This window comes from Trachemys scripta, chromosome 8, assembly GCF_013100865.1.
Source record: "Trachemys scripta elegans isolate TJP31775 chromosome 8, CAS_Tse_1.0, whole genome shotgun sequence".
NCBI classification, from domain to species: domain Eukaryota; kingdom Metazoa; phylum Chordata; order Testudines; family Emydidae; genus Trachemys; species Trachemys scripta.
Window position 1 is genome coordinate 80,325,744 of NC_048305.1, and position 71,906 is coordinate 80,397,649.

Genomic DNA, 71,906 nt, shown 5'->3' on the forward strand with positions numbered 1-71,906 from the left:
CTTCCCCCATCAAATTAGAAACGATCCTACAGTTGCAGAGAGAGATTGATAATGCAACAAATGGAAGCTATCTGTAGAAGATATCTGAATGGAGCACCTAGCAAAGGAAGAAGCATTTCATTTGAAGAGATGAATTAGAATTAGCTTCTGGGCAAAATGGGCTTCCAAGCTGTGAACCACCTGTACCTGCAGTTAACTATTAATCTCCATTCTGTTCCTGTTGCAGAGAACCGCAGGCTATCCTGATTATGGATTTAAGTAGAGCTGCGAGCCTGTTTGCAGTAACCATGTAACAGAGAAAGGAACTGTACAGCAGATAATTCAGTGAAGCAATTTTTAACATTTGTGTTTTCATGTTATTTTGGTTTCTAAGCCTTTTACCATGTACTGCTTTTTTTAATTAAAAATTAATAGTAAGTTTGAAAAATAGGGCCAGTTCATGCCATCTCAATGGACTCATTCCATTATGGAGCATAGACTGGCACTCTCCTTTCTATCAACTAGGCAGGGTGTGTGGCTTTTTGAACCCACAGATGGCCCCAAATCTATAGGAAACTACATTGGAGGTCAGGACAAAGCGCAGCATTCACAGAGCTGACCAGTGCCTGTATGCTAATTGCAGGACCCTTGTACTCCACCAATGCCATGGTATGGTAGTACTGCTCTCTCAGGAGCAATGACCAGCAACAGCTGCCCCAGCTGCACCCTCATGAAGAACTTGGAGATGCAGAGAAGTGGGTGTTAGTATATTATCTTTCACTGGAAATAGTTCCACAAGTTTCAAGGAGAATGCTACAGAGCATGGTCTGGGCTCGTCCCTGCCCCCTCCTCACCTCCATGGAGCCCCAAACATACTATTGGAGTGGGAAGAAAAAGACTCTTAGGCTCATCCTCCAATTCCTTTGATACAAATGGGCTTTTATTTCCTTTTTTCCAGAAATTCTAAAGTTTCTTCATGAGATTTTTCAGATGGCATGATCTAGCCTGATACTGGGTCTTCCAGCTCATTAGTGAAGAGAGGTAAGCAGACGAGGCTTATAGTAGTAATGTTACAGAATATTTCTATCTGTTTATGTAAAGGGTCATGAACTCCCATAACTACCATGGACTTCAATAGGTATTTGGGTGCTGTCTACTCCCCAAGATCAGGTTCAGTGATTGCATTTTTTTATTATGATCAAAGAACAGGATTTTCCACTTACATTTATGAGAGTTACAAATTATTTTATTTTTATTGGTTTTGTTTAATTACAAATTTAGGCCCCAATTCTGCAAGCAGTTCCATGCAGCAGGACCATTGCACCATGAAGATCAGATTGTAGGATCAGGGCCTCAATATCCAGACTGGTATAATTTTTAACTAAACATTCATCGTTTTCTCTCTAAAAATTATATAAAGGTCAGTCAGATCATTTGTGAGAGGTAAACAATATTTTTTCCATTTAGACTTAGTATGGCACAAAGCCAGTATCTTAAACCATTTAAGTATTTCTTAGGTATGGAGAAATACAGAGGTATGGAGAAATCCCTAATTATGTCTTGTGTTATAAAAATAGATAAGGGATGATAATAATTAACAGCTACTCCTTCCTCCAGCAATGGGTAAGTGACTGATGCTATGTTTACACTGCCGAGCCTATGCTGGTATAGCTATACCGACAGAGCCCCCTAGTATAGTTACTGCGTACACAGACAGGAGGATCTTTTTTGACAGTGTAAGAATGCCCCCTCCCCGAATGATATTCACTTATGCTGACAGAAGCTCTCTTCTGTCAGCATAGCTGCAACTCACTGGGGTTTAGTTGGCATAGCTATATCACTAGTGGTGTTTTTTTCACACCCCTGACTGATGTAGCTAGCCCGGAATAAGTATTAAGAGTACACCAAGCCGCAAAAAGTGAGGCCTTACGCTCGACCCCCAATGGCATTTTTGTTTGCCTGACTGCAATGCAATAACTTTTGAAAACCACATCCAATCAACTCCAAAATGTCAGGAAACATGGTGATAAAGTTGCCCTTTTTAAAAAAAAAAAAAAAAGTCTTGCTAGGGTATTTGTTTCCATGCACTCTTGTGGCAGTGAATTCCATAAATTAGCTATAGACTACATATTGTTTTTAAATCAATTTATCACAAATTCTCATTTTTATTTTTTATTATTTGTATTACCATAGTGCCCCAGTCATGGACTAAGTGCTAGCACTGTGCTAGGTGCTGTACATACTGTGTGAGTATGCAGAGACAAAGGAATAATTTCTGTCTGGGACTAAAGGCAAGCAAGCCTTTCCTTCATTGAAAACAGGTCTATTGTAAACACTTATTCCAAACTAAAATTCCTAATAGCACATAGATAGCTTGCAAGTGTAGCTGGGAGAAGCATATGATCCAGATGTTACCATAATCACAAACTATAGTCTTGATTCTGCAAGCATGTGTCTGCATAACTATAAGCTTTGAGCAACCTGTTTGCATAACTGGGGCTCTGATAAGTATTCTCCATAAAAATTGTTTTGCTAAGACATGTTTTTAAAGATCTACATGTTTGTCTCCCAACAATCTTGTTTTTTGTTCTTGTTTTTTTGGCAACAGTTTAGCTCGTTATCAAATACTGTGAAACCTTTCTTAAACTAGTACTCAAGGGACCTGCAAAAATCGATTGCTTATTCACACTTGTCTTTCTAACTAAAGATTGAACACTATTGTACTAGAAATATTGGTGATATTTTAAATGAAATGTGTGAGGAAATTAGGTGATTCTTCATGCAGGTTTCAATATCAGTTCCAAATATTGGAGGTATTCTGACCAGCAAAGGAAAATTAGTTATAGTAAATTACTAAAACTGTCTGAATCTTAAAGCATTTTAAAGAGATCTTTGTAGTTTCTGCAATGCATGTGAAGAAGAATAAAGAAGGCATATAGGTTCTCTTTTGGAGAAGGAATTTATCCTGCTGGTCCTGGCAAAAACCCACTTATTTATATATTGTCTTGTCTCATTTTTAAAATATATTTTAATATGGTAAATGACTCATGAGACTATTAAAATAGTCATTTGAATCTGGCATTTTCTCCAAAAGTCTCTTTTTGGGCTGCAGTGTGTTTCTAGTGCCTTTCTTAACTAACAGGAAAATGTACATTTGAACTCCATTCAACTTGTGTATATTAGTATTTGTAGGACTGAGGCCTAAGATGGAATCATAGATATAATTTTATCTCTCAGATGCTTTAGTTGAGGTCAACCTTGGGTGTAGAAGGGATTCTTACTTGATTAGGCATTCTTAGCTATATACTCACTCCATTTCAGGCTATTCTCACGTGGTCTGACATGAGGCACCTCTCTTGAGGGAGGCAACATTTTTTCTTGCAGCTGAGAACACTTTAAAAACAGAAGCACCAGCTGTGTTCACAGTGGATAGTTGCCGTTTATTTGCTCAGTGAGCTAGTCACAGGATGGCTTGGGTTAAGCTGACCCTGGGCTGACACAAAGTTGTCATATTGTTTTATTTTCCTTAGTATTATTCTGTGGGTGTCGCATAAAAAGGACTGTACTTTGGTGAACTCCCGTTCTAAAAACTTCCTGGGACTATCTGGTGTTTTTCCCAGTTGTTTTCTTAGTATGGTTGGTAACTTGGTAGTAACTATTGAGTAAAGGTTTAAAGGCTGGCTTCCATCCTGATGCTTGCATAGTTCTTTTTACATTCAGGAAGTGATGCTGCAGTATCTTCATACAGATGGAACCTATCTGCAAATAGTTACCCCGCCCATTCTACTGCGGGTTATGTGGAGAATGGAGAGAACCCATGCTGTGGAGTTAGAGGCACATTTCTCCTGGAACTGGACACTTCAGAAGTATGTAAGGCCTAATGATCAGGAATGGGAGTCAAGAGATCTGAGTTCAATTCCTGGCTTGGGCAGGACTGCCTGTGGAACCTTTGAAAAATTCTTAAAACATTTGGTCCCTCAGTTTCCCCATTTGTAAAATTGTGTTAATATTTTACAGGGGGGCTGTGAGATTGTTTGTTTGTAAAACTCTTTCTGATCCTGGGATGAAAAATGTTACAGACGTGCAACAAATTAATGTTTTCTGTCCACATTTTATATTCTAAATGGGAGGTGAGAAGTACTAATTTCATCTTTCATGTCCCAACTTGTTATGCCCACAAGGATTTGGTGTTTTCCTGCGTATACTGTAGATCTTGGAAACCCTTTTAATAGTTACTAGCCTCAGTATGTCTGTGTTGCTCCTAATGAGCCTAATCCTCCAGTTCTATCACCTATGAGTAGTGCTATTGATTTTTGATTAAGCTGGGATTTTAGTGGGATTTGTTTTAAAACTGCAGAAGTGGGCCCTTCATGGCTGATGGCATTGCAGTCAGGTAACATTTTTATATTCCTTCAAGATATTTAAGCCCCAATCCTGCAATAAGCTCAGCACAGGCACCCTGTCTGTGGGGAGCTCATTTTACAGCTGGGGGCTTTAGTGTGCTGACTGAACCAGGAAACAGTAATTAAACATTGGTCACTTACCAGTGGAGAGCACAACCACTAGGTGGTATTTTTAATTGCCTAATTCAATCCATAAATCACATGGGTGTGGTTTTGTTGAACATGCTTATGTTCAGAGGTTCTAAGAAGGTTGTTGGACTTAAAAAAAATAATCCAGTAGCCTAGTGCAGAGGTTCTCAAACTGGACAGTGGGCAGAATGTATTGGGGGGGGGGGGGGGGGAGGAGAAGAAGCTTTAGGGAAAAAAAAACTTACTGCACACATTCAGAGCTGGGTGGCCAGAGAACAGATGCCTCTCCCCAGCTGTCCAGCTCTGAAGGCAGCAGCACTGCCAGCAGCAGAGAAGTAAGGGTGGCAATACCATATCATGCCACTCTTACTTCTCCACTGTTGCTGGTGGTGGCGCTGCCTTCAGAGCTGGGTGCTTGGCCAGCAGTCACCACTCTCTGCTCTGCCTTCAGAGTTGGGTGGCCGGAGAGCGGTGGCTGCTGGCCATGTGCTGGGGGAGGGGGAAGGGGGCTAAATTACTACAGACACAAAGAAGGGGGGCATGATCAAGTAAGTTTGAGAACCACTGTGGCCTATTGCATGACATGATCAGACATTTTAATGAGCTTGTTCTGCTAGTCAACATGTCGTTCATCAGCCCTACTGATTTATAAGGATAAAACTAAAGAAAATTTATTCATCTTGAAAGTGACCATTTCTTGAATGTAAACATATAAGAACAAGAGAAGTTTAATACTATTTTAACTTAAGTTTTTTTCAAGATGTACTTCCTCCTCCTCCTCATTTCCCAAAAGATCAACAGTTTTCCTCACTTTTTAATATTTATTGTTAAATTTCTTAACCCCCCTTTCTTACTCCAGGATGTCAATGAAAATAGACGGGAAAAAAACCCAAAACAACAACAAAACTTTGAATGACTTTAATCATCATTTGTATCAACCTTTCTAATAAATCAGAATTAAAATAAATCAAAGTTAACTTTACCAAGGAAGTCACAAGGTAATGGAGAAATCACAATAAATTAACCCAAGAACTTTTTGATGTACTACTGAATTATAAATAAAAGCTAAGTCTCCAAATAGTTTTTACAATTAGATACAAGCAAGTACAGAGAATTAAACTTTTGATGATTTTGTTCATCATACGTAGATTAAATTCAGAGATAGTATGCATTTTGGGAAATGTATATGTTTACTTGCTAAAGGACAAGAAGTATCTGATGTGTTCCTCCAATGTATCCAATGACAACAGAAGTTTCCAGTGAGACAATCCCTCCCCACACAACTTCCTAAATATATCATCCCATTTCTTAATGACAAGAGGCTCAGAAGTATATTTTAATTGTTCTCAATAGGGTTTCATGAAGACTGTCAAACTCATTTGATCCTTTATAAACGAATACAGTGTATGTATACATAATTTTCCATGAGATAAAATATTATCTCTATATATTTCCTGACCAAGAGCTTTCCCAAAAGACTTCTGCTCCCTTCCTCACAGTCTATTTAAAAGAAAAAAAACACATGATCCACAGCAAAGCACTTGGGGAGCTCTCTTCTGAATAACATCCTTTAGGAACAGCTGCTAAGATCAAATAGACTAGCAGAATTCAACCACAGCATGTGTGGTATCTCTTAAAGATACAGGAACATAATCCTCTCCAGTGCACAAAGTCAGTCATCCAACTTGCCACTGTCATTAATATATGTACTCTGTACAATCCTGCTTTGGAGGAAGCTAGAATCAACCACATCTGCAGCAAATAAAGACTCTGCAGTATAAAGTTTTTACAGTGCATCTGATTCATTAAGGCATGTCTTGCTGTATTATGAGGAATGATGGACAGGTTCCAAACACCTTTTAAAAAGTGTATGTATGTTTTTTTAAAGAACATCTATCACTAGGGTGCAAAAATATTCATAACCAAAATATCAATATTTCTGCAAGATCTACACAAAATCAAGGTTATGCTTTCTCCCTGGCAAGAATTAACTCCAGTTACTAACCCTGCAAAATTCTACTTGTCCACTTGTGTGGAGCAAATAACTGTTTTTTGACAAACAAGAAAAATATCTTGAGCTTTTCATCTTGGGGACTCAAGCTTTCATGACAATTTTGAAAAGCTGATCTTGACCGTATCCTCCAACAGATATTTGGGTATGTTTTATTGAGCTAAAAAGGGAATCCAAACACTGTACATATAGTGGATCACAGATGTGATAAAGTGTAGTACAACCAAATCTGTGGCAGGAAAATAAAGAAAACTTACTTTCTTCAGGGACTCCTTCCTTCCTGACTGTGGAGAATGTTGTGCAGATTGTTGCTGAAAATGCTGGTGTATAAACAGCTACTATATAAAAGAAGCATGTTGCCACCTTCTGCATTAGAAAAACAGAAAAAGAACCACTGGGAGAATAACCCCTAATTTACAGACTTGAAAAAGGACACTGTGAACAAAGAAGTATAAGCTACTCAGTGTAAATCTTTTCAATTTTATTTTATGCTTTCACATCTTTGATACCAAAGTTTTCCTAGTGGTATGATCAATCCTGTACACTGTATATTAAGTCTATTTTTTCCTCTCAAAATTGACTCCTCCTGTACCCACCTCTTGTACACTAGCTTTTGACTAATTGGTTAAACACCTGCCCATCAATCTACCCTTTTATTTATTTATTTGATTTTGATTTTTTTCAGTCAGTGACTATTTGTGTTGGATCCTTTGACAGAAATACTTTCCTCAAAAGCTATAAATGGAGTACTGAACACAGAAGGTATAGTTTAAGGATAGAAGATTTAAATTGCCAAAGACAAAGTTTAAGAGTAACTAGAAATGAAGATGTCTGCCAAAAAAAAAAAAAAAAGTTGGGTGTATTAAAAAGAGAAAGAAAATGGTATGCTTCTCAGCTGAACTAGTGTCTAGTTTTGGTCACCTCATCTTCAGAAAACCAGAGCAGAATCATGACAAAGGCATCAAAGATAATTAGAGGCTATAACAGGATTTATGTAAAATGAAGTATAAAAATGAAGATTATTCAACCTGAAAAGAGCTAAAGAGAAGGTAAATTAAGTATTTAAAATTATAAAGGGCATAGTAAAAACTGATTAGTTCCTCTTGTTTACTTTGCTCAAAAATATGAGGACAAGGAGACTTCAGATAAAGGTCAGCAAATTTAGTATAAATAAACTAAGATATTACCTAATACACATGACCTGCAGAATTCAATGTTCTTAGATATCAAAATAATTATCTTACAAATACCTTTGATAGATTCATTAGGAGGTCCTTGAGTCAAATACTGTGGGCTGAGTTTTATAATTATCAGTAGCACTTTTAGATTTGCAAGCAATGACAACAAAGGTAACCAAAACGTGCATCAGGATACAAGATAATAAATGAAACCTGGAAGGAATCCCTTTCTCTGCTATGTACAGCACTGCACAACTAGCAAGATAAATTTTAGGTTAAGTTACAACTTCTTCTGACATATTAGGTATGGGTCCAGGTTAGAAGCAGCATATTAGACTAGCTGGACCAATGATCTAATTTGGGAACAGCTCTGTAAGAGACATGAGGATAGCTCTCACTATAGAGTTAAAGAAGATAAAAATTTGGGTCAGTCACTACTTGAGGGTTCCTTTTAGGTCAGGAGTGGACAAAGAATAGTTTGTGAGCCATATGTGGCCCTCCAATGTAATGGTAGCATAGGATTTCATGATATTACATGGGAGTAGAAAAAGTTTCTTGGATTTGAGCTCTCTCCTATTGTATTGATTGTATAATCCAGAGGTGGCCAACCTGTGGCTCCAGAGCCACATGTGGCTCTTCAGAAGTTAATATGCGGCTCCTTGTATAGGCACCGACTGCGGGGCTGGAGCTACAGGCACCAACTTTCCAATGTGCCAGGGGAAACTGCTCAACCCTGGCTCTGCCCCAGGCTCTGCCCCCACTCCACCCCCTCCCCTGAGCCTGCTGTGCCCTCGCTCCTCCCCACCACAGCCTCCTGCATGCCACGAAACAGCTAATGGGGAGGTGCGGGGAGGCACTGATTGGCGGGGCTGCTGGTAGATGGAATATGCTGGGAGCGGGTGGTGCGAGCTGCTGGGGGGTTGCTGACATATTACTGTGGCTCTTTGGCAATGTACATTGGTAAATTCTCCTTCTCAGGCTCAGGTTGGCCACATCTGGCATAGTCATTCTGGATTTGTCAAGAAAAAATCATGCCAAACAACCTAATTTCCTTCTTTGACAGGTTTACAGGCCTAACGGATGGGGGAGGGGCAAGGGGAAGATGTAAATGTGATATATTTTGATTGTAGTAAGGCTTTTGACATAGTCTCACATGACAGTCTCATAAGCAAACTAGGAATAGGTAGCCTAGGTGAAATTACTATAAAGTGGGCAAAAAACTGGTTGAAAGACCATACTCAAAAGAGTTATCAATGGTTTGCTGATGTACTGAGAGGAGACAGCTAGTGCGATCCCGCAGGCATCAGTCCTGGGTCCAGTATTATTCAAAATTTTCATTAATGACATAGATAATGGAGTAGACAGTATGTTTATAACATTTGCAGATGACATCAAGAATGGGGAGGAGGGTGCTAGGACTTTTGAGGACAGGATTAGAATGAAAAATGATCTTGACAAATTGAAGAATTGGTCTGAAATCACATGATGAAATTCAATGAAGACAAGTGAAAAATACTTTACTTAGGAAAAATAAAATGCACAACTACACACTGAGGAACAACTGGGTAGGCGGTAGTACTGCTGAAAAGAATTGGCAGGTTATAGTGGATCACAAACTGAATATGAGTCAACATATTGCAGTTGTGAAAAAGGCTAATATCCTTTTGTGGTATATTAACAGGCGCAGGGCCATCCTTAGGCATACGCAGCTGCGTAGGGCACCATGAAATTTGGGGCACCAAATTGCCCCAAATTTCATGGTGCCCTAGGTAGTTGCGTGCTGCATATGTGGCAGCACCAGCCCCGGCGACCAGCCCTATCCCTCGGCCGGCCCCCCTGCAAGGGGCAGGGCCGTCCCTATGGCGGTGTGGGGCCCCAGACAACTCCCTCCACCCTGCCTCTTACCCTTCCCCCCAGCCCGCCCCCATTCCACCTCTTCCCCCAGCGACCACGCACTGACCGGCAGCGGCAGGAAGCAGAGCAACCCGGCCCCAGCCCGCTCTACTCTGCCAGCTCCCAGCCGCAGCACTCTGCTTCCCGCTGCCGGTGAGTGCGGGGAAAGGATTGCCCTCCGCACTCACCAGTGGTGGGAAGCGGAGAGACGCGGCCCCAGCCTGCTCCGCTTCCCTTGCCCCGGCCCCAGCCATGTCACTCAGGTTGGGGAAAGGACTGCCCCCAGCTCTCACTGGCGGCAGGAAGCGGAGCGCCGTGGCTGGGAGCTGGCGGAGTAGAGTGGGCTGGGGCTGGGCTGCTCCACTTCCCACCGCTGCCGGTCAGTGGTGGCGTGGGGTGGATCCCTTCCCCCAAGTCCTCTCCCCCGAGCGACACGGCTGGGCCAGGGAAGCGGAGTGGGCTGCTCTGGGCCCCTTGCTAATCCTCTGGGCCTGTGGGGCCTCCACAACTGCTGCCACCCAGATCCTGGGGAGGGGAGGGTGTAGTGGCCTGCATAGGGCAACCAAATGGCTAGGGACAGCCCTGAACAGGTGTTTCATATGTAAGACATGGGATATAAGTGTCCCACTGTACTTGGCACTGGTGAGACCTCAGCAGGAATACCGTGTCCAGTTCTGGGTGTCACACTTTAAGAAAGAGGTGGACAAACTGCAGAGTCCAGAGGAGAGCAACAAAAATGATAAAAAGTTTAGAAAACCTGACCTAAGAGAGGATTTTTTTAAAAAAAAAAGGGAATGTTTAATCTTGTGAAAATAAGACTGAAGAGAGAAACTAATAAGTCTCCAAATACATTAAGGGGCATTATAAAGAGGACAGTGATCAACTGTTCTCTATGTCCACTAAAGGTAGGACAAGATATAATCAGATAAATCTGCAGCAAGGGAGATTTAGGTTAGATATTAGGAAAAACTATAAGGATAGTTAAGCAGCAGGGGCACTATTTAGGGCTCCCTCCCCCAAGGTACTTTGTAAAACCCACTAGATACCCTCGCTGCATCTTTGGTGCCTAAAAACCTTTGAAACTCTGTCCCTAAGGCACTGGCCTGACGTCATACAGGAGGTCCAGGGGGAAGTAGAACCCAGGTCTCTGAAAGCTTGTTCCCTAGCCAGTGCAACAGCCTCTCTCCGCCGTATGCTGCAAAAAAACCAAAACCAAACAAACAAAAAACCACAAGAGGACTCTGATAGATGGGAGCAAAACCAAGAAGGCCAGTTCTCTAAGACTTCAGCAAACAGTCCCAAGTGATTGGGAAGGATGTTATGGTTGACAACATGTAAAGCAGCACACTGGTCAGGAAAGATGAAGAGAGAGAGAGAGAATGAGAGTCCGATGATAAGAGATCACTTAACCCCCAATGGGTGGCAGGTGCTGCCTCAGGCTGGGCTGTATAGCACTGGCTGCTGTGAAATTTTATATTTTTAACTGAAAACCATTTTGTTTTGTCATGTTTTGTTCTGAGTTTGAGAAAAGGAAGGAATGGGTATCAACTGTGTTTATGCCTCAAATTCTTAGGGTTTCAGCTGTATCCAGGCCACTTCCAGAACAAAGAACAGAAACTGCATCCACAGAGTCCATAAAGTCGACAATTATTGTCATGATTTGTATTAATCATTATATAGTATTATTGTGTCGCTAGCCTCTGTTTGCAGAAGCTGGGAATGGGCGACAAAGGATGGATTAGTTAATGATTACCTGTACTGTTCATTCCCTCTGAAGCACTTGGCATTAGCCACTGTTGGAAGACAGGTCACTGGGCTAAATTTTCAACCACTGGGCTAAATTTTCATCACACAAGATGTAAGAACACGTTAAGATTAGAGCTATTTTATATATATAAGCTAATTTCTAAGTTATTGTCTGCAAAATAAGTAGAGCTTTTAGTTGCCTAAGTAGCCTTTGGAATCACAGTTAAAGTTGCCCTCCCCTATCAAAACCTGCAATGGCACTCCTATTAACCAGGGGAATAGGCTTGCAAAGGCTGCAAAATCCCCATCATTGGGGTTTTTAAATAAAAATTTAGAAAAATACCTGTCAGAGCTGGTCTGGGTTTACTTGGTCCTGCCTCAGCACAGGTGACGGGACTAACTGATCTTGCCAACGTCCCCCCCGGCCCTGTGTTTCCATGATTCTTCTTTATAGCTCTACTATACTTTGTCACCCACGTCTTTGTGCTCACTGATTCTATACGTTATTAGGATTTGTCTGTATTTTTCATCCTTGTCTGAACCGTGACTATACACACCTCGTGAGAGTGCTGTACAGTATTTCTTGTCCTTTGCCTAAATGAGATCTGACATATATAGGTAAGAAGGACTTTAGTTTTCATGCAAGTCTGCACATATTAACCCTAGCACGCCTCTTTCCTTCCCCTCCCCCAAGCAGGGCTATTCTTTCACGCCTATAACACAAACCTCCCTTGGGATCGGAACAGCAGCGCTTCTCTCCCCACCCTTCAGCTACCAACAGGGAGAGCGGCACCTTTCCTTAGCCCCATTGCGCCTTCCTGGAACAGGTCAGCACCTCCCGGTTCCAGCGCGGGGAAGGGGCCGTTCCCAGCCGCCTTCGCGCCTACACTCCCCCGCCCCCCGGCCCTACACGCTTTTAGGCTACGCGGGCACTACAAGGCAGCGGGCGGGGTGGTACCCGGCTGCTGCACGCACCGCACGGGCTGGATGAGCGCTGACCCGAGGGGCGGCCCGGCCCGGCTTAGGCGGGCGGAGTACACACGCCGGGCGGCTCCGCTACTATTTCCCCTGGGGCCGCTGGAGCGTGTGCAGGCGAACCCTGTCCTGGGGGCGGGCGGGCCCCACGAGCCAGTCAGGCGGAAGGGCCCCTGCCCGGCGCGCAGCCCCTTCGCCCGCTTGTCCTCGTCCCCTCCCTCGGCGCGGGTCACTGGGCCCCGCGGGCGGAGGAGGAGGTGGGTGTCGCGGCTCAGGACTCGGCCTGCGCAGGCCCTTGTTGAAGGTCTCCTAGCAACAGCCCGGCCAATGGGAGCAGCGCCGTGTCGGGGAGGGGGTGGGGCGATTAACCCTGCGGGGCCCGGGCGGCAGCGCGGAGCGGCGGCGGCGGCTGGGCTCGCTCGGGAGTCGGCCCCCGGCAGCAGCAGGTGGTGCCATGCGGGTGAGTGAGCCCGCACCCGGCCATGGTTGCCCCGGTTGAGACGCTGGGGCCGTTCGGCTCGCTGCGTTTCCAAGCGGCTCTGGGACCGGCCAGGGGCTGCCGGCGGGGGGTGTGTTTGCAGACGTGGGGGACACTCGCGCGCGCGCGCACACGGGGGGGGAGAGTTTGCAGACGGGAGGGACGCGCGCGGGCGCGCACACGGGGGGGGGGGGTGCAGACAGGGGGGCCATTCACGGCGAGACTGGGGGGACGCTCAGGCAACACACAAGGGGAATTGGCAGACGGGGGGGGCATTCATGGGGGCGGGGTTGCTCCTGCACATACAGGCGGGGTGTTGGAACAATTTGTATAGCGGGGGGGTGCTGAGAGCTAATGAGCCAAACTGTATGAAGCCAGGGGGTGCCTGCGGCAGCACCCCTACTTTCCCCACTTATGCCGGGGTGGGGAGGGAGTTTGCAGATGTGGGTGCTCTTATACACACCAAAGGGTTGCCTGTTTTGGTTGGATGTATTCCTGGAGATTTCATCACGTGACATAATCTTTAATTAAAAATTAATTCCTGGAGACTCCAGGACACTCCTGGGGGGGCAGGGACTTTTGTGTGCAAATGGCTGAGGGGATGCTTGTGCACACACGAGGGGGGGAGTTTCCAGATGGTGGGGGGATGCTCATGCACACATGGGTGGAGTTGGCAGGCAGTGGGGGGATGAGGAGTTTGTGGGGGGGAGGCACCTGCGCATGCACATACTGGGGGGGATGGGAGTTTGGAGATAGGGGGAGGTGCCCATACCCACAACCAGGGGGGAGGGTGGGGGGGGGGGGGGGGGGGGGGGGGGGGGGAAGAACGCGGGTGTACACACGGGGGGGGGGGAGTTAGCAGGTGGTGGGAAGCTGGGGTGACATGCTTGTGTACACGGGGGAGATTGCAGGTGATGGTGGCGGCTGGCGGATGCCTGTACGTACATGGGAGAAGATTGCAGGTGGTGGTGGGGAAGTGCGTTCACACACAGTTTGCAAGGGATGCGTGGGATGCACTTGCACTCACGGGAATTTACAGGTGGTAGGGGGAGTTAGTATGTGGTGGCATCTTGGAGGGGATGTGTGTGCGCAGGGGGAAGGGAGTTTGCATATGGTGGGGATGTGTGCACATGGTGGGTGGGAGAGTTTGCAGGTGGGGGGGACGCGCATACTCCTGGCAGTGGGGAATGCTCCTGTAGTGGTCACACACATGGGGAGAGTTTGCAGGCATTTGGGTGCACATAGTTTGTGTTGGGGGAGGGTACTGCAAACTGTCTCCAAACACAGTATTGTAATTGCTTTAGGGAATTAGGCTAGTGTGGGCAACTGAACTGCATAACCTCTGAGCAGTAGCGCTGAAAGTGCCAGTGTAGCATCTGTTCTTGTCTCTTTTTTTTTTTTTTTTAAAGCTGGGGGTGGATAGGAAGGAGGCTGGTAAGTGGTGTGTGAGTGTATGTGAATTTTATTTGTATTGTGGGTTTTCCGTGCTGTTTCAAGCTTTATAATTAAGTACTGTGTTCCCAACCTCTGTATTCCTTGCTGTCAGTCATGTTTGGAAGCAGGGTGGAGTAGTAAAGATATATTCCATGGTGTCAAATTTCTCAGGGGCAACATTTTGTTGATGCTTAGGCTCTAACTACACCAACTGTCAGATTCAGGGTAATCTGTAGGGATGATGCTGTACTGGATTATCCAGTCTGTGTAAGTTTTCAGATTGCTAGCTGGACCCCTGCTATCAGACCAAACATGTTGATCTGTGTGAAGCTGAAAGTAGCAGATGCTTCTAGGCTGGTGAAGGTCTTACATATGTTTTAAGAGTCCTGTGAATTTGCAAAATTATTCTGGGTTTTGCTGTTAAATTGGTTTAACATTGGAAATCAGGAGTTGTAGGAGGTAAGAGGCCATGGTGTTTATATTGCATTATCTTGACCCTTGTTTTGCTTTTTAAAAATAATAATTGTTGATCAGGATTTTCTTTTTATTTATAGCAAGATACAGAGTAAATTGTTTAAGATCAAATTACAATGCAAGACCATTTTAATATTATCTATTTTTGTATATCTTTAGTCATACAGAGCACTTCTCAGTTACCAGGCTAGCATGCAAATAAATATAAGTAACTTTGTAGCATCCAGTATGTCCTTCCTGTAGGTATGATGGACACCTTGCTCAAGTTTCAGGGGAATGGTTTGGATATGAGTAGAATGGGAGGTCCATGAAGTAGGATTTGATTTTATTAGATGACAGATTCTTAGTAGTAAACCAGGAGGAAAAGTGGTTTTGAGAGGGGACTTGATATCATTTAAAGCCGTCATCAAATGTGAAGGAGTAGCATGGAAGTAAGATTTTTTTTTTTTTCCCCCACACTGGAGAGATAGAGAAATGGGAGAGCAAGAGACAGAACCCTGGTATTTGAAGTGAGTAGAGCTTGGGCTGGAGAATAGAAAGACTTAGGTAGGTAGGAAAATATCTTATCTGTATCTTGCAAACAAAATTAAAAGGAAAAGCCAAACAAAATTTTTTTTTTTAAAAAGTTGAATTCAGAAAGAAGGTTCTGAGTGTTCAGGGACTAAATGGAAAAGTACCAATGCTAAAATCTTGGTGATCATTAAAGTGAGGTATAGTGGAAGAAGAATGTTTTGTGCTAGTCACATGTAGTAGGTGTTTTGAATACAGAGAAACAAGAATTAGGTACCCAAGATCTCCACAAAGAATACTTGGTTGGATTTTGTCATGGTCAAATGCAGCATTGAGGATGAGGTAAAAGTCAGAAGAGAAGATTGACTGAATATATCAGATCAGATTCAATACCATAAAGCCCATTGTAAGCTATTAAAAATGCTAAAATGGCCACCAAGTGCTGCCTCATAGGGCTAGAAAGAGATACCTAATAGGGAGATGGTAATGCTCTCATAGTAGAGGGATGCTAATGTGGAGATGAACGGGGTACGTTCAAGGCAGGATGAGGATTTGGGAGCTGGATGGAATATTTCTCCAGTGGCAGAGTGAAAAGAAAAGATCAGTCATCTGTAAAGGCAGAAGGCATGGTTGAATCTTGCAATAGTAGATGTTGCTGTTTGTAAAGAGTACTGAATGTACTTAGTGAAGGGGTGTGTGTGTGGTGGGGGTAACTTTGCAGCTCAGCATTTAATGTTATTCTAACTTCATGGTGTAAGGAGCTAGGAACATGATGGAGCAATTGTCTAACATTCAGGCATGTGAGTTAACTTTTACCAGATGTAAGTGTATGTGTGATTGTAGGTGTATAATTGGTCAACTTCAAATGAACATTTTACTTGTTAAATTGCAAGTCTTCTTAAAATGTAAATTAAATTGAGAAATACAAAATAAGAACATAAGAATGAACCTACTGGATCAGACCAATGGTCCATCTAGTCCAGTATCCTGTCTTCTGGCTGTGGCAAGTGTTTCAGAGGAAAGAAACAGAACATTGCAATTTATCAAATGATCCATCCCCTGTCATCTAGTTCCAGTTTCTGGCAGTCAGAGGTTTAGTGATACCCAGAGTATGGGTTCCTGATCTTCTTGGCTAATAGCCATTGATGGACTTGTACCATGAATTTATCAATTTCTTTTTTTGAACCAACTTATAGTTTTGGCCTTCACAACTTCTCCTGGCAATGAGTTCCATAGGTTGACTGTGTGTTGTGTGAAGTACTTCATTATGCTTATTTTAAAGCTGCTGCCTGTTAATTTCATTGGGTGACCCCTGGTTCTTGTATTATGTGAAGGGGTAAATAACACTTCTCTATTCACTTTCTCTACATTATTCATGGTTTTATAGACCTCTATCATATCCCCCCATAGTCTCTTTTTCTGAGCTGAGCAGTCCCAGCCTTGTTAATCTCTCCTCATATGGGAGCTGTTCTATACCCATAATCATTTTTGGTGCCCTTCTCTGTACTTTCTCCAATTCTAATAGATCTTTTTTTTTGAGATGGGGCAACCAGAACTGCATGCAGTATTCAAGGTGTGGGCATACCATGGATTTATATAGTGGCATTATGGTATGGGTACCCAAACTCCAAAATGGGGCTGTCTCACAAGACCATAATATACAGATGCATTGAGTGAATACTACAGTACTGCAGGCTGAAAAATTTGTGATTTGCTTTTTTCAAATTAACTTTGAGTTTGAATAGCTTAGACGGACACACAAAACTCCTTAATTAAAAACTCTGAATGTAGAAAAATGTTGGCAAAATATGACCCATGCATATTTCTGTGATTAATATAACTGACCTCACTAAACTAGGTTAAATAGTTAACAACTAGTAAACTAGGGTTTATGAATTTCTGGGATCCATTTTTGACTGTCCAGTAGTAATTTTTTATTATAACTATAATGAAAATAGACTTTTAAAATAGACTTAACACTAATTGCAAACTAGATTATTAAAATCTGCGCTAAAATAATGAGCAGCTGTCAAGTTTTAAAGGGGGGGAATCTAGATTTTCAAAAAATAAAGCAAGTTTCTTACGGCATTTTGATAAGCATAAAGTTGTAATTTAATGATTTCTGTGTGCCCTAAATTTCCATAGGCTGATATGTTTTTGTTTCATCTGGATAACAGCCATCTGTGGAGGGGATTACTAGGCAAATGTAAAAGCTTTAAGCAGCTTTACATCTCCTTCTGGAATTTAATCATAGCAGAAGTAATAGTGTTGTATTTTAAGTAAATGTTACCATATTTTTTTTTTGGTTCTGTTTTATGAACAGCTTTCTGTGTATTTTCTGTGAGGCAACTTACAAGTTGCAACATACCTGCATTCCGCAAAATGTAGTGACTAAAATATTTGGGGAGTGGCTGTTTATATTTGTGATATTCGTTGGCTGGTTGAAGTTGAGTATTTTCTTTTTGTAGAGTAGTTCTGACATCAGGAAAAATTAAAACTTTCTGAGAGAGAAGAGAACTAGATTTGGAGTGGAATTTTCTGAACAACTTTATATTTTATTTTACTTTCGTGAAACTGCCCATCTGGTGTTGAGCGACCAGATGGTGTAATGTGACTACATTGCAGTACAATGAAAAGCTATTATGTTCTGACACTTGTTTGCCTGAACTAGTTCTGAAAACTCAGTTGAGTAGGAGTAGCAGTCTACATAAGTTCAAACTTGACATTCAAAATCTGTGTGCTTCAAACAACTAGCATTATATGTTGTATATGGTGAGCCCTGTAATCTAACTACTACACCTCTACCCCGATATAACGCGAATTTGGATATAACGTGGTAAAGCAGTGCTCCGGGGGGGGGGCGGGGCTGCGCACTCCGGCGGATCAAAGCAAGTTCAATATAACGCGGTTTCACCTATTACGCGGTAAGATTTTTTGGCTCCCGAGGACAGGGTTATATCGGGGGAGAGGTGTATATATAATTTTAAATTGTGCCACAAATTGAACTCATAAAACTAATTTATGACTGTAGATCTGATTTCCATTTTAAATCATTATTGTATATAAGAACATAAGAATGGCCATATTGGGTCAGGCTAATAGTCCAGCTAGCCCAGTATCCAGTCTTCTGACGGTGGCCAGTGCCAGATGCTTCAGAGGGAATGAACAGAACAGGGCAATTTATCGAGCGATCCATCCGTTGTCCACTCCCAGCTTCTGGCATTCAGAGGCTAGAGACACACAGAGTGTGGGATTGTGTCCCTGACCATCTTGGCTAATGGCCATTGATGCTCCATGAACTAATCAGATTCTTTTTTTGAATCCACTTACACTTTTGGCCTTCACAACATGCCCTGGCAACGAGTTCCACAGGTTGACTGAGTTTTGTGTGATGAAGTACTTCTTTTTGTTTCTTTTAAACCTTCTGCCTATTAATTTCATTGGGTGACCCCGGTTCTTGTGTTATATAAAGGAGTAAATAACACTTCGTTATTCACTTTGTCTACATCATTCATGATTTTATAGATCTTTCATATCACCCCTTATTTGTCTCTTTTCCAAGCTGAAAAGTCCCAGTCTTTGTAATCTCTCCTCATAAAGCTGTTCCATACCCTTAATCATTTTTGTTACCCTTCTCTACCTATTCCAATTCTAATAGATCTTTTTTGAGATTGGGCGACCAGAACTGCATGCAGTGTTCCAGGTGTGGGCATACCAGGGATTTATATAGTGGCATTATGATATTTACTATCTTATTATCTATCCCTTTTCCAATGGTTCCTAATATTTTGTTAGGAATGCATTAGCAAACAAACAAGAAATAGTTTTATGAATTGTTTGTCAAAGAAAAAGAAAAAACAGGCATATCTCCAATGTGTCTTTGACATTTTGGGGTTCAGCCCAGACCAGTGAGAGATTGTGTAACTGCCTGCCCTGTAACCCTGGGTGGCTTAAATGCTCTCCTGCTGTGGCTCACAGCCCAGACACCAAGAGCGAGCAAACAGGTATGCAATTCCTTAAGTGTCTGTGTGCTGTGCAGCCCTGGTTTAGCACTCTGACCTCAGCAGCCTGCCTACAGCACAACAGCCCCACCAGCTTTGGCGACTAGTTGCAGGATGACCACAACACGCTTCCACATTTCCCCCAAACTCTCTGTCCTAAAGTGGCCAGCCTGCTCCTGGAATATTCAGAGACATTATAAGGTTCATTGCTCCCATAAAGAGAGAAAAGCACAGCTTATTACTTTAACTGGTGCTATCAATCACGTCAGTTCAAATATAGCACTAGGTTGGTTTAGATTAAAAGTAAAACAAGTTTGTTTAATCAAAAAGAGGCTTTAAATGCATTCAAGTACAGGGGTAAAGACAAAAATGGTTATAAGCAGATAAAATTAAAAATACATCTTCTAATGGCTCAGACCTAACTTAACAAGTACAGTCTTTGTTCAGGATTTCTTACCCATGGCTAACTTTCTCTCAGTCAGGACCTTCCACGGAAGTATGAGGTGCTGGTTTCCCTTGTTTTCGTAGGTGAAAGATAAATTCGGAGCTCTCTGCTCCTCTCTTTATAATCCAGCAAACCTTTGACAAGTCTCTCTCATGAAGTTCATTGATCTCTTGCTGTTCTTCCCTTCCTGTGGACTTCCCATCCCTCTGTTGATTTGTATATAAATGGTGCTTCTGTTGTTTTGATTCTATAATGCTTACCTTACATTGGAGCCAGGTAGATATCCCTTCTTTCTTGTCTGGGGAAATACTGTTTCTCCCTGTGTTTAGACTTTAAAGCATAATATTCGTGAGTATTGGTAGTGCCTCATATGGAGATAGTCATCACCAGTGTGTCACAGGGTTTCATAAAATACATCACTCAATACACTTTTATAACACTAATATTGTATAGAATCAGTTGATTCAATTGCTTATCATCTGAGGTTCAGACCCCCACCAGAGCTCTTTCCCCATTCACTAAGTTGATGGCTTTGTTTGATTTTTATGTAAATGTGCCTTGATTGTCTCTGCCTGTTGGCCAGGCTGGTCAGACACACACATACACATTCCATTATCTAGGGCAGGCTGGGTTTATGCTTTGCTTGCCAAACACATTTTAAGAACATAAATCTAGCACACATCCATAATGCTTTGTACACACCTCACGCAAAAATATTAATGATTAGGATCAGTCAGTTTTTAGTTTTCCAGTGATATTACATGCCACTTCTTGGGTATATATCATGGCAACGGTGTATTAGGTGTAGTGAGCATGTCAGGTCTGACAAGAGTTGCTGACACAGAGTAGTTAACCACCAATGGGCGTCTGCATCACTGTGTCGCTATTAAAGGGGTATTTTTATTTTGGAGAAACGTAATCTGAGTGCAGCAGAATATTCAGAAGGTGCTGAAACTATTTTTTTTTTTTTTTGGAAGGGAAAATAAACTACACAAGCAAATGCTCAGTAGGTAGGGAGGGTGGTTGGGGTGGAAGAATAGGAGGGAATGGGGGGAAGTGTTTGGGGGATCAGAGAGAAGATGGGGAGTAGTGGGAGGGGAGGGGAGCAGTGGGATACTAGAAAGGAGGACATGGGTGTGCGTGACAGGGGCACTGGAGGAAAATAGAGGCGGGACACCTTTCAGCCACACATCCCCCACCGTGTGTGTGCCATAATCTAGGGACTCCCAGCCCATCTACAGGGGTGTGACAATCCGTTCCTCCTGGAAGCCAGGTTCTGAGAAGGCTTGCCTTTTGGGGGGTCTGAACCCCTACCCCCCTTGTGAGATGAGATCTGAGGGGGTCCCTTGCCCATTTATGGGGATGTGACTTCCTTCCTTGCCTCCCCGTATAAGCCAGGTTCTGGGGGCGTGCCTTACTTTTCTGAGGTTGTCTGAGATCTCTGTCCCCCCTCCCATGTGAACGAGGATCTGAGGAAGAGACCCTCGGGGGATGGGGGAGTTTAGCACAGGCATGCTCAGAGCATGCACAAAGAACACATTGCTGGCATTGCGGTTCTATAACTACCTTAGGAACAAGAGAAAGACAAAGGGAAGTATAAGTCCATTATTTAGTGGGGAAGGAGAGCTAATGATACAACATCAAGAAGGCTGAGGTGTTTGATGTCTATTTTGCTTCAGTCTTCACTAAAAATATTAATGGTGACCATATTCTCAACACAATATTAACAACATGGGGGAAGGAGCATATGGTTGCTGGGTCTCAATCTGTTGATGGCTTTGAAGATCAAGAGCAAGGTCTTAAACTGGCATTGGGAGTCAATGAAAGGATGTGAGCACATGAATAGTGTGCTCGTGGCATCTCCTGTGCATAGGTGGACTGACACACTCTACTCTTTTGCATTCAGCCCCAAATCCAGTAAAAAGATGAAACTGTACAATGAAGATAATTCTAGTAGCAAAACACTGGTAATTTTCAGAGATGGTTACTTTTTGGAGACTTAGTGAGGTCTCCTGATGCTGCACAACAATTTAGGATGCCTTTTGCTGGTGGTTTAGCAATTTTAGACCTTGAAGTTAGATTGCCCTTTAGTGAGTCTTCAAGTTGCTGTTTTTTAGTCTGGTTTATTATACACTTCTGATGAGTTTTCCAAGACACAAGGATCTGACTTCTGTTTCAGGCATGGGGAGAAAACAACTGGATTCTCAAGACTTCAGTGTACCATTCCTTTTCCATTCCCATGTCTTCCTCCTGGCACCCCCCTCCATTCTGAAATCCAGGAACTCTTGAAAGTGGCTTGCTTCTGATCCCACTGGGTTAGATTTCCTAGGTCTTCCTATCAACGTCACTGTAAGCAATAGTAAGAGAATGACTTGAATGCACTGTGTGGCAGAAGCTAAGTGCATTTGGCCACCCCCGAAAAGCACTAATAGCCTATTAATACACACTGTGACATCATGTAATAGTGTTAATTATGACTCCTTAACTTCATATTTTATTTTTAAGAAAACATAAAATTGTGTGTGATGGTATGGGATAAATCCTTCCACTGCAATGTAATTTTTCTCATAGAAAGTCAGTTATAGTTACAAACTGCTGCTGAAAGGGAATATTGGCACTTTACAGGGAGGAGGCATGTTAAAGCTTTCTTCCCTCTCCCAAGCTGCCTTTGCAGCTGAAGTCTCTGTATTCTTACATATCACTTAAAAATAGGGAGAAAGGTTAAAAAAAAAAAAAAAGGGTGGGGCAGGATTTTTGTTGTTGTGTATTGATGAAATCCTATCTGTGAACCACTGGGGATTGATGCCTCAATATGACATCAATAAAGCGCAATTGGCCAATCATCGATCATTGCTATGCTGGCTGACTTTTGGACTGTTCAGGATTTCTGTGTGTATGTGTATTCCCTTCTTATGAATGAGAGGATCTGGTATAACTACTTGATTTTTACCGAGGTAAGGATTGCATAGAATTAAAGGAATTTGATCTTTGTCCGTTGCAGATATGCAAATGACAGCAACTTTTAGAGCTACTGTAGTAAAATAGATTTATGCTGGTGTTAAAAGACTGCCTTTAAAGTGAAAGGAGTAGGGATTTTTTAGGCCCTGTTTTTGTCAGGGCTCATGATAGACCTGTCTGCCTTTTGAGCAAAGAGGGAAAACTGATTTGGTAAATGAAATTGGTTGTGCTGTGACTTGGATAATAGTCTATTGCAAGTATTAGAGAGAGAAGGTAAGGTGGGTGAGATAATATCTTTTATTGTACCAACTTCTGTTGGTGAAAGAGACAAGCTTTTGAACGACACAGAGCTTTTCTTTAGGTCATATTGCAAATATTGTAAGGTTGCCCTTTGATTATAAGTAAGGCTACGTTTTAGTCATGGGTATTTTTAGTAAAAGTCATGGACAGGTCACGGGCAGTAAACAAAAATTCATGGCCCATAACTTTTACCAAAATTACCAGTGAATAAAACTTGGAGGAGGCTACCCGGGGCCCCCACAGTTGCTGGGGGGGGGGTAGGGGAGCGCAGGCAGTGGTGCGTGGGAGGGTGCTGGGGGGGTCTGGCAGGCTCCCTACCTGGCTCCGTGGCTCTGCCCCAGCAGCAGCAGAGTTTGGATGTGGGAGGGGGCAGGGGGTTGGGGCACGGGATGGGGTGAGGCGGGCTCTGGGTGTGCTTACCTGGGGGGCTCCCCGGAAGCGGCGACATCCCCCTCGCTCAGATGCTAAGCGGAGGCATGGCCAGGCAGTTCTGTGCGCTGCCTCTGCCTGTAGACACCGCTCCCACAGCTCCCATTGGCCGCGGTTCCAGGAAATCACCCTAACTTACTAAGACAGAGGACTAAAGTGGTTGGAATGGCAGTAATGTGAAAATGTCTGTAGTTTGATTTGTGTTTTCTGTTTTATTAACAGGACTGCGATGGGTAATACTCTTGATCTGAATTGATGGATCCAACAGAAGCTACATGAACATGTAAGAATTTTTTTGTATGGTCTTTGTATTGTGCATAATTTTGGGTTTATTTGATAAAGATATAGTTGATTTTGGTGGGAGAGAGGGAAGGGAAGACCCTCTTCTTAAAGACTCTGCTCCTGAAATCATGGGAGTTACATGAGAATCTCAGCTTTCATTGAAAGTGTCTAGTCCTTGTGGTTTCAGAGAGATGCGGGAAACATGAACCTTAATAACTTAATAAACAGAAGATTAAAAAAGAACCAGTTCTTTTAAATCTCTTGACTTTTTGGGGCCTGGCTCTTGACTTTTGTACAGCTGGGGTTGGCACTACTGCACTCATTTTCTCTCTTTCTTTATAACATTGTCTCTACCATTACTCTTTTAGACCTACCTTTTCTGATGGATACATTTGCATCAGTTGGAATGTGTTAATTTGCTGCAGCTATTGAGTAGTAATTCTATACCTTTTTACCCTGGTGAACTTATACCTGTGAAGCATTCTCCCAGTAATATGTCCTTTTTCCCCAACGTTGGGCCTGTCATTATATGGTTGCACCACAATGATCTAGAGCTAGGGCAAAGTTAAAAAGGTGTAGGGAGCTGTGAATGAGGCACTCGTACCCTATTGTTTGAATTTCCTGAATAATTTTGGGTTTGAATCTCAGCCATGACACTATGCTATGCTTCCTTTCTTTCTTTTTTAAAATAAAACTTCAGTCTGTAATACTTCGATTTTTTTTAACGCTTGCCATGCAAGGATCTCAAAGCACTTTATAAATACTAATGATTTAATTGAGTCTCACAAAACCCCTGTGCAGTGGTGGTATTTATCATTTTATTTATTATCCCCATTTTATAAATCAGGAAATGGAGAGAGTCCGAATAACTTGTCCAGGGTAACACAGGAAGTCTGTGACATATCAGAAAGAGAAGCCAGAGTTCCTGAGGTCCAGTCCTGAACCTTAACCAAGTCTTAAGTTTTGGGGGAAGGAGGGCTACAGCATACTCCTCTGTCTTCCAAGCTGCCATTTTGAGCTCCTGAATAAAACACAAATCAAAGAAAAAAACCTCTGTACTTCAGTTCCCCATCTTGAAAATAATTCACAGGGATGTCTCCAGGATAAACTCACTGCCATAGTATCTAGTGGCGACACATTTGAGTGCCATAGAAAGACTTATAAATAAATTCTGTCTTTAACCATATTCTAAAGATGGGCTTAAGAGTCACAGACCAGCTAGAGTAAACCTCTATGTTAAGTATGCATCAAGCAACCATTTTGGAAGGGTAGGTTTTAATTGCTGTAGACAACTGAAGTCTAAAGTCTTAACTGCTCTGCTGCAAGTGGTTTATTGAAACAATATCTGACCAAAATATACCTGTGCTGTAAAAATCCTCAGAAGAAAACATGAAACTTATGTGAGGGTATCATCCAAATTGTTCGTTAGAGAGGTAGGTGTGCCTCCCTGTGGGGTGGAAAGTGGGTCTGTTCCCGTTAGGATGACCAGATGTCCCTGATATTTGGGGATTTTTTTTTTATATGGGCTCTTATTATTCCCCCCCCCCCCCATCCTCTGTCCCGATTTTTCACACTTGCTATCTGGTCACACTAGTTCCTCTAAAGCTGCAGATATCCATGGATCTGTGTGGCTCTCAGCATAGCTGTGAGAGGTAAAGACCATGCTTGTGGGGGCCTTATGCCACTGTCCTGGTTTCTAGATCCAGGGCAGCATGGCATCTGTGGGTCTAATGCTGCTTTCCCTTTCTCCTGGAAGACCCAGCAAGCTTTATCTTATGAGTACAAGTTCTTTTGGTTTCCAGAAGGCCAGTGCTGTGGTCAGTGGCCAGGCCAATAGATTTGTTCCATTCAGCATATTTGGGATCTCCCACCGTATTTTTTTTTCTTCCAATTCTTATTTCAAATTTTAAAAATACAAAATTAGGCAAAGATTTGAACTGATTGCCACGTGGTGGGACTTTTCTTTAAACTTCAAACCTATACAAATTTTCCTCATCAGATTGATATTCCTCCTTTGCTCCTATATCACGTATACTAATTTCAGAGCTTGGAAGGCATTTATTTTTCTGTTAGGTAATAGACTCATCTCTGTGGGCTTATGGTGAAACTGTACTTAACCAAGTAGTGACTCTTCTATAAATAAAATTATGTTGCTTGGTTATAAAATTCCTTACTACTTAAGAGAAACGGTCTTCCTGTTTCTCTAATGATGTACACCACTATAAAAAACAATTGGATTAGTTTCGCTGCATCGTGATTCCTTATCCTCTTTATGGGATGCTTGGTGACTTAATTTGTAGTTTAAGGTTATCTAAATACCGTGCACCAAAAATGGTCTTGTCTGGCTATCTGTATTTAAATATTGGTTCTATTTATTGTGCTGTAATCACTGGGTTTCATAGATTTGTTTGTATATAGAAAGTTTATATGGCTTGAGGCCAGGGGCATCTCTTGTATGCCTGATTGTATCTAACACAGCTAGAAGATTATATTGTTAATCTAAAATGTTCTTGCTATTTTAGGAGATGCCTATGTAGGGGATTTTACCAGCAATTGTACTAAATGCTTTACTGCTGAACCAGTTGCTCAGGTACCTTGGCTGTCTGTTGCTATGGGAGATTGGAAGACTATTACAGTGCCAGCACTGTCATCAGGTAACTATTATAGTTAGACGACAAAACTGGGAACAATTTTAATTTAGGGGGTTGGAGAATCACTAGTGGTACAATATTTTACAGGCTGCTAAACAGTTAGATTGGAGTTTCATTCATAACATATCTAATTCCTTAAGTGGAAATGTTAAATAATATAATCGTGTTTATACTACAATTTCTACTGGTTACGGTAGTTTTACAGAATTGTTATCACTAAAAATTACTCTACCATATGTGAGAGAATTCTAAACATTCATGTTTTTTACAGTCAGTGAATGTCTCACATTGCTGTAACATTCCTTTTGTTTTCTGTTTCTCTTTTGTCCTGTGTTTTGATTAACAGTGTATTAAAGGCAAGACATTTTTTTTAATGTATGCGGGGTGGTGAGGGAGTAGGTTAAAATGTACAATGAAACTTAATATGTAAGAATCCTCAGTATATTTCTTGTGCATGTATGAGAAATAGTAATCCAAGTAAGCAAATGAACTAGTAATTAGAATGATTTTTGTGAGAATCTTTTTTTGGGGAGGGGAGAGGAATTTTTTCATGAAAATGCCTTATTTAAAATCTTGTTGATACTTTACTTTTTGGTAGAAACTCAAATTAGTAGCATTTTGTTTACAGTATTTTCCCCCAAACTCTTAATAGTTCTAAATGTCATTTCTAAAGTTGCTAAACAATGATGAGTAATCCTGTTTTAGTCTCTTGAATTGATTTAAATAATTAGTCCTAAACTTGTTTCATAATATTTTGAATTGTAGCTAGCAAAATCCCTTATCAGAATACCTCAGAAAAAAAGATGTCCCCTTCAAGTTTAAACATGCAACAAGTGCTACGCTCGCCACTGCCTTTGTCCAAAAATACGCACAGCTTTTTCAGTGCCTTCTGCACAGAAGAGAATGTTGAACAGAGTATCTCCTATCTTAACAGGGTAAGCCACATTCTCAAGTGGGGTCATTTAATATAACTGTCAATTAGTTGTGGAAATGAGTGTGAGTGGTCTCTGGGGTGAGAGTTTATTCCCATGAAGTAGGCTTTTCTTTGGTTACTAATTGAAAGCCAAGGAGGTTTTTTTTCCTTGCAAAAATGAATGTCTTCTATTATGCTGTGTGAGAATTTTGTCAAGGATAGAAAGAAATTGGTCCAATTATTGCTCTCTCTGTCCCTTACTAGGAGTTGACAACTTTAGGTTTCCCTTCTCTTTATTCGGAGTGCAAAGATAAAGAATTAAATGTAGTATCGGTCTTAAATTGTATGAATGAACTGCTTGTACTCCAACGCAAGAACCTCCGAGCTCAGGAAGAGGTGGAAATCCAGCATCTGAAATTGGGTAGTGATATGGACCACCTGCAGAACTGCTATGCTAAAGTAAAGGTAGAAAATCAATTCTCTTTAACTCGTATCATAATGCAATTTGGCATTTTCAACTAACAAATGTTATGAATTTTCAGTAAGGTTATTTTGCTGATTTATTAAGACTTAATTGTCCTACAAGTTTTTTTTTTCTGAGATATGTTTTCTAACTGATGGAAAACTCATTAAATGTAATGAAAAATGAGTGGAAGAAATAGCTCTCTAATAAAGACATGAATACGTCGTGAACGGTTTAGCGACCAGCTGTTCCTGAGGAAGATTGATTAGATTAGAGGGTGGTAATTCATTATGGAAATGAAGATCTTGGAAGATTTGGCTGGTTTATCTTTAAATGGGATATTGTGAGTGTTGCTAGATTTTTCCAACCCTAGAAAATAAATTACTTCATGTAGCCACAAGAAGTATAGCAAGCTTACTCATGTTGCTGTTCTAACATGCCTCATCCTGATTCCAAAGGACCATCTCCAAAGGCTAGCGTATAGCCCATTCTCCATATCCATTCAGGTTTTGGCTTCCCTGAGAGACCTGAGGACAACTGTCCTGTCACAATGTCTATTCAAAAGCAGTCAGCAACACTTTTGGTTACTGGTTTTGAATTTAGACCAAATTGGTAGATGAGGCTCCATAATCTGTTACAATCCAGCCTCTAAAATAAGCTTCTTTTCCATGGTAACATTTTAGCAAGGCAGCTTTTGCTTTCAGTGCTTTACTTAGCCCCCATAGTTCTACTTTGCAAGAAGATTGACTACCCTCTACCACTTTTGCTATTATTTGTATCACAATAGCACCCAGAGGTCACAGTTTGAATCAGGATACCGTTTTTTAGACACTGTGCATGAACCCATAGGAAGACAACAGTTCTATCCTGAGGAGTATATAATCTGCATGGAAACAACTCTAACATGTAACATTAAAACGCTATTGTACAGCTGCACTCCTGCTTTTAAAAAACGTAAATTGTGTATTATATTAATCCCCCAGCAAAGTCAGCCAAACTACTTACCCCATGTGCAGGTGATGTGTTCAAGGAGAGAAACTGCATCTTACTTCCACAGTGCTTTTGTGTTGAAGCAACCCTAATTTGGCCCACAATATGTAACTTTTTTGTGTACCTTTCTGCCTCCTCCAAAAGCGGTAATGATCATTTTAGCAGAAACATCCAGCTAATGTACTTATCCAAGCCAACAAAAGCTCCAACATCTAGCGTCTCCTCCGACTTCTATGGAGAAGGCATGCTTTGCAGCATATTGAATACTTCATAATTTAATGGCAGTGAAAGAGTAATTGCATTCAGTATCAAACTAAAAGTAGTAATGCTGTGTTGCTTATATTCTTTTCCATATTTAACTCAGTAAAAATCCCCATGAAGTGGAGTGCTACAGAACTACCAATCTGCTGCACTGGGGTAACCATATTATCCAGGCCTCTTGCTGTAGAAATGAAGGTTAATTTGCCATGAAGGGGCCTTGCCTGTGTATTGGACTTCTGATATTTCAGCAAGAACAAACTTGTCTCAAATTTAATTTTTTTCTTTTGTAAATTTTAATTGAGATTGAATTATGGGTCCTTTTTTTAGGAGCAACTGGAAACTTCTAGAAGGGAAATAGTGGGACTTCAAGAAAGAGACAGACAACAGCAATGTAAGAACAGAAATCTGCACCAGTTACTTAAAAATGAAAAAGATGAGGTGAGTCAGCCTGTATATCTACACAAATCATTCAGAAAACCTCAGGTTTTAGTAGCATTTTATTTTAAAAGAATACATAGGCTTGCATAGAGAAAGTTAGCAAATTTCATGTGTGGTCACTGGGAAGTTTGGCATACTAGCTGCTAATGCAGGGGGTTCTCAAACTGGGGGTCGGGACCCCACAGGGGGTTATGGGGTTATTATGGTAGGGGTCACAAGTTGTCAGCCTCCATCCCAAACCTCGCTTCATCTCCAGCATTTATAACCGTGTTAAATATAAAAAAGAAGTGTTTTTAATTTATAAGGGGAAGGTGTACTCAGAGGCTTGCTGTGTGAAAGGGGTCACCAATACGAAAGTTTGAGAACCACAGTGATAATGGGATGCAATTCATGTGCAAATGGGGTCGACGGGTTCAAATGATAAAAATGGTGGTGGTCTCATTGCGTAAGTACACGTGCAGACCTGTGATGCCTTTTTTAATGTATCATTCTGAGATAAGTCAGCTAAAGCCTGGCTGCTAGGCTCCGAGACCCAGCTATTTGCCAAAGCCTTTCTAGTAATGTATAACAAAACCAAAGTAAAACTTCAGATATGTGTAGGAGAGCAAACAAAAAATGCAGCCAAAACTTGGAATATCTCCTTGAACCTGGAAGAGGGAAAGGCTAAAATCCACTTGGAAGTTTACTGTAAACAATACTTTGCCTAAATTAACTGTATGGTGCTTAGGGAAAACCTGAGCGGGAGTTCTGTGTGTGCACACATGTAAATACATTTATTGTTGTTTGGATTACAATGATGCCTAGGCGCACTAGTCATGGACCTGGATATTTACACAATTAGCTTTTCCCTAGTGCCTATCCCAGTGATGTCCATATGTAATTAGCATCTTAATGTTCAGCTAAAAATATTGGACAAACACTGAAAGTTACTACGCCTTAAAATTTATATTTTATATAAATATTTATACCAAGCTCTTTTATTTTTGTGTTTATGTTTAAAGAAATGTATGTGCATGAACTTTAGTTGAAAATTTATGGGGTTTTGGTTTTTTTAGGTACAAAAATTACAAAATATTATTGCAAGTCGTGCTACTCAGTACAATCATGATATGAAGAGGAAAGAAAGAGAATACAACAAACTAAAAGAGCGCTTACATCAACTAGTCATGAACAAAAAGGATAAAAAAATAGGTAAGTAAAGTCTCCCACATTGTAGTGATACAGTAAAGCTGCATGTTCAAGATATTTACTTCAGCTTCTAGCATTAACAATGTGCCAAGCTCCTGACTTAGAATGCCCTTTGGTACCCAAAATAGTAGGTCACAAAGAAGGTTTTGCATAAAATATGTAGCATTTAATTAAACTTAACTGTTCATAGACTTAAAGAAAACTGATCTTCTATTTTTGCTAGTGTAAGAGTGCCCTGTAAGAGTTTGAGTATCTCCCCTTGTCTTGATAGGCACAAACCAAAGAAGGCTAGTTGGCTGCCTGGTGAGAATCATGATCAGTTCCTAAATTAAAACATTTTCACCCTTATAATTTCTATCTTTGCTAGTACCACTTCAGCTCTGATGGTGGTAGGAACAACTCTAAGTGCTAATGTAGACTGGGCTGTAAAGAGCACTTTAAGTACTATATTTGTGTCCACCAGCTATGAGCAGGTTTAATCAAAACTGCTTAAAATTTTGGCAACCACCTGGAGGCCAGGAACTGCACTAATGTTAGCGAAGGTGGGAGATTCTAGACAGGAAATAAAACTAGTGTAGGCACAGCCTATGGAGGGGAAGGGGGAAGCAGCTCTGGGTCACCTCATTGCAACTTTTATTAAAAAATCTTAGGGTGCTCTGCCACTTCTTAATAAGACATAAAACAAATAATGATCATTATGCTGTTCTGTCACATAGTGAGAGTGTTTCTTCCAAGACAGATGTCTTCAGCATGTGACTACAAAAGCTCCTTGCACAGCATAATGTATGCAGTGCATTGGGCATGAGATATTAGTACTGCTCTTTTAGTGTTGCAAAACTACTCGTAATGAGTATGTGGGAGATAGGGCAGTGAAGTGTCCAAACACTGCGTGGTTTATCCTGTCTAAAAGAGAGACCATCATATTAGAAACTCTACAATCTTTTTCATTTATTAATTTTAGATGTTACATATAACTTTACCATTAAAATTTCTTCTCTTCCTTCCATTATCTCCCTTTCTTGTTTTGTTTTCAGGAAGTTTTGGTTTCATGTGAGTCCAAAGATTGATTTTTATATTCAGTCATGTAAGGCTTCTTAATGTAAATGAAAATGTAGGGTTGCCTGAATATTTAGATATACTTTTGGGATTTTTACTTCACTCTGAAATGTCTTTAATTTCCCTTCACATTTGTAGCTATGGATGTTCTAAATTACGTAGGTAGAGTTGATGGGAAGAGAGGTGCTTGGAGAACTGGTAAAACAGAAGCCAGGTAAGTTGATACCTATATAAATATATACTTCAATCAAAGTGTATTTTGTAATTATTTATTTATTGTAAGGCTTCTGCTTTCAGGAATGAAGAAGAAATGTACAAAGTTCTGTTAGGTGGCTATGAACAACGTCAAAAACAGCTTCTAGTGGAAAATGCTGAGCTCAAGAAAGTTCTTCAGCAAATGAAGAAAGAGATGATTTCACTTCTCCCACCACAGAAACAGAAACCTAAGGAAAGAGCTGAAGATGGCATTGGGCCGGTAAGTGTTTTTATTTTTGTTTTTTAAAAAACTCCTACTATATATTGAACTAGTACTATGCACAGTCATTGGGTCATACAAAAATATTACCCTACTTCTTAAAACTTTCCACCTGCACTAGTTACTGTCTCATGAGGGGCCCACTGTTCAAATGGACTTAAGTAGGCTGTCCGAATCCTGCATTTTGCTCAGATATTTGGGTATGGAAAATGGACTTAGGTGCTGATTTTCAATGTCCTAGTGTGATTGGACAACCTCTTAAGGTGCTTATGTTGGAAAATTGTACTTCCAGTATGTACTGTATCTAGAAAAACATGGTGATTATAAGTAGGGTGGGCTCTAAGTCGGACAGGCTAGATAAATCAATGTTTCTTCTAAAAATCTGCAGCTGCTATCAGGAAAACTTTTATCACTAAATAGAATGGTTTTCAGTTCTGCTAGTAATTCCCTTCCATTGTTCACACTGGGGCCATCACACATTGCTTTATTGCTTGTAGATGTTGTGGCAGAAGTGGGTATGAAAACATATGTAATCATAAAGAAATCTTTTAAATGTGCTTTAGAATCAAAACCGTTGTGGATGAGATGTCTAACAGAGCTGCTTGATTAAGTGATGTTTTTGGGGATTCAATAGTTTTAGGCTCCTTATTGTAATTGAAATATTACATTGGTCTCGGTCTTCTTGCCACAGGGTATGAGTAATTCCCCTTAACTTCACTGAGAATTACTCGTATATCCTGCAGCAGGCAAAACAGGCCCACGGTGTGTATAGTGCTCTAATTAGTATGTCAAGTGTCTGACTCCTTCTTTAGGAAAGAATCTTACTGTAGGTTGAAATTCCACTTTATAATGTAGTACTGCAATTCAGTATTGTGGAACTGTTCCACTGCTAAGGCCCCATGTATACACAAGATGCATGTTACATACTGTGGCTACAGTCCTGTAAATGGATATGCACGGGTGGACTCCCATGCCGGCTGGGACCCAGTGAAGACAGTGGGGTTCGGCCCAAACTCTATGGGCCACCCATGCAGATCCAGCTTCAGCACTGAGGCATATGTGTGCTTGCGTACCAAGACATACTGGAGGAATAACAGGACTTTATGCTTTGCAATGAAATGTTCTTAAGTGACTGAATCAAATTTCTACCGTTCTTTGTTGATCTCTTGAGGTATAACTTTTTTTATAGCAGACTTAAAAAAAACCCAAAACACATAAGCCTCATTTAATTTCTTGGAGGGGCATTCAGCTACTTTGTAAAATGAATAACCAGCAGAGTCGAAATAGTGACTGCTAAGTACTTATGGGTAGAGCTCTGTGCGGATACAAAATTTGGATCTGCATCTGATCTGCGATCCGCAAAAATGATCTGTGGGTGAGGATATCTGTGGATACAGAGCGGATATCTGAGGATTTGCAGGTCTCTACTTATGGGGCCTATGCATTAGCTGCTCTCCAAATGCAAATATTTTAGCAATATTTTTACTTCTGTATATTCTAAAAATCTAGTTGGTCTAATAGATTAACTATTTGCAAATACTCACAGTCAAAAGCACCCTGGGTTCATTTTTGACATAGGTTATAGGCACAAAGTATTAACTATTTTTTTACTTGTCTAGAAAACTTGTATGAATATTAAAAAGTTGACAAAATCATTAACTTTATGGGGGGAAAATAAATGTGTCTCTATACTGGGTAAAGCTAACTTGTGCTCCTAAGCAAAGACCTCTTAATGTAAAATACACTCATTCTGGGGTGAAATTTTGGTAAACCTCTAAAAATGGAATTATAATAATCTCCTGGTAGATTTCCAACTAAAGCAGTGCTAGTTATTGATACTTATGTACAGTAATCCAAGATCAGAAACTTACTTAAATTATATATGTAAAAAAGGAAAACATAACTATTTGAACGGGGAGTACTTGTGGCACCTTAGAGACTAACAAATTATTTGTGCGTCCGATGAAGTGGGTTTTAGCCCACGAAAGCTTATGCCCAAATAAATTAGTTAGTCTCTAAGGTGCTACAAGTACTCTTTGTTCTTTTTGCTGATACAGACTAACGCACTACCCCTCTGAAACCGATAACTATTTGAGGTTCTTTGTTTTGTTTTTAAAGCAGTTATTACTGATTCAAAACAAGCGTGCCTAAATGAACTTCGGTTTAAAACAAAAAACCCTGACATCTTTTGCTGCCCCAATGATCACACCGGTGGCTTGGCTTCTTGTTACTTAGCAACGTTATACTGAGTCATGTGTGGTTATTGGCCTGGAATGCAGAGCTTTGGACTAGGGTACTATTGATATTAATATTTATTACTACAGTAGCAGCCAGAGGCCCAGTCAGGATTGGGCCCTCATTGTGCTAGGCACTATACACATAGGAACCTCAAGAAAAATTGTCTTTATGGAATTAGATAGAATATTAAATTTCTCTCTATTCCCTCCTTTGCTGGTATTGCAGTTTCCCAAACCCCCAGAAACACTAAATTTCATTTAGTGAGTAAATGTTGCAGCATACGTAGAGGAACCGTTTTTTCCACCCTTGAACACATCAATTTTATCTGTCTGAATTAATTTAGGATCCAGTCTTTTCTGTCTGCTTCTGAGTAGGGAGGATTTACATTGGGTGCATCAGGCCTAGGGATGCTAAAGAGAAGTGGGACAAGGGAATTCTGGCTCCACGGCATTGTTCACTGTACTTCACCCCCTCTTCTCACTCATCTTGCCTTTGCCCCCACCGGTGCACTATGAATAAGAAGGAGGTAGAACCAGTTACTTGCTCTCCACAGGATAATTCTTTTCCTCTGTCTAGATGAGTAATCCCCACATACAAGATTATACAAACCCCACCCTTATGTTCTTAAAACATGTCACATGCTGCATAGTGAGCTCCTCACTCCCGGAATTGGTGTTTCAAGGGCAGCTGCCAGGCAGAAGATTTAGCAGCATGACTCCTCAGAATCTAAAATTTTTATATAGAATATCAGGAATGGAAGGGACCTCAGGGGATCCTCTAGTCCAAGCCCCTGCTCAAAGCAGGGCGAATTCCCAGACAGATTTTTGTCCTAGATTCCTAAATGGCCCCTTCAAGGATTGAACTCACAACCCTGGGTTTATTAGGCCAATGCTCAAACCACTGAGCTATCCTCTTCAGGAAGGGGTATATGTGTTTGTGTCATCAGTATCTTGCTGGCTGATATTCATTCTGCATATTGAGGCACAAGGGCAGCTAGGAAGTAATATGGAAGGTCTGCCTTGCATAACCCCTGCAATCCGTGCATTTAGAGAGTCAAACTCCCTGCCAAGTCCAAACTGGGTAAATGGAAACTCTCAGAATTTCCTTTTCCCTCATACAGTTAATAAGCCCCATAGAAAAATATAGAGGACTGCTTCAGCAGACTCTTGATTTTGCTTTTACAGGTACTATCAGACATGGAGGAAGATGCTGTAGAATTAAATAAAGAGAATATGTGGGAACTTTCTTGTGAAACTGTGCGAGAACAGCTTACCAACAGCATTAGAAAGCAGTGGAGAATGCTGAAAAATCATGTTGAAAAACTGGATAACCAAGGTGAGTGTCATCATAAGCCTGTATTCTGCATCATCATGATGTTTGTGGCAACTCCATTTCCATAGTGGTGTTTGTTATACTCTGACCCATTTGACATAACAATACCCAAGCTAGAAAGTTTTTAAAAGAACATTAAAAAAAATCACGACACAGTAGGTTGCCTAAAGTGCCATGCAACAGAAATACGAAAGATTTAATCACAGGAGGGCTGCGAAACTCTCATGTATCAACACTGTTATCCCTGACTGAGGTTATCATTTGTTGAAGGAAGATATCTCTCATTGTTGGTTTCAGCAGAAAGATGGCCTGTGTTAAATTTGACTTCTGTCGTCTGTCATCCTGGCTATTTGAGTTACCAGTGTAGTGAAAATAAAAGAACTTGAAATAATTAAGCACAAAAAGTATCTAAATCATTTTCAAAGTTTTTGGGCTTCACATGCCTTTCTAGGGAGAACTGGCTGGTGGCATAGTACTAGTTTCTATTAATTTCTAGCTGCTAAATAGCTTTAGAAACAGCTAAAATACATAAATATTTTTACTTTTTCATTAGCTATCAGAGGGATGTTATGCAATCATGAACAGGCAGGGAGGTCACCCACGAAACTGTGAATGGGAGGCAGATAGTCAATGAAAAAATGCCTTTATTAAAATTTGTCCACACTATGATAATGTTTGAGAATGCTTGCTCTGAAGAATATTGATTTGGTAGGTTTGGGAGTAGAGGAGAAACTGGTTGAGAGACAGCTATATGGAGTAAAAAGATCATTTTGCACATTTGCAGTGTTTGTCATCGCTTTTTGGTTTTGTATGTGTGTACCAATGTCCAGATTCTTCCCATTAAAGTCATTAGTTCTGCCACTGACTTCAGTGGGATCAAGATTTGGCTCATAATCCAGATATACAAATGGCTATGTCTGCACATTGAAATTAAAGTAACAAAACTTGTAATAATTAAAAAATATTGTGTGTGTGCAAGGGGGCGGTTGTTGTAGGAAATAAAACATCTTTCTCCAATCCTCCCCCTTCCTGGGGTAAATGTTTGGAAGGTTATAACGATAATATTGTATTAATGTTTTTCATTTGATCCATGTTTTCTTCATAAAGCTCATAGAATACATGGTGCCCTTACTTTTCCAATGAAAAATAGGTCTATATTACAGCAACTCCCCTCTAGGTTTTTATAATGAAATTAATAACTCCAAAAATATAGTGGGTTCTGAAGAACTGGATAACTTTCAGTTAAAAGGTTTCTTCAGTTTACTTGATTCGGTATAAATGTAGAAACGTGTGTGTGTGTGTGTGTGTGTGTGTGTCAGAGAGAGATGTTTGGAAATCAGATTTTCTTGAGTGGAATTTGCCATGGAGGAAAAAGGCAAATGTTTTTCAATTAAAATGTTATTCCTGCCTTGAAAAGGTCTAAAACCTTATATCTTTCAGGTTGAGTCACTATAATATTTTTTTTCTTACTTTGAGACGCTGATCTAAGCATGATGATATAAAAATGCTTAACATTTGGATCACTTTGTATTTAAGTGTCGGAGGGGTAGCTGTGTTAGTCTGAATCCACAAAAACAATGAGTCTGGTGGCACTTTAAAGACTAACAGATTTATTTGTGCATAAGCTTTCGTGGGTAAAAAAACCCACTTCTTCAGATGCATGGAGTGAAAATTACAGATACAGGCATAAATATACTGGCACATGAAGAGAAGGGAATTACCTTACAAGTGGAGAACCAGTGTTAACAAGGCCAATTCAGTCAAGGTGGATGTGGTCCACTCCCACATTGAGAAGGTGACAATACCAAGAGAGGGAAAATTGCTTTTGTAGTGAGCCAGCCACTCCCAGTCCCTATTCAAGCCCAAATTAATGATGTTAAGTTTGCAAATGATTTGTAGCTCTGCAGTTTCTCTTTGAAGTCTGTTTTTGAAGTTTTTTTGTTGAAAGATGGCTACTTTTAAACAGGATGGATTTGATTCAAATTGATTTAAATCACTAGTCAAGAAGACTCGATTTAATCATGGATTCCTACATAAAAGTGCATTCTTGTTGATTGTTATAACCTTAACATATATTCTTCACAGGTAGAGGAACTTTATTAAAATATTCCCAAACTGGGTCTCTTTTATGGCCTGCTGCCATTACAGGTTTTCCCTTCTAGTGAGAGAATGGTATGGTAGATCTCAAATCAGTGAAGGCTACACTCAGACCTCAAGACTTCTGGAATATGCCGTTCAAACAATTTCACTTTTGTTTCTACTGCCTGTCCTTCCCTTCTCAAATTTATCTCCAGACTTCTTCTCCTTGTCCAGATCTATTCCACCCCCAACAAATGTCTATTCATTGAACTTTTTGAAACTTTACACTTTGAGAGAGGTAGGGGATTGACCCTGTGTACACAAATTTGCAGAGGGACAATAGGGTTGAGATCTGTTATTTCTCACCTCTATATTTTATTTTATTTATTTATTTAAAAACATTTTTTGCTATTAACAAGCATGTTATCTCTGGAGACACAAATCCACAGTTTGAGAACTGCAAAACTAAGCATCTCTGATGGTATCTTCTAGACTGAGTATTGAGTCCTATTGGGTAGATAGAAAGATTTTTTAGGTTAATCTATACAGAATCCCCTGGAAACCATAAGATGCAGTCCCTAATCCATGAACAATTGGAACTCATTTACAAAACTTTTCTTAAACATTACATGAATATATTGTCTCGGACTATAGAATTGGAATTTATAATCCCTATTCCATGATGAGATATTTTTGATCTATAATGTATCTTAATTAAAACTATTTTTAGATAGGTTTTTTCCTCAAAAAGCATTTCATCAAAAACATCTGATTTAAATTTAAAAAATCTGATTTTCTTTTTTTTCTTTTTTTTTTTAAACTTAAAAAAAAAACACAACAAACATTGATTTTTATCCTCCCTGCTTTTAAATCTGTTATTGACTGTCCAGGGAGATTGAAGTGTTCTCTTACTGGCTTTTGTATGTTACCATTCCTGATGTCTGATTTGTGTCCATTTATTCTTTTACATAGAGACTGTCTGGTTTGGCCAATGTACATGGCAGAGGGGCATTGCTGGCACATGATGGCATATACCACATTGGTAGATGTACAGGTGAATGAGCCCCTCCCCTGATGCTGTGACTGATGTGCTTGGGTCTTCTGATGGTGTCACTAGAGTAGATATGGGGACAGAGTAGGCAACGGGGTTTGTTACAGGGATTGGCTCCTGGATTAGTGTTTCTGTGGTGTGGTGTGCACTTGCTGGTGAGTATTTGATTCAAGTTGGGGGGCTGTCTGTAAGCGAGGACTGGCCTGCTTCACAAGATCTGTGAGAGTGAGGGATCGTTTTCCAGGATAGGCTGTAGATCTTTGATGATGTGCTGCAGAGGTTTTAGCTGGGGGCTGTATGTGATGGCCAGGGGTGTTCTGTTATTTTCCTTGTTGGGCCTGTCCTATAGTAGGTGACTTCTGGGTACTCTTCTGGCTCTGTCAATCTGTTTTTTCACTTCAGCAGGTGGGTATTGTAGTTTTAAGAATGCTTGATAAAGATCTTGTAGGTGTTTGTCTCTGTCTGAGGGATTGGAGCAAATGCGGTTGTATCTTAGGGCTTGGCTGTAGACAATGGATCGTGTGATGTGTCCTGGATGGAAGCTGGAGGCATGTAGGTAAGTATAGTGGTCAGTAGGTTTCCGGTATAGAGTGGTGGTTGTGACCATCACTTCTTTGCACTGTAGAGTCCAGGAAGTGGATCTCTTGTGTGGACTTGTCCAGGCTGAGGTTGATGGTGGGGTGGAAATTGTTGAAATCCAGGTGGCATTCTTCAAGGGTCTCCTTCCCATGGGTCCATGTGATGAAGATGTCATCAATGTAGCGCAAATAGAGGAGGGGCGCTAGGGGACGAAAGCTGAGGAAGCATTGTTCTAAGTCAGCCATAAAAATGTTGGCATACTGTGGGGCCATGCGGGTACCCATAGCAGTACCGCTGACTTGAAGGTGTAAGTTGTCCCCAAATCTGAAAAGGTTGTGGGTGAGGACAGTCACAAAGTTCAGCCACCAGGTGTGCCACGGCCTCATCAGGGATACTGTTCCTGACAGCTTGTAGTCCATCCTCATGTGGAATATTGGTATAAAGAGCTTCTGCATCCATGGTGGCCAAGATGGTATTTTCAGGAAGAACACCAATGCATTGTAGTTTCCTCAGGAAGTCGGTGGTGTCTCAAAGATAGCTAGGAGTGCTGGTAGCGTAGGGTCTGAGGAGAGTCCAAATAGCCAGATAATCCTGCTGTAAGAGTGCCGATGCCTGAGATGATGGGGCATCCAGGATTTCCAGGTTTATGGATCTTGGGTAGCAGATAGAATACCCCTGGTTGGGTCTTTAGGGGTGTGTCTGTGTAGATTTGTTCTTGTGCTATAGCAGAGAGTTTCTTGAGCAGATGGTGTAGTTTCTTTTGGTACTTCTCAGTGGGATCAGAGGATAGTGGCCTGTAGAATGTGGTGTTGGAGAGTTGCCTTGCAGCCTCCTGTTCGTAATCCGACCTGTTCATGATGACTACAGCACCTTCTTTGTCGGCCTCTTTGATTATAATGTCAGAGTTGTTTCTGAGGCTGTGGATGGCGTTGCGTTCTGTATGGCTGAGGTTATGGGGCAAGTGATGCTGTTTGTTCACAATTTCAGCCTGTGCACGTCTGTGGAAGCACCCTATGTAGAAGTCCAGTCTGTCATTTCGACCATCAGGAGGAGTCCATGCAGACCTTTTGACCTTTCCACTCACCTACCTCTAATAACATTTTTTGGGGATGGGGAACAGGAACTACTTTTCCCCTCCTGCATGGGACTTGCACCCTCTTATGCAAAGGACCTGACCTTTCTTGGCCATAATATTGCTATTACAATACTAAATTCAAGAGCTAATAGGGCTTTGCACAAGTCCAGCTTTTCTTCTCGTATTGAGATCTGTGTAGGCCACTAATGTGTCATACTAATCATTTTATTGTGGTTAAAATATCTGAATTCTGATTAATGAGGCACATATGTTGTGAGCTACAATATAATCTCTGAAATTGAAATGGCAGGTGCCATAGAATGTTCTGGTGGTTACGTGCTGTTTCCATGGAAATGTAGAATGCAAGTTTCAGAAGCTATCTTGGAGAGACTTTATTAGTAGGCAGTGGGGAGCCTGCTTGTGGTCTAGGCAAAGGCTGCCATCAGAGTCTAAGACTTCTCTTAATACTTAGCCCAAAAGGACTCTCTGTCCCAGAGAGAGAATAGCAGATCAGAGTGCATGTCTGTCTATATCAGGGGTCGGCAACCTTTCAGAAGTGGTGTGCAGAGTCTTCATTTATTCACTCTAATTTAAGGTTTTGTGTGCCAGTAATACATTTTAACCTTTTTAGACGGTCTCTTTCCATAAGTCTATAATATATAACTAAACTATTGTTGTATGTAAAGTAAATAAGGTTTTTTAAATGTTTAAGAAGCTTAATTTAAAATTAAATTAAAATGCAGAGCCCCCCGAACCGGTGGCCAGGACCCGGTCAGTGTGAGTGCCACTGAAAATCAGCTCGCATGCCATAGGTTGCCTACCCCTGGTCTATATGCTACCAAATGGTGACCTCTTCATACCAGGAGTGGGTAGGATAATCCAAAAGTTAAGATATGTAATAAGGAAATGGTTCCCTGAATTTATTTTGTTGTTGTTGTTGTCTTGTCTGTATGTTGATTTCTTAATATTTGTTTTTATTTTGTTCAAAACCTGTTAAACTTGCTTTTCTTTACAGTATCTTCAAATAGCTCAGTAACAAGGTTTATACTAAAAGTATTATCTTTTTGTTTTCTCCTAAACCATGGAGAGTTTGTTTTATTTTAAATGGGCTCTTCCCTCACCCTTCCTATCTGACTTTGTCTGAACTATTAGCCTTCAAAGCACACTACTTGTTTTACAAGTAGGGGTCCAGAGAGACAATTGTTAAGCCCAGAAATTGTGAAATAGTTAAGGGGCAATTCAGTGGTATTGTCTTTCCCTGTAATAAAACGATCCATTGAATTGTAATTTATATGTGACTGATTGTGTAGAGATCCAGTACTGTATATTTTTGCTAGAACTTATTCAGTATTTCCTGTGATTATTCAGACATACCCAGGGTCTTTCAAATTCCAAGGTTGGACAGATACATATTAAAATGCCTTTAAATTTATTTTGTAAACCTTTTTTTATCTTAAATTAGCACCTTTATTGAAAGACATTACCAGTGGCTGCCTCTTTTACTTTAAAGAAACGAAAACAATTTTTTTTTCTTTTCTTGTTTTTAGTGTCACGGGCACATTCAGGGGCTTTGAATGGCAGCGATGTAATTTCAAGAGAGGACCATGAACTGGAAACTGAAAAGCTAGAATTAGAAATTCAGCAATGCAAAGAAATGATCAAAACTCAGCAACAACTATTACAGGTTGGAATCTTTTGATTTTTTTTTTTTTTTTTTAAACTGTGCTTTCTTCTCCTCCTCCCTTCTTCGGGTAGGAATTGAAGCATCACTCTAATGATGCCTCCTTTTATTTGGGTGTTCCTGTTTTTGACAATGGTGGAGGCTGGAGCAGAGGGAAAAGGGATGTGACTCTTACCTTGGCAAACAAAGTATTTTGTTGTGAAGTTAGAACATATAGAAGGAGAAACTGCAGAAGGCAACAAAGTTTAGCAACCTATTCAGAAAGCTTATCTCATCTACTTTCCACAGCTTTCTGAATAGGGTGCTAAACTTCTTTGTTTGCCTTCTGCAGTTTCTTCTTCCACATTTCCTAATTTCCTCTGCCAGTGGCCCATTTATGACCAAGCCTGACTGTCTTTCATGTAATAAATTTTTGCTGGCATCTAAATCTAAACTTGTAGAAACATATGATGATTTCTAAATAACATTTCTGACTTTTGTTCCTTGTATCTGCAGCAGCAGCTTATGTCTCCATGTGATGATGATACCTCTATGTTACTACAGGACTGTTATTTGTTGGAAGAAAGAGAGCGCCTCCAGGAAGAATGGAAACTATTTAGAGAACAAAAAAAGAACTTTGAGAGAGAGCGAAGAAGTTTTACAGAAGCTGCTATTAGATTAGGACTTGAGGTATTCAAAAGGGAGGGTATCTTTATAGGCCTTTGATCTTTAATATTGAAGATTAGCCAGTCTTGTAACCTCAGTAAGCGGAAAAACTTAGCCAATGTTGAAAGTATGCATTTGTGTGTATTGTTATCCCTTTGCTATTGTCTTTCTATTGGAAGATCTCTCTTTCCTCTTTCCTCCGCCATATCTTGTAAACCATATGATGCAGGACTAATAACAATATGATGGATCACTCTGTTCGCCCATAGCGGAATACTACATTTTGTACACAGACATTGGCAAATACAGTTGCTTGACCTAGGATAACTAATTTTCTTTTTCTTTTTATAAGCTTAGGCCAAGATTTTCAAATATCTGCACATGTGCTTTGGAAAATAAGGTCACTTATTTAGGTATCTAGATAGAGACTTAGGAACCTAACTTTAGGCACTCTATTATTTATTTATTTACATTTTGGCCTTAGACTTTATCTGTAGGTACATACATATCACTGATTCACATTGTATCAATATTTTTCAGTTCCAGTAAGACACTATAAAATTCTCCACATTTTCACTTTAAAAATATTTTTTTAAGTAATAAGATTGTGAGAGTATATAGGATGTACTCTTAAACTGTATCACAGGCATATTGCTAAGTTTAACCAGATGTGTCTAAACCTATTGCAGCATCACTGCATGCATAAGTTTGCTACTGCTTCTCTTCTTATGCTTTAATACTGTATCTGTATTGTGATCTATGTAGATCTTTATGAAAAATTTGCAGCAGCCCCTGAGCCTAGAGTCGGGGTTTGTTGTGTCTCCTTTGAACATAGGAAGAAGAATTTTGAACAATGGGGAAATTTGCTCCCTTGCTCTTACATCCTGTCCCCTCTCTTCCTTGGTACTTCCTGTTTGTCTGATCTCTTAAGAGGTACAGGAACTGTCTCCTCCCCATCCTGCTGCCATCTGGATTTTTGAGGACTGCCTGACATTGACATCACTTCTCTCCTCCCTTGCTTACAGAGTCACGTGAAAGGGAAACCCTCGTTCTTTTCTCTCAGATTTGGGTGGGAGTAGTCAGGACTCCTTTCCAGCTCTTTTTTCTCTTCCCAGAAGGCACTTGGAGTTGCAAGATGATCAGTACCGTAGTATTGTAGTGGAGGGTAAATAGCATTTACCCATTTCTCATTGGGGGTATGTGGAGTTGAGTTTAGGTTAGTTTACCAATTTATTTATTTTACTGAGCCATAGTCATTTCTGACAGCTGCATAGAAGGTGGGTTTAGCATCTGACTGGTAGTTTCCTGGCCAAAAGCCCTAAGGCAGTGATTCTCAAACTTTTGTACTGGTGACCCCTTTCACACAGCAAGCCTCTGAGTGCGACCCTACTTATAAATTAAAAACACTTTTTTATAAATTTAACACCATTATAAATGCTGGAGGCAAAGCAAGGTTTAGGGTGGAGGCTGACAGCTCGCGACCCCCCACATAATAACCTCACGACCCCCTGAGGGGTCCTGACCCCCAGTTCGAGAACCCTGCCCTAAGGTAAAGTGAGAGGCACTTGCAAGGACCTTCATCGCACATCCTTGTGAGCCAAACCATGGGGTTCAGTTTGCAAACACCCTTGCCATTTGATCCTTTCCGGGATCTCTCAGTTGTAGGTCTATGTTAAACTGCCCACTTTTTCAATATAAGAATGAACTTCACTTTATGATTTTACATGCAGAACAAATCAATCATTATAAACCTACCACTTTCTGTACAGAATATAAGTGGACATTTCTCTTTTCAGAGAAAGGCATTTGAAGAAGATAGAGGGGCTTGGCTGAAGCAACAGTTTTTGAGCATGACTTCTGATCACAAGAACTCTGAACATGTGAAAACTCAAAGTGCCTACTCAGGAAGCAAGTATTTAACTCACTAACTTTTGTACATTTCATAAAACTATCCTTATTATGTTTTATTTTGTCTCTCTCAGTTGGAAGATACATACACAAGGAAATGGAGACTTCCTAAGTATAAAGAGAATTCATGATGTGATATATAAAAAACATTAAAATCTATGTGCAAGTCAGGGCTGTTAGGCTCTCCTGGTAGTTCACCTAAGAAGGGAATCCTGATAATCCAGTCGTGGCTACATGATAAACTTCTCTTTGAGAAGGGACCTGTTGAATGTCAATTGTATAACAGAACTCTTAGCATTAAATAGCATGTTTAATTAGAGAATCAGATGGGAGGCACTGCTGTTCCCTCCAATGTGCAGCTGCCCTGGTCTTCCTATAGACCTCTCTCTACATGGAATTATTTTCGTTGGTATGAAACATTTATGTTTAGGGACAGAAATAAGATTATTTGGGTGCTGTCATTAAAAAAAGAATGTTTTATTGGTGTCAGACTTGTGTGCTGTGGCATTTGTGATTTTTTTCATACTTGTAGATTTTTGTGTGTGTGGATGTTAAGTGCATTTTAAGAGAGAATGTAGCATTAAACAGCCCTCCCTGCCCAAAGCTTAGATTTGAGGGATGTAAGAATATAAAAATTAAAGAATTCCTTTGCCACTTAAAGGATACTTTTACAGAACGGTTTTCACTAGAATGATTTTTAAAAACTATATATTTCTACTTTAGCTTTAAGGCTTTGTTAGGTTTCACTACAAAGTACTATAACCTTACAGGAAGTGCCATGTAATACTGTATAATTCTGCTTGCCCACCTTTTTGAAGCCTTTTCAAATCTAAAAATGAAAAGGAATTACAGGGCCTGATCCAACTCCCATTGAAGTTAATGCAGATCTTCTCATTCACTTAAATGAGGGACTAGAATAGAAAGTGCTAAGCAATGCTATCTGTTCAGTTTAATTTCTTTTGGACTTTGGGCTAGTTTATGAGCTTTCATGTTGACATAAGTGACTTTTGCATGGGTGTTGCCAGATATCCTGGACTCTAAAGTAATCCTTGAATCAATTGAAATAAGGGGTGCTAAACAAGAAGTAAAAACCTAATCCAGAAAACACTCATATGAGTATCTTTAAGCACATGAATAGTCCCATTGACTTCAGTGTGACTATTTGTATTCCTATTTTTTTTTGTTTTCAAGTTAAATATTTACAAAAACAAAACATAGTACTGTGTGTGTGTGTGTGTGTGTGTGTGTGCACGCGCCTATGCTGATTTCAATATAATTTTTAGTCCAATACATCCAATAATAATTAAGGCTAAGATTATATCGTGGTGGTCGCGGGGACGGATCCCCAGCCTCCTTCGGCCGCAGAGGGACCCCGGAGCTGCTCAGTGGGCGGGAGAGGGGCCCCCGCAGGTCCCCACGCGCCACCGCTGGCAGGGGCAGCCCCTGCAGCTGCTCAGCTGCCGCGAGCAGCAGCCCCCCCACAGCTCCCTGGAGCTGTTCAGCGGCCACAGGACCCCCACAGCTCCCAGCTGCCGGCAGCAGAGGAATCTCATCCCCACCTGCTGCTGCTGGCAAGGGATCCCCCCACATCTCCTAGCCTCGCAGGGCAGCAGGGGGACCCCTCCCAGCCACTGGGGAACGGGGTCCCTGTAGCTCCCAGCTGCTGCAGGGGATGGGGGGGTGCAGCAGGGTGCTGGACCCTCCTCCCTCCCCGTTTTGCCAGGGATGTTTTTAGTGAAAGTCAGGGACAGGTCACGAGTTGCATGATTTTTTTCTTTATTGCCCGTGACCTGTCTCTGACTTTTTCACTAAAATTATCCATGGCAAAATTGTAGCCTTAATAATAATGAATGTGCATACTTATTTTTTTATTATTATTGGGAGAAAATAAGAGTCATGGAAAAATTCCTCTCTAGATACTTTCATAACTACATTGTTGTTTAATAACATACTTGTATGTCTTGCAGGTCCTGACCCAGACAATCAGTTAATGAACTTCAGGTCTCGGCAAAAGAAACCTCACTGCTTGCCTAGTGTACCTCCTGCAGAGGAACTTTGCCAGACAATTCAGCATATCCCACACAACAGGTATCTGAAATCATCTCACCCATCTTTACTTTTATAGTGTATGTGAACTGCTCAGCTGGAGTAGTAGTGATTAGAGAAAGGGACCATAGCTTGGGGAAGTTCTGAACTAGACATTGACAAGAGTTACAGTGGAATATATTATTTAGCATAATTAATATACAACTTTCGACCACTATCAAAACAATTGTTCTACTTATATTTGTAAAGGGGAATATTAGTTACACTTTAACTTTCTCTTTCCAGCAATTCGAGTGTTGTATTGAATAAAACTACTGAAGACAGCAAGCCAAAGCAATGGAAGGGACTCAACAAAGGAGAAACTGAATAATGCATCAAGACCTCAGTCACAGAAGATTTCTAAAGTTCATGTTCTCTGTTATATAGATAAACTGCCTTAGACTTTCTAGGGTTGTCTGCTGTCTTTTGTTAAAGAAATGTGTCCATAAACTTTTCTTTCTAAGGTGAAACAGGGTGTTATGAGTTTGATCATCCTTTCAGTGAGCTAAGAGATGAAATGAGTTGCAGTGTGTGGGTGTGACTTTTTTTTATTTTTTAAACAATTTCTTGCCCCTTCTTTGTCTGCAACTTTTGAAAGATTTTTTTTTTTTTTAAGTAAAAAGAAAAAGCTTTGGATAGTCTAGTAACAGACACTCCGATTCTGTGAATAAAGGAATGTATGAGATTATTTTATTTTATTTTTTGATTGTAAATGAAACACTGGAACCTTAGTGTTTCTTTTCATCGCAGACAAAGGTAGCACTTTTAGGAATTGTTTAATTATTGTAAATGTACATTTATATCAAGTGTAGCTAGCATTGAAACTTTTGTCTCAACTTGAATGTACAGTATACTGTAGATTTTTAACAAAGCAGGTTATATATTTATTAAGTCATGTGACTTGAAAGTACCTCTTTCATAGCTTTCCAATGATTAAAGTGCAAGATCTTTATATGTTTGTAAATAGACAGTATAAATGATTCTGCTAAGATGCCATGAAATGAAACATGCATCTATAATCATAGTATTTTACATGCCAATTTAAGCTGGTTTTATAGTGATATTCTGTTTACAGATGTATTAGGACTGTAATTGTTTCAGTCAAGAATCAAATTATTTGAAACATAATTGAACAATAAATGTGCAAAGTATATTCTAAGAAATGTATTCGCATATGTTATGTGCATTCAATTTTTGCAGTCCAGCGTGATCTTTTTGTATTAACCAGTTGTAAACAGTCATGGTCCTACATCAACAAATCTGGATGGTGTGTTTTTCTTTCTAATGGACTCGAGTTACTTTGGCCTTGATTTAAGGAAATCCATTTTGATCATAACTCCATGAAGTGGTCATATATAAGGGAGAGGTCTTAGTGAAAGGGTAGGTAGAGATAAAAATAAAAATTTGCAGTGGGGAAGGGAGGGTGGAAGAATAGAATATAACAGAATTCTGAAACTGTGCAAGAGATAAAAGGGACGGGATTCAACTTGAAAGGGATTCAACTTGAGCTTTGTTTTGAGGTACCAACAGCAAAACATTTGGTGTCTTCTGTGATTGCTTTTCATTTCATGATGTCACTTCTCCATTTGGAGCTTCCACAGCTCTTTCATATTAAGGTACTTTACTGAGGCCTATGCCATAAATACTGCTACAGAATCCCAACTGTTATGATCACAGAAAAAAAATTTTCTGGGTTAACTGATTTATTTTGAAGCGACAAACTGAGGCAGTCAAGGTCGCTATTGGGTAAAAATTTTTCCATTCCTTCCCGGTACAGTTGTTCAGAGCAGGATAGCATTGTTAACATGTTAATGGCATTTAGCCTTCTGTGCATAAATAGTTTACTAATAGAATGTGTTGCTTCTAGCCCTGTGCTATAGGTGCCTATGCCTAAAATCAGCATCTAATGAAACAGATCTATAGACATTTTGTGAAGGCATTGCTGCTTTGCAGAGTTAAATTGCAGAGGCTTCCTTTTTTGTGCCAAGGAAGCCCTGGGGTCCCGAATAGCAATCCTCAATTATCATTTGTCATCTCTCTTCTTTGGACATGTGTGATTTTGGCCTAGTGTAATTTTATTTGTTTTGGTTTTTTAAAGCGTGCTTCCTCTTTGCTCCAAGTGCAATTAATATATTCCAGCACCAAATTATCATTTATCTATGTCAAAACCCTTGCACACCCAAACCAGTATGAATGTAACCCCTCTTTGGTCTCTGTCATGTGTATATGTTCATGTACATGTGCCTGCCCAACCCCTTCAGAGAGAGCCTGAGAAAAGTGTGCCTCTGTCAGACTAAGGGCAGGAGAATGAACTCCAGCATTAAGAGCCCTCAGTGCCACTGGCTCTGTCTCCTTCAAACCTGGGTGCAGTTGGTTCAGGAGACTCAGCTGATCTCAACTGCTGTGGTATCACATGGGAAGGGAGGGGAAGAAGAGGTCACTAAAGGAGCCAAGATGGAAACCACTGGAACTTTCCTGGTCAATCCAACACCTCCAGTTCAACCAGAAATGAATTGGAAGCCAGTGTAAACTCCAGAGCACAGGTATAATATCTTCTGCATGAAGCACTCTTAAGGATGCAGGCAGCCACGTGCATTGTGAATTTTGGTCTGCCTGGAGAAGGCTCAGGGCCTCTTAGCCATCCTTTTCCAGAGGTTAGTCATTCAGATTGTCTTAATGCCATAGGTTTTTCAAAATAATAACATCTTTAACAATGTAGTTCTTGATTTTCTATTTCGTCCCAATTAATCAATGTGAATTTGAGCCATTTCCTCTACTGAAATTGAATAACAGTACCCACAAGCCACAGGGTTAAGATCAACAACCCTCATAAGTCAATGGGCGGAACTTGGCCTCGTCAATTATGCTCTCAGGCATTCCATTAAATAAAGAACATATTCAAAGCTGTAAAAATCTCTCAAAAGGGAGGAAGGAATGTGCCAGGAGTTTAAAGTCATGTATAGAATTCTGATTCTGTATTCATATAACTGATTATTCAAGCTCTATGTTAAGACTGGTGATTCCAGTATGCCACTAGGTGCTGCTGTTGTTTTAAATTAATTAAATGGTGTTCTGTCTATGATGATACACTGGGAAGCTTAGTCAGTTTCCTGTTAAAGAACTTAGTTGAACTCCCATACTTGACTCTTTCTCCTCATTACAGATTTTTTGGGGTAATAAAATGATTTTGAAAGATTAAATAAGTGTTTGTTATTCATCAAATTTCTTGTGCTTATTGAATAGTAGCAACTGGGGGCTGTCTGTAATAATTTGCTTACAGTTCTGCAAACTACATGCATTTTAGTAGTCGGGAAAACCTCTGAGGAGTCACGCAAACTTGTAAATGTAATTTCAATGCCTCCATGAAAGCAGGTTGTGTTGCAAGCCTGTATGCAACTGAGGCACATGGTGGTGAACTGATAGGCCAATTTTTGAGTTCTGCCAACATGGACAGTATCCTGTAACTGTAGAGCTATAATCAGTCTTGAAGTATTTGGGCTAGTGTATGTGTAATGGTCACAGATCTGCTATGTGTTAATGTACAAATACTGATCTGTAATAAGGGTATGAATATTGGAGGTGACCTGGTCAGTGAGGTAAAGTTGCTGTATATGGATGGTGGTTTATTAGAATTTCCTGTGTGCCTGTATGGAGATAACATGGGGGCTGTGGGAAGAGCAAACAGGAAAGCAACACAATAGATCTAGATACGGACACCCCAGCTCACGCTTGAAAGACAATGGGGGTAAGCTCTTAGCTTCAAGGATCCTTTCTCTGGTTTCCAACAAGTTGCCAGCCTTGTTTTGCCAAAGGTGGGAGCCTGGAGATGAAGAGCGCATTAAACAGTTAGAAAGCCCTTCTCGGGGCAAGAAGGGTTAACTTGTCAAAAGCAGTCTAGGGAGACAGGCTGACAGAGAGAGACCCAGAGGAGAGACTCCGAAGAAGTTGGGCCTTCCCAGATCCAGGGATTGGTAAGCCTTAGAGGAAAGGTAGCTACAAGTACAGCCTGTTTTGTTCTAAATAGATAACTTTGCTTTAAGGAACTGTCTGGTTGTTGTATTAACCACTGTCATTCTCCGAGGCAACAGAACTGGAAGGTCTGAGCCTAGGTTAGGCCTGCTGAGGAAATTGCAGTTACTACCAGGCGCCTGCAATCTGGATCCTGGCCTGAGAGTAGGAGAAGCATGTGATTCCACTCCCAGAGTGAGGGGATGGATAGATTGAGGCCTGAAAACTGAGGAGGTTAGGGGTGGAGTTCACCCATTAAGTGTAATAGTATGTACTTTAGAGCTGCATGCAGTATACGACGACTGCTACTACTACTGGATGAAGTAATATTGCACATGTACAATATTAAGGTGGGCGCTTCTGAGTTTAATACAAATAGTGTGGTGAAATTAAGATTGCCACAGAATCTTTACTCTGCAGCAAGTAACACTATGGATGCTAGGCTACCTTGTCAATCTTCTTTGATAAAAATAATGCTGCTTTCTCCAAGTATGGGAGGCTGACCGGGTATAAGATTATTTGCCTGGATTTAGTTATTCATGGTTCTTGATCTTAGTCTGTTACAAGTTTAGCAGTGAAGGGTCATAAAATGGCTAACTAAAATGTACCATGGTCAAAAAATTAAAAGCTGCACTAGGATTCAATACCGAGAAGTCCATCTACTTTACAAACATGGTGGAGTACAATGGGGTATATCCATTACACCATGATAGAAATAGGAATTTCATTATTGTATGCTTGACTTTTGTTAAATCCTGGATTACGTTGAGGCCAACCAGCCCATTTAATGTAATGGAGGATTTCTGGTGATTTCAGTAGCAATTGGGTTTGGCCCAAAGTGAGGAAATAGATACTTTTAACTTTGAGGAAAGGTTTCTCCTTATCCACTATCAATCTGGAAAGCAGCCAGAAGAGATTAGCCCAACCCTTTAGCATTGCCCGTGTTCTTATTTTCCTAGGTAGCCTCATTTGTTCCTAAGTAGCAGCCGTGTTAGTCTGTATCCGCAAAAAGAACAGGAGTACTTGTAAGGTGCCACAAGTACTCCTGTTCTTTTTGCGGATACAGACTAACACGGCTGCTACTTTGAAACCTGTCATTATGCAAGGCACTGCATTTAGCCGTATGGAATGGAAATCCATCAACCTCATGAAAAAACTCGAACAGATACAGACAGACATCATCTTCCTTTCCAAATGCAAGCAGATGGACATCATACCAAAAGGACTAAAGGTAAAAAATCCATTACAATCTACATATCACACAGACTATGCTGAGAGACTGTGTCACACACTCTCAAAGAAACTGCGAAACCACCTGATCAGCATCCTATACAGCAAACAGGGAAAAATTAAGAATGAGCTCTCAGAACTGGATACTCTCATAAGAAACCAACCTTCCACACAATAAATTTGTTAGTCTCTAAGGTGCCACAAGTACTCCTTTTCATTTGTTCCTGTACTTCATGATTCAGCAGAACTGTTGAAAAGACCAGAATTATCACTGTGGTCTGGGAAGTGAACCAACATCCGCCAGCAGGACATAAGGTTAGGTTTTCAAAGGTGTTTGCACACCTGACAATGCAGATGAGTGCCTAGTGTGATTTTTTCAAAAGCATCTACACAAGTAAGGTGCCTGTCTCCCTGGAAGTTACAGAGGTGTTTTTGAAAATCCTACCAAGCACCTATTGGCATCTTTAGGTGCCTACTTACCTTTAAAACTCTGGCCTATAGCCTTTCAAAGAAGCAGTTATTTTCTCCAAAGTAAACTACCAGCATCTTAGGGAGACATTCAAACTCATGCTCCAAGCTGACCTATTGCAACCTTAAGAAACCCAACATCATTTGTAAACCACCTTCAGCCTAATTCACCATGGAACTGTTGTACCCACAGACCTGAAACTTGCAGTAATGGGAGAAAATCATATATCTGTTTATAAGATCAGAGATATTAAAAATCACCATTTGCCAGGGCCTGCTTTAGCTGATGACCAGGATCCCCTCAACTATGCTAGCTAAAAATGTCCACAACATAAATCGAGTATTTGTTAAATTCAGCTGGGAAGGGGAAACCTTCCCACACATGCTCTCAGAAAATAGGCAGGCACAGTGTCCCAGGTTTTGAGACAAGTCCTGAGTTGCATTAGTACAGTTTTGGTTGGGGGACCAGTACAAAGCTGCCCTAAAGCTAGCATGATCAGCCACAACAGGATCGCTTGCTAGTGCATTTCTGTAAGCAGGGGTGTCACTTGCTATGGGGCCAGAGGGGATGTTGCTCCCCCAACTTTCTATGGGTCTGTATGCTCCATTATGTCTTCCACTTTGTCCACCTGGGCTTTGCAGCATATAAAATATAAACTTACACAACTTCCTCCATGAATTTTTCTGAGAAAGTGCCCTGCCTCTAAAGGGATTCTCCGTGTACTAGAGTCTTCAAAGTGGCTATCTTCTGTCCCTCACAGCATGGTGATCTGTGGATTCTATAACAGCCCCCTGGGGCCAATAGCAGCTAGCATAATTTAGAGCAGCCCTTGGGCTGTTCCAGTTTGTGCATGGGAAATTGACCAACATAGAGCCAGCCCCAGGACGGGGGTCGTGCATAACTTAAATTGTCTCACTCATGAGCTGTATTAAGTGCTGCTTTACTACAGCTCAGGCTCTGGAAACTTTTATTACATGATTTAATGGAGATTGCAGAGAGTTCATTTGAAAAAACCAAAACACTTTACTCCTGTCTGGTTTGCCATTTGAATGGACAAGGCCTGACCGTGCTATTTTGTACATGGAACTCCTTTCCTTACGCTACAAATCTTCCTTTTCCTTAATTAAGTTTTTGGCTCCTCCAGCCCCAATTTTAAACTCATTCTTGACCATACTAAAAAGAACATTAGGTGTTGGTATATGCCTCTCTATAAAGCAATCCATGCCTTCAACCTAGGAAGAGCTTACAACAGCTTTAATGGAGTCTCACTCTGCCTTGGTTAAGGTGCATTAAAAATAGCGGTGAATTTTCCCATGGATTATACTGGAAGAAATGTGGACCCTTCAGCCATGCTATTATCAGAAGTATTCCATTTTAACTGGGCCTGGCTAACTAATCTAATAAACTTTCTGGAAATATCAATTTAAAAGGTTTGTTATTGAAAGGAAAATAAGTAATTTACAAAATAAGCAGAATGCTCAACATTTCAGTGCTTAGGCAGACATGCTGACAGCCTTAAAAATGCCTATCTGAAGTCTGATCAGTCATTGCTGCTTGTACTTACTATTTGGAATTTACAACTAAAGCAGGGATTTTATTATGTTATATGTAGGAGAAAAGTACCAACATTTGTGGTATGTGATTTTTTTCTTCTTCTTCTCCCCATCTTCCAGTCCCCAACACAGATGAACAGAATTCAAGGCCAGAAGGGTGTATTAAGATCCTCTAGTCTGACCTCCTGCATGACAGAGGGGAGAGCTTTTCACCAGGTGAGTTCTGCATTGAATCCAAAACTTGTGGGCAGCCCAGAGCATAACTGATAGAAAGACATCCAGCCATGATTTAAAGACTCCAAGTGATGCAGAATTCACCAATGGTGGTTAATTACCTTCACATAAAATTTTGTGCCTTATTTCTAGTCTGAATGTAACTGGCTCCAGATTCCAGCCATTGGCTCTTGTTATGCCTGTTTCTGCTAGATTACAGAGCCTTCTACTATCATTTTTTTTCCTTTGTAGGTACTTACAGATTGTGACCAAGTCACCTTTTTAACCTTCTGTTTGGCAAACTGAATAAACGGAGTTTCTTAAGTCTCTCACTATAAGCCAGGTTTCCAGGCTTTGAATCATCCTAGTCGCTGTTTTCTGAACCTTTTCCAGCTTCTCAACATCCTTTTTAATGTGCAGACACCAAAACTGGAGACAGTATTCCAGTGACGGTCTAACTAATGTTGTATACAGTGATGGTAACACCTCCCTACTTCTGTGCAGTATTATTCCCCTACTTATGCATCCAAGGATTGCATTTGCTCTCCTGGCACTGCGTTGCACTGAAAGCTTATGTTCTGTGGATTACCCGCCATGACCCCTGAGTCGTTTGCTGAGTTATTGCTTTCCAAAATAGCCCCCCATCTTGTAAGTGTGACCCTACATTACTGGTTCCTAAAATGTGTGACCTTGCATTTGGCTGTATTGAAAGCATGTTGTTCAAGTAAGCCCAACTTGCCATGCTGTCCAGATCCCTCTGTAGAATGACCTTTCCTTATCATTATTTACTACTCTGCCAATTTTGTGTTGTCTGCAAACTTTACCAGCAATCATTCATACATTCCAAACCCAGGCGGGACCATTGTGATCATCTAGTCTGACCCCCTGTATAACACAAGTGATAGAACATCCCCAAAATAATTCCTATTTGAACTAAAGCATATCTAGTGATGGAGAATCCACCAGCAGTCCTTAGTAAATGTTTCAGTGGTTAATTACCCTCACTGTTAAAAGTTTACATCTTATTTCGAGTCTGAATTTGTCTAGTTTCAATTTCCAACCACTAGATCTTGTATATGTTTGTCTACTAAACTGAAGCTGTTCCCCAGATAGATACTTCCAGACTGTGATCAAGTCACACTTGTCTTTATAATTTATTTACCACTCCACCAATTCTTATGTTGTCTGCAAACTGTGCCAGTAATGATCTTACGCTTTCTTTCAGCTCATTGATAAAGATATTGAATAGCATTGGGCCACGAACAGATTCCCGCAAGACCCAATTAGAAATGTCCCCAGTGAATGATTCTTCATTTGCAATTAGTTTTGGAGAATATATTTGATCTTTCATGTCACCTTCTATTCCCAGCAAGACACTCTTCCAGCAGCCCTACTCTTCTTCCCCTTCCCAAGATCACAGGGAACCAGAGTGCAACCTCTTTCAGGACTCTGGCTGTTCTCAAGTAAGATGGCATTTCTTTATTTGTGCAAAGAAACAGAGTATTCAGACTCATGCACTGAACTGGCTGTTCAAAAAAAGCACTGACAAAACCTGTGGCTCTTAACTATTTTTTGAAATCTCCAAGTTCATGGGTTTTGTCATGGAAATCACAGCTGTGACAAAACCACCCTCATTGTAGGAATAATACGGTCTTATTTTAAATAATTAAAAAATAGGATGGGATCAGGAATGATTGTTCATGATTTTACCTTTTTCTCTTACACCGGTTACTTTCTCTGCATTGAAGTGTTGGGAAATAAACCAGTTCAGTGTATCTTTTATACAAGTATTAAAGAATTAAGCTAGCAGTTATAAAACAAGTATGAGTTTAAGTGAAATATGTCACTAGCTACATTAATTTATAGTTCTCCTAAGTTAATTTATAGAAGTATAACACAATAATCAAATTGAGGTTACAATTAAGATGTAACCAATAGGTCAATGGTTCAATTTATCTGGCTCGCCAATTACTACAATTAGTTAATCATTAGATCAAGTTCTGATGAGCAAGTTAAAAACACAAGAATTTTAGAATTTTGCAGGAAGGGCAGGGGGAGAAGTTGTTCCCTTTGACTCGAGCAGTTAGCTGAGTGTCTGCTAGAGGCAAAGGTTGTTCCTTGCCTTGATTTTCAGGAAGTGCAGCTCATATAATAACTTCCTGGTAGCTTCTTTCTAGCTGCTCTTTTCTCCTGCTAACATTACTGTTCATACAGATTACATTAAGCTTGGCTTTTCTAATATATCTTCCTCCCTACTTTGACACAATGCCTGTATCTGTCTGGCAGCCTGGCACAGACTCAGAGTAACTTCTAAAATCCTGCACTTATAGCAGCTGTAGAACAATACTGGTTTAACCTGGAGATCCCTTGCTGATTTGGTAACAGCTTTGGCTTTTAGCATCTACTTGGGGAACAGTTAAGAACACACAGAGAGATGCAAAAAGAACAGGAGTACTTGTGGCACCTTAGAGACTAACAAATTTATTAGAGCATAAGCTTTCGTGGACTACAGCCCACTTCTTCGGATGCATTCATACACATGCACACACGCTCCAGTGGGTGCTTGAGTGATTTGAGCCCCCTTGAATTGCTCTACAGATGATTTTCACAGGGTCTTCTCCAAATCTTAACTCACGTGATTTATCTTAGTTCAGACCTAGGCTGATATTTACTGATATCTTCTGGGGTGATGAAATGTACTTTCATCATGCGGGGGTGGGGTGAGGTGGGAAAGGCAGTTGATCTTCTTGCTCTCTTCATTGTACTTCGGGCTTGGCTCAGCCAGCATTCAGAGTCTTTTACTGCTGTATCTCTGAGGGGCCAATCCAGGGCTGGCGCAACCTGTGGTCGCCTAGGGCACTACAATTTGGGGGCCGGCGAAAGCGGCGGTATTTTGGGGGCAGGACCTTCCGCTGCCTCTGTGGGGGGTGGCATTTCGGATGGGACTTTCTGCCGCCTAGGGCAGCAGAAAAGCTGGTGGCGCTCCTGGGCCAATCTAGACAAGGAAGCAGGATACAACTTCAGGTGTTGTGTTGTTGAAAGAAAGCCCACCCCCGCCCTTTTCTCCATATAGCTGGCATCTTTTCCAGGGATCAGTGACTCCTCTCCTCTGCCCCAGACGACACTCTTGTCCAGTTAGGGGATCTAGCATGTAGATCATATGGGACACCTGGCTCTTTGAGCCACAGCAAAGATTCAAATTTGCCTGCGGCATGTGCGTCATAACCCAATCTGTTACTAACCGCAAACAGATGTGTCTCAATGCAAGAAGGTGCCAGGTGATCAGGAGCTGGTAGACAAACTTTTGCTTAGGCTCAGGCAGAAGTGTCTTGATAGTTTAAATATAATTAATGACTAGTCAAGCTTAAACATTTACTCATTTCCACACCTTTTCATGACAGCGAGTTAGTTATGACACTGGAAATGTAGTGTAAATGAGGGAGGCAGTGTCTACGGCAAATGAGTGCCCTTGTTCTAACAACCTTTTGTCTACAGACCCAAAAAGCAGCTTCAAACATCTCTTAGTCATGCTAACTTAAACATTTGGCCAACCAAAGTTACTCAGGTCAAGTCCAAATATGGCCTGTGTTCCCTATATTGTTCATGGCAGTATGCTCTGTGTATGCTAGCTACATGGTCTATCAAATTAAACACAGGCACAGCAGCATAATCCAACAAAAATGCCAGAGCCTATAAACCCTGAGTCACACCAGCATTCCCCTGAAGTCAATTGCACTGTTTGCATGAGGAAGGTGTACTTGAGTAAGAAAAGGTTTGTAGAATCAGGCCTATGTCCAAGTAATCCTCCTATTCCAGGGCCATTCCTTTCACTGTGAGTTTTGCTGAGAAGCAGTACTCATTTGCCATATCATAGTTGGTTTGTGGGTAGTCAAATACTGGCTGAAACACATGCAACTGGATTATTTGAATACATTATCTGAGGCTTTCTTCAGTGAGGAATAACTGACACCTTGTTATTACATTAAATGTGGAACAGTCCTTTTGTTCTGTGCATATCCCAATTTTAAACTGACTCTTCCGAGTGGGTGAGGAATTTCCAAGTGCCTTAGTGCTGTACAAAGCTTACAAATAACTACAGCTGATCAAATAGCGGACAAAATTGGAAAAGTTCAATCAATTTTAAAGGAAATTTCAATTCAATCATAGTCAGCTTAGGTTTATTTTCCACTAATGTTCAAGCTTTACTAGTGCAACTACAAAAAGTGAATTTATCACCTGTCTATTCAAATGAACTGCATACTGTACTACAGCCCTCCACTATTGTGCTGAAAAATTTACCAGCTCCAGCTCAAAATCCACTCACCCATCCTTCACCATGATGATTGACAGTAATAAAAACTGAATGAGATTTTATTTGCCAGTCCAAAAAGAAAAAAGTACTCTGCCAAGAGAGTAGAACTTTATAAGGCTTATGGCACCTTTCATTGTAAAATAAGTGCCTTGCATTTCATATTAACCAACAGAGTATGAATGGACAATCTTTGTGTCAAATACACAATCTGACGTGTGCTTTGGCTAGTCCAATCAGGAAACAGAAATGAAACCACGTGATTAATATGACTGATCAGCAAAGGGAAAATTACAAATTGTATATTTAATTGTAGAGCAAAATTCACAATATTTGTAAGCTGAGATCTGCAGACCATTGCGCTCCTTAAAAATTACTACTCAAACAACAACCCATTCCCCAAAACTCCCTAGAAGTTGTTTGTATGCCTTTTATTTATTTATTCCCATCTTCCATATCTTTGTCCCGTTTTCTCTCCTTCTATCTCTGACCCATATCGCCAGCTCCACAACATTTTCTAGCCTGTGCTCATTTTAAGACTATATGTTATTGTGGTATGGATGCAAGTAATTATAATGATGAATAGGGCAATCTGAAAGACTCGTTCAGTTCAAGTATGTGGTTGCATTGGCAATTTGACTTATTTATTAGGGATCTGGAAGGTTCTAGCTGACCTGTGATTGTACTTGCCCCCTCTTCTACTAAGAAGCTTTGTAGTTTTGAATTATTCCCATTTAAACTGACCTTTACCTTGGAAGGTACAATATTTACACTTTGCTGGTGAAATCTTTGTATGTTTCAAAAAATTCCTGGTCATAGTGACCGGAGCTAAGAGGACACATTACACACACACACTGCAACTTTGCCAAGAGTAAGTTTTTTTTGTTTGTTTTTTTTTTAATGCAGAAAAACAAAATGTTTCTGTGTATATGTAATGCACGCACACGCAGACATGGATGTACAGCCTTTGGATAGCACAGATTATCTGTGTATCTATTACAATGTTCCCAACTCTTGCCATTTTATCATTGAGTCTTAAATAGTTAGTACCTGTCTTGAAACTCCAACTGCTGGAGTCAGGTTATTACCTAAGAATCACAGCTTTCATTTAAAATAAAGTAAATGTCTAGCCCTCGTGTTGCTGAGAAAAGCAGGAAAATGTGAACTCTAGATATTCCAACCCAAGAGGGCAAAGGAAAATAACTTGCTTTTAAAATCTCATGATTGGGCGGGGGGGGGGGGGGGGGGGGGGGCTGACTCATGATTTTTGAATGCTTGAGCTTGGCAATGCTTCTATTTTTGGTCTGATTTTGACTCCCATATGCTCCGGCTATATGGAATGCCCAGCGCTTCTGAAAATCAAGCCCCAAGGTCTTACTAGTCCACATGTGAGTGTAAATACTAGTGTTTCATTGGTGACACTATTATGTTGCTTTCTTTCTAAGTCTCTAGTTGCAGGTGTTTGTATTTCTGAAAATATTTCTTGGTGGGACAAGATTTCTCAGCCTGACAGTGAATGTTGTAGAAAATTCTGGTGAAATTCTAGTTGGCTCATTTTCTGATGTCTGAGTAGTTTTTAAAAACCAGGAAAAAATTTTTATACTGGGCCAGCTCAAAAAGAATTTTTTTAAACTTGCCTGAGAAGTATTCCTGTGACATGACTGAATAAAGTTGGCTTAGAAATAATGAAGTTAAAAGAATTAGAAAATCTCTGGATGTGCATAGAAATTACAGGCTAGGTGTTAGTAAAGGGCAGTGTGGAGGCACACCACTCCAAGGGGAACACAGGAGGAATTCTTTCTCAAAATTCAAGCTCCATGGGGTGGTGTAAGTTTTGTAATGCTTCTAAGGGGAGCAGCATCCTCTCCTCACACCAGAGTGGGTAGCTGGCTCTCTGCCCCCTTTCTGGAGCGCTGCTTTCACATGGAAACAGCTTGATAGCAGGCCCTGTTCTCCCCCCAAAGGACAGTCATAAAGGGCTGTGTTTCTGGCCACACCTTACACGGGCTGAGCAAAGGGAGAGACTTTTTACTCCCTCACCTCACTGTGAGGCAATGTAAGGGCTGGCCATAGATGAGCTCTATATGTTTTCCACTCATTGTTTAACAAAGCAGCGAGTTGCAGAGCTCCAACGTACATGCATGAAAACACGGCTAACTGGAGTTCTGAACACTGAAATACTGTGTAAACTGAAAAAAGAAGAACAGGAGTACTTGTGGCACCTTAGAGACTAACAAATTTATTAGAGCATAAGCTTTCGTGGACTACAGCCCACTTCTTCGGATGCATACTCTGAAACCTGTGTAAACTGAGTACAACAGCTCAGTATGATTGCTCTGTACTGTCTGATATTAACTACTTGGGATCTTCCACCCTGGCTGGCCTACCCCACCAGCCAACCCCTTCCATATTTGGTCACCAGATTGCATATTGATTTAAAAATTTCTGCCATCTGGGGCTTTGTTCCTAGTTGCAGGCCTGGAGGGGAGGCCATGGCATGTTGTGTGAAGGTAGGATGTAAACCTGCTGGGGCAAGAGGCACTTTTATGGCCAAAGTGGATCCAGTCACCAACCCTCCAATCTGTTCTAGAAAACCATCGGCCAGCTCTGTGTGTCCCATTGTGCCAGGATTGGCTGGTTGTCAAGACCTATTTTCTCTTAATGTTGCTTGGCAAAAGCACTTTAGACTTAATGGCTGAAAATCATTTTAAATGCTAAGGTAGCCACCTTAGGTTAACTGAAAGACCACCTTGAGAGACAGGGCAAATTTAATATTGCTAAAGACAAGGACAAGTTTGTTTATAATCTGACCAGAAAGGAACAAACCAATCTTGTATTCCAGCTGCAGACTTCCAGAGGGGGCTTCTTGTGGTTGGTGATATCATGGACACATCAAGTGCACTGAGAAAAGAAAAGTAACAGAAAAAGAAGATAGTCTTAGTAAAATATTATATAATTCTGAATACTGAGTAAAGGTATGGCCCTCAGAATAAAAAGTGGAGGCCAATGTCATGCCCCAAAAATGTGCAACTACATATGTGTTCATACCGCTGTTGAAGTAAGGTTTTGGGATTAAGGCAATGGACAATTCTCAGCTCTCTCACAGATTTCAGGTATGACCATGGCAAATCACTTAATTTCTCTGAATAAAATGCTGGCCTCATTGAAATCGATGGGATTTTTGCCATTGACTCCAATGGAACCAGGATTTCATGCTCAGTGTTTAATTTTCCCATCTGTAAAATGGGGATTTGATAATACTCCCTTCTTTCCAGGCACCGTCTGTTTTAGCTATTTAGATTGTAAATTCTACTGGGTAGGGACTGAGTCTTCATATGTGTTTGTACCATCTCTAACACAATGAGCATCTAAGTACTAACAAAGCAAATAATATATTTTTAAAGTTGCACTTCAACTGCCATATTTGCATAGCCATAATAATTTACAAATGAACTATACTAATGTGGAAAAATGCCAATCACTGTAATCTATAAATTGCCTGGTACCCTAATTCTATCCCTTTTACACATAAATCTAGAACCTGACTTTAACAGGAATAAGAACCTCAAAAGTTCGTGTGATGCAGCAGCATAGAGAATAATCTAGAAACTGGGCTTTTAACTAAAATCCATAATGTTATATTATTTTAACATTTTGGCAAATCAAGAAATAAGAGAAAGACAGTTGTCACACTTAATACTGCTTGCTCACTGAGTCATTATCAGTTAGATAACATTTTGTATCAGATGCCAGGTCAGAATAACCAGGGCAAAGTCATCTTAATCTGTGGTAGAATCAATTACAGGCAAGCAGCCATGAACAAATCTAGCAAATAAAGTAACATATTATATGTATTTTTAATTTGTTTTAAAGAACTTTAGGAAAAGCAAGAGATACTCTTAAGCAGTCTGTCAAAGATTTAAATAATATGATTTCAATGAGCCTGGCATGGTCTGTCCAGGATTCCTCCCATTCAAAAGTCAATATGGTTGCAAAAAGAAAACTGTTTGCATAAACTGATAACAAATTGAAAAATCAGCAAAATACAGCTTAGCAGTGGCCATGTGCTAGTGATGGTTTTTCTATAAAAGCCTCATGATGCCTGAGGAGGTCTTCATTCACCTTCATCATGAGGGGAATCATACTAGCGCTAGCGTTCACCCTTGTGGGTAAGTTTACATAGCCCTTCTCTGTTAGTCTTTGCTGGGTTTTTATAATGGAGTCAAAAAATTAAATTCAAAATTAATTTGTTTGCCATTATTCATGTATCCATTTGATTTCTTTTCACAGGGAGTGAAAAGTATGACCCTGGTAAGTCTACTGTTCATTTCTTAAGCTTCACTCAATGCCTTTGTCATAATGACCATGAAGCAGAATGTCTTTTAAATTATTACTAAAAGTGAATATTTGTATCATTTTTCACAGAGCCTGATTTTAGTAGCAGCAAGATCTACTTGTACAACTATGAGGGCCTTACCCTGAATGGACTGCCAGAGCCTGGTTTGGCAAGAGCTGGGCTGAGACTGTCCTGTAAAGTAGAGATCAGCGTATTGTCACAGAGGAATCACCTCCTCAAGGTAGACTGCACTATTTCCAAAGGAGATCAAATAACAACAGCATTGAATTCCAAGTCAGGTTAAAGCAACACTTGGGCTACTGAATGTTGTAGGCAGCCACAAGAAAAAAGCAATGGAGAAAAGAGCTTTGAAGATTTTAGGGACTGGGAAATGACTTGTGAGTTATGGCTCCCATTTTCAAAAGTGACTAGTGATTTGGGGTGCCTCAATTTTGGAATGTTCAACTTGAGACGCCTTAATGTGATCTGATTTTCAGAGGTCAGGTGACAGCATCCAAAAATGGAGGCACCAAAACTTATCACCAGAAAATCGAGGCACCAAAAATCACTAGTCATTTCTGAGAACCTTGGCCTGCAACACCAGGGGTCCAATCCTGATCTCATTTAAGGTTTTGATCTGGCAATCCTGACACATTCCAAATTCCCATGGAAGTCATTAGGAGCAGAGGCAAGTCCTTAATTTATACGTAATAATAACAATTCTAGCCAACTTACTTTTTATGTTATTCAGCACTCTTACTTATTCAATACTCAGGCAAAGCTGAAGCTCCTGTTGTGTCAGTGGGAGCATTGCCTAAATAAGGGCTGATGAAATAGGGTCCTAAAGTTCTTCTTCTGACTTTATACTGCGCAGTTACTTATTATGTAAAACTAAAAATCTGTGTTGGGTTTTCTATTCAACTTTATGCTCAAAGTGGTTGATGCGAATAGATTTAAAAAAATATATTATTAAGAGGTAATTCAAATGTTTTTAGCTTTTTTCTTTAATATATAATATACTCAGTGGGCCAGATTCAATGGAGGTATATTGGTCTTACATCAATATAAGAGCGAGTGGGAAGAATCAAGTTCTATGTATTTATCTCTATATATTATTTTTATTTATTATTTGTATTACCATAGTGCCTAAAATCCCCCAGCCATCACAGACAAGGATCCCATTGTATTAGGTGCTGTACAAACAGCACAGAAGACGGCCTCTGCAGTCTATATTCAGAGTAAACCATGTATAACAATGTTAATTCTTTCCCTAGTTATTTTCTGTATACAGTACATACTTTAAAAATATTTTCGCTCACAGAATGGAGACTAATGCATTTTCTGAATTTTGTTCTCAGATCCGATCTCCACAGCTGGAGGAATACAATGGGATCTGGCCCAGAGATCCATTCATTCGAGCTTCCAAACTCACTCAGATGATCGCTTCGTATCTCACCAAACCCTTTAAGTTTGAATACAGCAATGGGCGGGTTGGAAACATTTATGCCCCAGAAGATACCCCCATCACGTGCATTAACCTAGTGAGAGGAATTCTGAACATGTTGCAGATAACTATCAAAAAGTCACAGAATGCATATGACTTGCAAGAGGTTTGTTTCTCCAGTTTCAAGCTAGTTTGCTGCATGTGCCCAAGCATCACTTGTTATTATTAAATGTTTTTCAGTCAATTAAAACTCTTGCTTAGAGTTTATTTGTATTTATTTTAAAATTTCACTCAACAAGCACAAAAATATTAAAATATTTTCATTTGGACAAAAGAAAATATACATTTATATATGAAGGTGATCGTTTCTGGCAGATTGTCTATTACATTCTCTATATGTGTACGCTATAAAATGGAAGACTAAGGGAAAAAATAAAGGTAATTATCAGACATTGAGATATTTATTGTATATCTTCCTCATTTACCCTGTTCTGTCTAATCTATCAGTGTTCATTGAATTGGTTATATCAATTAGATGATTATTTCCTAAATTGAGTCTCTATCCTCCAGCCTTTACTCATCTGAGTATTCCTGCTTACTTGAAAAAAGAACAGGAGTACTTGTGGCACCTTAGAGACTAACAAATGTTACTTGCTTACTTGAGTGATACTACTCGTGCGTAATGAGAGCAGGCTTTGACACTTAATTAAGAAATGGTTTCCATATAGTCTTACTAAATTTCATTTTCACTTCAAATCTCAGTTCAGGGGAATGTTCTTCCTCTCATGCAGATCTGATATAACTACAAAACCCAATTATTTTCTATCATTCTCTATAGGCTGGGATTGGAGGCGTCTGCCTTACAAGGTATGTTATCCAGGAAGACAGGAGGAATAACCGAGTCTCTATTACCAAAACCAAAGACCTCAACAACTGCCAGGACAAAGTGGTGAAGGATATTGGAATGACTTACATCCGCCCTTGTCCTTCTTGCCCATTGGTATGAATAATCTAAACAGATCCACTCTAAAAATGAGTAAAACCATGGTCTAGTCTCATTCATTACATGAGTTTCTTTGCTGTTTTAGAAAGAAAAGATTGTAAAAGGAACTGCTGCATTCACCTACAAATTGAAATATGCAGATTCTGGTACCCTGATCACAGAAGCTGTGTCCCAGCAAGTCTATCAGATCTCCCCTTTCAATGAACCCACTGGTGTTGCTGTCACGGAGGCAAGGTAAGCCTCAGAGGTGAAAGTGAAAATAAGTGTAAAGGCATAAGTCTGATCTTGCTCCCACGTGAAGTAAATGGAAAGCTGATAAAGTTGCAGGTATTCATACTCTACTCCCACCCACCCACCCAAAAAAGCTGTGGAAATTTTGCACTAACAATAATTTTTTGCTGCATGTAAATTGAACTTTATTGTAATTAAATGAGAAAGAAGTGGAATCCATGGAAGTGCTTCTGTTCAACAAACAGAAAGTGCCGCTTTATAGCACCAACATCCCCTGAGTCAAAATGAACATGAATAAAATCACTATAAATGTTATGTTATCATAAAACCAGTATCTCTTGCTTTGGAAAATAACAATTCAGCTCCAGTTCAGCAGTTATCTCATTGCAGATACTCATTATCCCCTGACAGTATTTGTTCCATTGAAAAGACCATAACCCCAGGAAATTGTAAAATCTTTTGTGATAGAAAAAACAAATAAAGAACTATCCGTATCCCCACTGTACAGCCAAAGCAGTGAAATCAGGTGGATGCAGCTAGACAGCTTATTCCTCCAAATGACACATGTTGATTTCTCTTTATTTCCTTCCAGACAAGAACTTACCTTGGTTGAAGTGAAAAATGAACATGTGAGCCCTCCAGAAATTCAGCTGCAGAACTTTGGAGGCCTACCTTATCGTTTCTCACCACTACTGCTCCAGATGCCAATTCAGCTAATCAAGACGAAAAACCCTGAGCAACGGGTATAGAATGCTTAGTTTATTAAGCTGCTTTGCCATTTATCAGACTAATAAAAGATCAATATATTATTACAAACTCAACGGAGAAGCAACTAATTAGCATATTTCCTCTGCCTTCTCTCCTCAGATCGTGGAAACATTGCAACAAGTAATCCAGGACAACCAGCAAGAGCTCCATGGGGATGCTCCATACAAATTCTTAGAGCTTATCCAACTGTGTCGGGTAGCAAGTCCTGATACCTTGGAGTCTGTCTTTAAGCAATTTTCAGATAAATTTCATCACAGGTAATGACTGACCATGTCACTAACAATTGCCATGTCTTGCACAAGGAGCAGAGAGAGCTAAATGTATGGATTTTGTACCCTGGCTGCAGGATTTGGCTGCTGAGTGGAATTACTATGGCAGGCACCATCGATTCACTGAAGTTCCTTAAGCTGAGAATTCGCAATGATGACTTTAAGTACATTGAGGCCCTTCTGACTGTTTCTTTTGCCCTCCATTTAACAAAAGCAGATGGCCATACTATTGCAGTAGCAGCAGTGAGTACAATATACAGGATCCTTTCCTGGTCACATCATCATGATAACAATTGATAATAACTAGTGATTTTATAGCACTTCAGGGGCCAGATTCTTCTCTCACTTACACTCTTTTTGTATCAGAATATCTCTGTTACTTCAATTGACAGCTGCCTGTATGAGAGGGGAATTGGGTCCTATATCTTCAATTTGTTATGCAGGCATTAAAATTAACTCCCACACCTACCCTATATTGTTATCCCCATTTTAGTTTTCTTGGCCCATATATTCTCTTTTCTGACATCAAACCTCAGTTCATCTTTTTCTGTTAATTCTAAAGTATTAATGGTGATGGATGAGTCAGATAATTTGAATAGCTCTTTTAAGCATTACATTTTCCAGTCCAGAGTAATTACATAACATTCCTAGACACTGGAATAAAGTAAAAGTATTGTAGATGAAATATTATCAAAATTAAAACACCAAACTGTTTACATACGGTTGATACAACCATCTATTATATAGTAGACTTTCTTCTGTTTCTAGTTAATATTCCTATTCTTTAACATAAGAAAACACAGAATATGAAGTGAGCACGATTCTTTAATATAATAAAAAGCTACAGACTCTTCCAGAGAAATTCCATTTGTAGATTGGCTCCTGCCCATGTCCTTTGTACTTCGTATCCTGCCTTTCTTAGGCCACATCTTCAGCTGATGTAAATCAGCATAGCTCTATTTAAGTTAATGGCGATATGTTGATTTACATTAGCTGTGGATCTAGCTCAAGCGTGTGTAAAATATTTTACTGGCTTGATTTAATTTTATTGAAAGTGAAAGATATTCAATTTTAAATAACTTTTCTAGATGAATCCTAAGTAATTGTCCTTATCTGAAAAGTAAGGTGAACATAACCCTGATTTAAAGAGGTGCCTCTTTTCCTTCTGCAGGATCTAGTGACCAGCTCCCGACTTGAGAGAATTCCCATGCTTCGCCAGATTGCTTATTTGGGATATGCTTCCATGGTAAACAGATACTGTTCTCTGGCTTCATCTTGCCCTAATGAAGCTCTTCAGGTAGGTGATTTTCATTTCAGGTTGTTTTTAACAACTTAAAAAGATAAGAAAGTTAAAACTGCAATGAGACCTGATCATTTTTATTCTAGAAAACATGGTCCAAGACATACACAGTGATTTAATTTACAAATGTTCATTCCAGAAGCTTCCTTAGTAGCCAAGGGATACCAACCTGGAAGTCTTCATCACCCCTGAATACATAGCTAATTTAGACTAAATCCTGAGGAGCATCACCCCTGAATACATAGCTAATTTAGACTAAATCCTGAGGAGATCACTGAATATTTGTAAGCGTGTCAGTTGCATTATGGTCATAGGGTTTCAGTGTGTGAGAATAACAATATGCGTATGCATGAATTTTGTATGAAAGTAAGAAAGCATTGAACTGTGCTTTGTTTGCAGCCCCTCCATGACCTTGCAGCCGAGGCAGCCAGCAAGGGCAATGAAGATGACATTGTATTAGCTCTGAAAGCCATTGGCAATGCAGGAGAACCAGCCAGTATCAAGCGAATCCTGAAGTTCTTACCAGTATTTTCATCTGGTGCTTCTAATTTCCCAGTCCATATTCAGGTCGAAGCTGTGATGGCCTTGAGGCAGATAGGCTGGAAGGACTCCAGAAAGGTAAGCAGAATCAATGATAGTTTAGTTGAATAATGAGATATGAAGAATATATGCTAGGGAGAAAGTGAGTTCAGTGGTGCAGTGTTTGTGAATTCAGAACAATTCTTTATTGTTATTAGTATCACAATATTAGAGCCCCAAGGGATATCAGGGTCTGATTGTACTGGGCACTGTAATTGTTGGGAGGTAGATATAATGGTGTTTCTTTAGTCACTTGTCATATTATGTGACATCTTATATTAGTCACACATTGTCATTGGTCTGCTACTGGAATACCCCTCGCTAAAGTGGTCTAAATGACAGTGAACACCTGGGATCAGATTCACAAAGCCATTGGAGTTACACCACAGATAAATTTGTCTCACTAGTCATGGCATTTTCTCAAGAGCTATTCATTATGTCCCAACATTTTTCTTTAATGTTTGTGTATCAACTCATGAAGTGGAAAAAATGTTACACCTGAGGTTCTATTCTCCCTTTATTATGGATGTGTGATTTGTTGATACAAATTATACATTGAACCTGTTAGGGAGAATACCCACCTTAGAAGTTATCAGACACTTATGAAATTATATTTTCCCTCTCCAGGTGCAGGACATTCTTCTCCAGATCTTTGTGGATCATTCACTTCCTCCTGAAGTCCGAATGATGGCTTGCGTTGTCATATTTGAAACTGGGCCTGCACTTCCTCTGGTAATAACTATGGCTAACGTGATACTGAAAGAGACCAATATGCAAGTTGCCAGTTTTGTATATTCCCACATGAAAGCTTTGTCAAGAATTGGATTCCCACGCTTCTATAATGTGTAAGTAGAGAGAGAAGTAAAACTGTACATTATCTGTGAAGTACAATTTCTATCACAGTCTTGTAAGTAAAATGATATATATATACACACACATGCACACACACTGACTCAAATTACTCTGGTAAAATTTAGCTTACTTTTATATATTTTTATCCATTTTTTTAAAAGATCTGCTGCTTGCAACATTGCCATTAAACTGCTGAGCCCCAGACTTGACAGACTGAGCTATCGTTACAGTAAAGTTATTCCTCTTGGTGGTTACTACAGTGAGTAAAAAAAATTAATTTACTGGGAGTGTCCATCATTGAAACACCATTTTCCAGTCATTTGGAGAACTAATGTAAATCATTCTGAACTCTAACTTGGATTCTATCTGTAAGAGTTCGTTCCTTTCGGAATGGCTGGAAGGTTTTAAAGAGTTATGAAAGGAATATTTAATTCGTTGTAAAAGATATTTTCTGTGTCTGAATTCTGAAAAGTTTACTGTGTTTCTTTTTTATAAAGAATTATTAGAGTATATTTGTCATTACAAATTATTTTACCAGCTCTTTAACTTTCTTGTAAAATGCCTCTTACTGCAATAAAGTGTACTTAGAATATTTAAGTTTGATCAAATAGTTTCACTGCATTTGTTAGTACAAAATTTCACCACAGTCCTGCAAACATTTATGCATTTGAGTATCTCATCGATTTCAGTGGTATATTCGTGTATAAAGATACTCGCTCGTAAACGTTTGCTATGTCAGGACCTAAATGTTGAAAATCTTCATGAGAATATACCTTACGAAAAAAGGATTATCAGCTACAGATTGTCATCCCCAGAAGTCAATAGAACAACAACAAAGCCCTATCTTGTTTTTAATTTCTACTACAGGTAGCTATCAGGCTGGTGCATTTGGAAAGATCTTCCTTATGAATAGTCCAAGAACAATGTTCCCATCAGCTTTAATTTCCAGTTGGATTGTAAACTATGCAGGTGCAGCTACTAGCTTGCTAGAGGTAAATATTATATTTAAGCCAATAACAGATTGTATTAAAGTTTATTTTTGACGAATGTATTTCTTCACTAACAGTGTGTTTTAACTGTACTGTAGTGCACCCTCTCATGCACAGTGTTGTTTTTTTATTAGGTTGGTGTCCGTGCAGAAGGTCTTACGGATATTATAAGGAAACAAAACATCCCATTTGCAGAATATTCCACATACAGAAAGATAAAGGAGATTGGGAAAACAGTATGTGTTGTTCTCATTCTTTGTTTCATGTGATGTATTGTGGGTGGAATTCATCAAGGGCAGAGGGGTTTAGTAAGACTCTCAGCACCAGTTCAGCCTTGCACTGAGAGGCAAATTAACACCCCTGCATCCAACCTGAGTGTCTCAGCTAGGCACTGCGGAGATTCACATTAGGATAGCAGGGGAAGGAGTCTCCTGTGGAGATGGCCAAGAATTTTCAAACCAAATGGATTTTCATTGGAAAATGCCAATTCACTGATCCCTAGATGTTTCACAGAAATGTGTTAGGTGAGGTAATAGCTTTTATTGGACCAACTTCTGTTGGTGAAAGAGAGAAGCTTTTGAGCCACACAGAGCTCTTCTTCAGGTCTGGCAAACAGAAGAGCTCTGTGTGGCTCGAAAGCTTGTCTCTCTCATCAACAAAAATTGGTCTAATAAAAGATATTACCTCACCCACCTTATCTCTCCAATATCCTGGGACCGACCCAGCACAACAACACTGCATATCACCGAAATGTTTCATTTTCAATGAACGTCCGCCAAAACACACAGAGGGTTCTGATGAAAACCTACCTGGTTCCTTGCCAGTTCACCTGGTGGGCTGCTGGGGAGCCTAGGCTTCCAGGTTCCCTGGTCCTGGGGTAGCCCCGCCATGCTGACTGCCTTGGAGTTGGGACACCAGGACTTTCAGGCTCCCCGCTGCATAGCTGGGAACCCTGAGTGCTTCACCTTGAGACAGGACTCTTAGGACTTCTAGGCTCCCCACTCCATGGCGTGGGAATCTCCAGACTCTGGGGGCTTCCCGAGCTACTCCCAACTCCAGGCAATGCCCAGTCTGATCCCTTTGGAAGCAGCCCAAGGTGTCTCTCAGAGGCAAAGGCAGATGGGGGAGTCCCCAGGAGCCAAGGCAGTGTGTCAGGACAGCTGGCTGCTCCATTTTGGTTTTGAAAAATTTAATGGAAACATTTCAAATTTTTGAGACTAAAAAATGTTGGCATTTGCTTTCCATGGATAATATCAAAATTTCTAGTTTTTGTTTAGATTTGAAACATTAGTTTTTAAATGTTGGAATTTCCTGTGGCTTGGAAATTCCAAGTTTAGATCACCTGCATTCTCCTGGGATGTCTGGAGCAGCCTCCCACTCTGGCCTTGTTTCCCGAACACCCTGTGCCTCACTGCATAGGGAGCCCTAATGAAGCTGGGCTTCATAGCATGTAGTAGATGTCCAGCCCAGGGTTGGCCTCCCCCGATCCTGCCTCTCTTCCTCCTCTTGCAACCTGTTTGTTTTCAGGACTTCTGTGTCCTCAAGTGAAGGACTGATTTGATACTGTGGTCTTATCTTAAATTGGGTTTAAGTGGTTTGGAGGGCTGTGAGCTGACCCTG

The 71,906-nt window shown here is 40.4% G+C and overlaps 2 protein-coding genes across 5 annotated transcripts in view; both read left to right on the forward strand.

Moving 5' to 3' along the window:
- Positions 1–12,135: 12,135 nt before the first annotated feature.
- SSX2IP (SSX family member 2 interacting protein) lies at positions 12,136–47,187 on the forward strand. Of its 4 annotated transcripts, none has more exons than XM_034779993.1 (15): positions 12,136–12,166; positions 23,566–23,626; positions 26,148–26,279; positions 27,042–27,211; positions 27,454–27,654; positions 29,231–29,341; positions 30,397–30,532; positions 31,724–31,799; positions 31,883–32,060; positions 35,483–35,633; positions 41,962–42,098; positions 42,591–42,764; positions 44,537–44,648; positions 46,616–46,736; positions 46,980–47,187. In XM_034779993.1, exons 3-15 carry the CDS (start codon positions 26,237–26,239, stop codon positions 47,062–47,064), a joined length of 1,695 nt encoding a protein of 564 aa, XP_034635884.1. In that variant the 5' UTR covers positions 12,136–12,166; positions 23,566–23,626; positions 26,148–26,236; the 3' UTR covers positions 47,065–47,187. The 4 variants fall into 4 exon arrangements, with proteins under 4 accessions (XP_034635884.1, XP_034635885.1, XP_034635883.1 ...); XM_034779994.1 differs by lacking the exon at positions 12,136–12,166 and adding an exon at positions 12,553–12,571; XM_034779992.1 differs by lacking the exon at positions 12,136–12,166 and adding an exon at positions 12,687–12,774.
- Positions 47,188–62,601: 15,414 nt separating this feature from the next.
- Positions 62,602–71,906, forward strand: part of LOC117882224 (vitellogenin-2-like) — a 27,687-nt gene continuing 18,382 nt past the window's right edge. The window contains exons 1-15 of the mRNA XM_034780300.1: positions 62,602–62,684; positions 62,806–62,826; positions 62,941–63,092; positions 64,210–64,461; positions 65,134–65,295; positions 65,384–65,532; positions 66,122–66,272; positions 66,397–66,554; positions 66,644–66,809; positions 67,738–67,863; positions 68,266–68,484; positions 69,073–69,290; positions 69,459–69,556; positions 70,165–70,289; positions 70,421–70,522. Coding sequence (XP_034636191.1) covers positions 62,645–62,684; positions 62,806–62,826; positions 62,941–63,092; positions 64,210–64,461; positions 65,134–65,295; positions 65,384–65,532; positions 66,122–66,272; positions 66,397–66,554; positions 66,644–66,809; positions 67,738–67,863; positions 68,266–68,484; positions 69,073–69,290; positions 69,459–69,556; positions 70,165–70,289; positions 70,421–70,522 — 2,139 coding nt within the window. The 5' untranslated portion in view covers positions 62,602–62,644. The remainder of the gene's footprint in view (positions 62,685–62,805; positions 62,827–62,940; positions 63,093–64,209; positions 64,462–65,133; positions 65,296–65,383; positions 65,533–66,121; positions 66,273–66,396; positions 66,555–66,643; positions 66,810–67,737; positions 67,864–68,265; positions 68,485–69,072; positions 69,291–69,458; positions 69,557–70,164; positions 70,290–70,420; positions 70,523–71,906) is intronic.

What these genes read in the sequence shown, in the direction of transcription:
- SSX2IP (XM_034779993.1), top strand. Translation starts at nt 26,237, where the DNA reads ATGGGAGATTGGAAGACTATTACAGTGCCAGCACTGTCATCAG. An exon ending in CTGAAGATGGCATTGGGCCG is followed by an intron (nt 32,061 to 35,482) that starts GTAAGTGTTTTT and finishes TTGCTTTTACAG; the next exon opens with GTACTATCAGACATGGAGGA. An exon ending in TGAAAAACTGGATAACCAAG is followed by an intron (nt 35,634 to 41,961) that starts GTGAGTGTCATC and finishes TCTTGTTTTTAG; the next exon opens with TGTCACGGGCACATTCAGGG.